This window comes from Homarus americanus, unplaced genomic scaffold (genome assembly GCF_018991925.1).
Source record: "Homarus americanus isolate GMGI-L3 unplaced genomic scaffold, GMGI_Hamer_2.0 scaffold4896, whole genome shotgun sequence".
NCBI classification, from domain to species: domain Eukaryota; kingdom Metazoa; phylum Arthropoda; class Malacostraca; order Decapoda; family Nephropidae; genus Homarus; species Homarus americanus.
In genome coordinates, this window is record NW_024749657.1 from 11,825,950 (window position 1) to 11,898,038 (window position 72,089).

The window sequence follows — 72,089 nt, forward strand, 5'->3', positions numbered from 1 at the left end:
TCCCCATTTTCACTGTGTCCCCTTCATTTGTCCCCCCAGCCTTCACTGTGCTCCCCAGCCCTCACTGTCCTCCCCAGCCTTCACTGTGCTCCCCAGCTTACGTGTCCCCCACCTCCTGTGCTCCCCAGCCTTCACTGTGTCCCCAGCTTCACTGTGCTCCCCCAGCCTTCACTGTGCTCCCACAGCCACTGTGCTCTGGCTCATTCTGTGCTCCCCAGCCTTCACTGTGTCCACAGCCTTCACTGTGCTCCGCTTCTGTGCTCCCCAGCCTTTTCTTTGCTCCCCAGCTTCCTGTGCTCCAGCCTTTACTGTGCTCCGCTTGCCCAGCCTTCACTGTGCTCCCAGCCTTCTGTGCTCTCTTGCTTTACTGTGTCACAGTCTTCACTGCTCCCCGGTCTTTACTGTGCTCCCCAGCCTTTTCTGTGCTCCCAGCCTTCACTGTGCTCTAGCCTTTACTGTGCTCCACAGCCTTCACTGTGCTCCCAGCCTTCACTGTGCTCCCCAGCCTTCACTGTGCTCTCCCCAGCCTTCACTGTGCTCTGCTTCATGTGCTCCCCAGCTTCTGTGTCCCCAGCCTTCCTGTGCTCTCTAGCCTTTACTGTGTCCCCCAGCCCACTGCCTCCCCAGCCTACTGTGCTCCCAGCCACTGTGCTCCCCAGCCCACTACTGTGTCCCCTTTACTGTGCTCCCCAGCCTTCTCTTTGTCTGGCCTTCACTTTGCTCCCCAGCTTTACTGTGCTCCCCAGCCTTCACTGTGCTCCCCAGCTTCTGTGTCCCCAGCCCTTCACTTTGCTCATGTTCACTGTGCTCCCCAGCTTCACTGTGTCCCCAGCCTTCACTTTCTGCTCCCAGCCTTTACTGTGCTCCCCAGCTTTCTTGTGCCTTCACTGTGCTCTCAGCCTTTGTGCTCAAGCCTTCACTGTGCTCCCCAGCCTTCACTGTGCTCCCCAGCCACTGTGCTCCCCAGCCTTCTGTGCTCCCGCCTTCACTGTGCTCCCAGCTTTCACTGCTCCCCAGCCTTTACTGTGCTCCCCAGCCTTTCTTTGCTCCCCAGCCTTCACTGTGCTCTAGCCTTTACTGTGCTCCCAGCCTTCACTGTGCTCCCCAGCCTTCACTGTGCTCCCCAGCATTCTCTGTCCCCCCAGCCTTCAATTTGTTTACATGCTTTCACTGTCCTTCTATAACTTCATTTTGCTTCAATAACTTCTCTTTGTTTTCAACTTTCCTACCTTCACCATTTTTCTCTACCTTCACTGTGTCTTACTTGATCATTCTTTTCCTATAAACATTGGCGCTGGCTGTGAAGAATATGAACAGTGGAAAAATCTTACGTAAATGAAGGGTGAAGCTCTAATGAAAGAAAAAAGACCGATCAAATGCCGTGTACCATGTTGCATCTCTCTCTCTCTCTCTCTCTCTCTCTCTCTCTCTCTCTCTCTCTCCACACACGCAGAACTTACAAATTGCAATATGTGACAAATTATTTCCCCAAACAAAGTTCACGGTGAGGGGCAGTCTGCCTCCCTTCCCCCACCCCAATAGCTATGCCACTGCCTCTAATGTTTTTAGCCAAGGAGTTATTAGAAGGAGAAATTACACCATAAAACTACCTTCGTAAATGCTGTACCATCTTCACAATGAAGAAACTTCTTAATGCCGTCATCGCTAAAGAGAAGACCAGTGTAAGTTTGAAAAGAAGAATCAGGAACGTCTGACTACATTCAGAATAAGAACAAATTTGTCTACCTAAAAATATGTTCACAATAATTCTAACCCATAAGAAGACCTTTAGTTATATTACCATGCAAGACTCTCAGGTCTCAGGAGATAATAGTTATGTATCACCTAGAGAGAAACCTGTGTTGGTATGAAAATATCCTCAAGAATATGTCTCCAAAATTACCCCTCAATCATGGAAACAATGTAACCCACGGTGAAGGAAACAGAAACCGGAAACTAAGAACAATCACAGTTTAAATTAGCCATCTTCGTCGAACACTGTAAGCGACTAAAATGTAATCCGCTGGTGTCATGGGTATATTAAACACTGAGATGACTGGATTACCTTGAAAAATATATTGAGAGTTTTAAAGATAGTATTTCATCCCGCATAAAGTTCTTATGTAGAAAGCATAGGTATTGATCAGAGCATCGTCACGAGAAGAAAGAGAAAGCGAGGAAAGACATGAAAAAATGAGACATCGAGAAGGAAAGAATTTGAGACAGGAGAAATAGGGGCCACTCTGAGACAGAAAATAAGAGATACAGTGATATAGAAAATAAGACACACATAAAGAGAAGATAGAGAGAGAGAGAGAAAGAATAACAGAAAAAGACCTGTGTTGTAATGGTCAACATGATCGCATCACAAGCGAGCAGACCCGTTTTCGATCCCCAGGCAGGGTGAAACTATGGGCAAGTTTCTTTACGCCATTTACCTGTGTCTACCCTGCATTAATTGGGAACCTGGATGTTAATCGATTTGCGGATCGTATTCCTGAGTAATGGTTAGCCAGTGCAGTTGGTGTGTTGTCCGATCTTTTCGGACTATTCCTTGACACTTTGTTATGCAACTTGTTAACTCAGGGTGTGGTTGTTGTGTTGGCGACGTCTTCTACACCTTAAACAAATTCACGCCTAGGTGGCCCTTGGGCCGGCCACCCTTTCGTTATACGAGAGGCAACACACACACACAGACACACACCATGAGAATGAAAGCCAGATATAAAACGAATGTGAGATAGACTAATAGAAAAAGGAAAAAAGAGATTGAGAGATAAATGTAGGCAAAAGGAGATATAAAAACATACAAAACACAAGACAAAACAAGAGAGAAAAAACTCAAAACTTGTTGATGACAGAAAGTGATCACACGGAGATAGAGAACAAAAGAGAGAGAGAGAGATGTAAGAGTCCCTGAATGTCAAAGAGTGAAAGCTGTAAGAGCCGGGTCTCATATAATATCCCGCTGTAAGGCACAATATATCCACGCCGCTTGACAGCCCTGTAAACCCGTCCCCCAATAAAAGTTTTCTGGGAGGGATCGACGGAGGAAATTAAGGCTGCTGGGATTTGAATCTGAAGACTTATGGGATTCTTATTTCGCTTTGTTTCCTTTTGTGTTTTTTGCGTCGTGGTTTCGATGGTGAACGGGGTTATTGGTTCCTAAGGTGTGTGTGTGTGTGTGTGTGTGTGTGTGTAATACCCTGGGGCAATTCCTAGTACCTGGGTTACTTTTCTTTTTTTTTGTGAAAACGGACCTTCAGTGCCGTAAGAGGTTGGTCTCAGAAATAATATCTACGTGCATCTTAGATCACAACCTTGATGGACAACCTTGTCAAAAAGGTAGTGGAAGTCAGTGGGCAGCCTTTAAGTAATAGGATTCGGAATGGGGAGTATTATTGCTTCCAGTGATGGCTGTCTACTAGTATTACTCAAAAAGGTTGAAAGTAAGTAGTAGTGTACTTTTCCAATCAATTTCATTCCGACATTAAGGCACGTTGTGTGAGAGTAATATAATATAGGTAAAGAAAAACACAATGCATATGCTATTTTCTTTAGAAATTCGTAATAATTAAAAAAAATATATATTTTTTTTTACTCCAACAAACGCCTAGGATATATTCTAAGTCAGTTAAGTTAATAAACCATTCGCATATTATGCATATGGACTGCTAATCACTGTGAATCACTGTCACTGTTGTCAAATACAGTGTATTTTTCTGGGGCCACATACTCAAAAACATTTACGGGACTGTATCTCTTTGTTTACCCCGTAACTGACTTACACTCTCCGATCGGTATACTCAAAACATATATTTGGCAGCGGACTACATAATTTATTTTAGCAATAAACGCTTGCCATATGATCTACTAGCAGGAACCCCAGAACCTGTGTACAACATTGATGACTATGTCAAGAAGCAAAAAAAAATTTCACGAGCATCCATGGAAAAGTACGAAAACATATAGCAGCCTCACGTGCTGAAATGATCTGCAAGCAACATAAGAAAGCTAAACCTATAACTCTAGAAATAGGAGACAAAGTAATGATAAAATCGCCGGATCGCATATCAAAACTCTCGTCAAAATTCACAGGTCCGTATGTGATTAGAGATAAAGAACATGGAAAGAAATTCCAAGAAGTTAAGCTAAAGACAACTGTAACAGATATAGTACATGTAGATAGAATGAAAAAAAGTCAGTAGAGACTCAGTAGGGACGCCTAACGTAAATCAAATACATACTACTTCTCCTACAACAGTTGCTCAACAAAACATAACGATAGACAGTACATATCTTCAAAAACTGCGATCAGCAAACAAAAATCGTTAATTATCCTCGCTTCTTTCAGACATGGCTTGGATATCAATACTCCTGTTGGTCTGAGGTGTTGTGACAACAGCTGCATCCCCAGCAGACGTCGTCAAACCCTGAGCTTTAGTTGCCCCACTTGGCAAAGTACTTGTAGTACAAGACGTTGTAACTGTCATGTACGAGCTCCGCGATTTAATGCGCATGCCAGTGCACCTGAGGTCAATAGCTGTCCACATTGAAACAGCTATACAAATTCTGCAAGATCTCAAACAACAATCTACAATCTCTACAATACTCGGACAGGCTATCTCACTTCAGAACAACCGTATAAATAGTCTACTCAAACGAGTGAATCACTTCGAGGGAAAGCTCCCTATATCTCCTGAAGACATCTGGAAGAATGTACATTCTCAGCGGCGTCAAAAACGTGGTCTATTTAATTTTGTTAGTTTAATAAGTAACACCCTGTTTGGTACGGCAACCGCCATTAAACAGTCCTACAAGGCAGTACGAACTCTGACCTCTCACATATATTCTATTGTTAACGAAACTGGTGCCTTGTCCATCACCAATAAAGCTTTCAGTGGAAGATTTTTCTCCCTGAGGTATTCCCGAACACTGGGTCCAAACACCTCAATCACCCACTCAGAGAATAAACTCCTGGTCACCCAAGCCTTTGGGTTTGACCGCCACATAACACCAAGGCGGGTCTTCCTAATGTTTTTGAAAGCTCTGGAGTTTTCTGCATGGTACACAAGGAGTGGCTTTATTTTGCAGTCACCAGAAGCATTAGCACAAAGAAGGAGGGTAAGCCTGTCTTTCATTGGCTTATGGCCAGGGACAGAAGTTTCCTCTTTAGAAATGTATGTACGTCGAGGCATTTTTTTCCAAAAAAGTCCAGTTTCATCACAATTGAATGCCTGCTGAGAAACAAAGCCTCCCTCTTTAATAACATTCAAAAAATGTCATGGTGTTCCTTAGCTGCTTCCTTATCTGCACTAGCAGCATCACCATGTCTCACAACACTGTGTAATTTATTTCTCCTTCTGAAACCAGTAAACCACCCCTTGGTACCCCTAAGCACTGGCACATCACTATCACTTGCACTGGGAGTCTTGGCTTTAAGGTCCTCAAACAATTGTCTGGCCTTCTCACAAATTATAACTTCACTAATGCTATCACCTGCCATTTCTTTCTCCTTTATCCACACTAAGAGTAAATTTTCCGTCTCCTCAATCACATTACACCTTGCTTTGCTAAGTCTAGAGATTCCCTTAGCCACTTGCACAGTTTTCAACTCCTCTTTATTCTTTAAAATCGTACATATAGTCAATTTAGCCATCCCATACTCATCACTAAGTTTCGCAATGCTTGTTCCATCCTCACGTTTCTTTATGATTTCTTTCTTAGTTTCAAGAGTTATGAGCTTTCTCACTCGCTTTGGACGATTCATTGTTACAATTGTACACTTGTATAACAGAATATTTATACAAATAATTCTATTTCCACATCAAAAGACGAAATTTCAACAATAACAGTGGTGCACTGGCTACACGATGAGACAAAGATGGCGCCTGACGCTCTTGTTGTGGGTCGCTGTACAACAATATTCATGCCCCAGGCGAAATAGTCCCGTATTCATCCGCGTTCGTTGTAGGAGTTGAGTTCGTTATAGCATTCTCAATTGTATAGGTAAAAACGTTCGTTATTGGAATATTCATAGTAGGATCCGTTCGTTATTGCATACCCCACTGTGTATATATATATGAATATATATATATATATATATATATATATATATATATATATATATATATATATATATATATATATATATATATATATATATATATATATATATATATATATATATATATATACATTTCGGTAAACGAATTACCTTCCATAAGAATCTTCATTTCAGTTAACAAACAAAAATTCGGTTAACGAAATTCTTACGAAAATGTTTCGACATGCTTTGGTTTGCTCACTAGCAGGAAGATTAGTCCGCCAATGCAGAAAGCGGTTCTAGGGCTTACATTCATTAAAATTGAAAAAATATCAAGAAGGTTGTACTATTCTATAATTTTCGAAGATTTACAATAAATTTTTTAGTAATTTTAACACTTATTTAACATAATTGCAGTGCAGGGAACTAGTTTTTGGAGCACCCATCAGCCACTTCACTAACCCACCAAGGCCTCAGTTTGTGTCTCTGTTCAGTGGAAGAAACATCTTGCTTGTGGGTCTTTTGAACACAGAGTACTTTTACGTTTTTACAGTACAATTAATTATTGGTCATTCTGAAATGTATTTAACATATTGCCAATATATAGTGCAGTGCAGTGTTGATTTGAAGAAAATATTCTTGAATTACACCAAGTGAACTTAAAATTTTATGGGTGAAATGACGGCATCAAGCATGGAGTGATTTCTCTTCCACCCCCACTTCCTTCTCTTCTCCCTTCCCCTCCACCCCCACTTATAATTCCCATCTTCATCATCATCATCATCCAGGAGCCTTTTACATACACACCTCAAAGTAAGTGTACTTTACTGCATTTTTTTTTACTTTGTATGTAATTTTCGGTGAGCTGGAGCCAATTACCCAAAATCCCATTGAAACAATGGTTTTGGTTAACGAAATTTTCGGTTAACGAACGACCTCCTGGAACGAATTGTGCTCATTAACCGAGGGACCACACACACACACAGCTGACTTGCCCTGGATCACACCTCGGATCAAAAGACTTATGCAACAGAGAGACAGAGCCTTTCATCTCAATGACCACATCCGCTACAGGTCCCTTCGCAACCGAGTCATCCGCGAAATACGCACTGCAAAGAAGTCCCACTACCCAACCAAATTACACCACCTGAAGCAGACCAACATCAGTCAATGGTATGGTAAGCTTAAAGAACTCTGTGGACTAAACAATAAGACACACCCCCTCCCCTTCCTTAGCCATCTCACTAATGTTGACGCAGCTGAGCAAACAAATAACCATTACGCTACTATATGCCAGACGCTCCCCCGGCTTGACACAACCACTCTCCCTGCTTACCTACCAGCCCCCCTTCCCACTGACTTAGTAGAAGAATTTGAAGTAGCAAAACGCCTGGACAAACTAAAATTAAAACGCTCTACCACCCCCATTGACTTACCAATGAAACTCTTCAAGGAGTTCTCCCCTGAGCTTGCTAAACCCCTATGCTCCATCATCAATGCTTCTCTCAGTCAAGCCAGATGCCCAGCTGACTGGAAGACCTCTTATGTATCACAAGTGCCCAAGTCAACCAGCCCACAATCCTTAAATCAGCTACGACCTATTGCAATCACCCCAATACCCAGCCTAATCTGTGAAAGTTTTGTGTTCGACTGGGCTTATGCTGATATTGCAGGAGTCGTAGACCCTCAGCAATTTGGCAACATGAAAACTTCCTCCACCACTCACTGTCTTGTCAGCTTTCTCGATTACATATACCGCCATCTCGAGAAACGAAAACGTCTGTAGCTGTCGCCTTCATTGATTTCACTAAAGCGTTCGACCTAGTCGTACAATATAATCATCAACAAAGCTATTGACCTCGGGCTTCGGAGAAGTCTTATACCATGGCTTACAGACTTCCTCAGTGACCGACGCCAAGCTGTACGCTTCCGAGGGGCTGTCTCCACCTTTCAGTCACTCACCTGTGGCGTCCCCCAAGGCACCAAGATGGGACCACTCTGCTTCCTTATGATCATCAATGATGCCCTCAGAGAAACCCCTGCTCGCTGGAAATATGTCGACGACTCCACCATTGGGATCAGCGTCAACAATTCTGCTCCCAACTATACCGCCCTTTAGGATTTATTGAACAGTCTCCAAAACTGGGCCACCAACAACCATGTCACCATCAACCATACCAAGACCATGGTTATGCACATCAACCTCTCCTCCGACATTGTCCACCTCCTTCCATTACTCTGGGTCGAACACACTCCAGGTTGTAGATTCCACGAAGCTCCTCAGCGTCACCATAGACAACAAACTAAATTGGAAACCACACGTCAGTGAAAGTTATCAAATCCTCCAGTTTCCGTCTCCACCTCCTACGCCGACTCAAGTCCCTCGGAGTTCCTGCACACGAGCTCCTCAGTGTTTACACAACATTCATACTTCCCAAGCTCACCTATGCCTCCCCACCTGGTCTTCCTCCCTAAATGCCACACAACGTAAACACCTAGAAAAAGTGCAAAAGAGGGCATGCAAGATTATTCTCTCCCCTTCCTACTCCACATATCAAGAAGCGCTCAACACACTGACCCTTTCGACTCTCACTGGCCATCACCACGACCTCATCTGCAAATTTGGTAGAAGATTTGGGTGCTTGGGGTTAAGCAGTTAAGGGGTGAAGGCAGGACGGAATCTTTTTAAGCCGCATCCAGCCCCACATACATTGCACAGGCAGTCGCTATAAGAACAGCCCAGTCCCAACCATTGTAAAAATTATCAATAACTTGCTCAATCAAGTTGCAATTCACTCCATTAAACACTACTCCTTGCACTGTCACTATGTTGGAAATGAACTGTAGTTTGAGCTTTTCCCCATCTAGTTATTATATGTCTTATTTGTGTCACTTATGTTACTTGTATATTGTTGTAATTCGTAACCCATTCCCCAAATATGTAACTGTATATTTTTCAGCCTTCTGGCTGCCAAACTCTTTTCAATAAACCGTTAATTATTATTATTATTATTACACACATATATATATATATATATATATATATATATATATATATATATATATATATATATATATATTATCTATATTTATTTATATTTCATTAGCCCAATAGCACGCGGACTTCTACATACAATCAACACCTCAACCCGCCAGGATTCGAACCCACGGCCCACTAGCCCATGACTGTGACCGGGGAACGCTAACCACTGGACCACCAGGATACTAAAAGCAGTCCTAGACTTTGTTATATTTCACACAAAGCCTGTTCAACGAGCTTATGGCGCCGTGAACCTCTAATGGGGACTACCCGTATCACGTCGGTGGTCAGAGTAACTTTTTACCAAATCCGGCTTCGAAACACGAGGATCCATATATATTTCATTAGCCTAATAACACGCGGACTTCTACATACAATCAACACCTCAACCTGCCAGGATTTGAACCCACGGCCCACTAGCCAATGACTGTGACCGGGGATTGCTAACCGCTGGACCACCAGGATACTAAAAGCAGTCCTAGACTTTGTTATATTTCACACAAAGCCTGTTCAACGAGCTTATGGCGCCGTGAACCTCTAATGGGGACTACCCATATCACGTCGGTGGTCAGAGTAACGTTTTACCAAATCCGGCTTCGAAACACGAGGATCCATATATATTTCATTAGCCCAATAGCACGCTGACTTCTACATCCAACAATCAACACATATTGAAAAATAAAATGCAGATGAAGAGAATACCTTTATTTTATTTCAAGGTTGACAATCATCATTATCTTATATTTTGATAGACTTACATGACTTACATAACTGACGTCACTAGACTAGAGTGACTACCAGACAAGCCTCACAGCAAACTTGAATTTGGTTGGGAAAAAGTTCATGTGACCTCTGTCACAGCTCAATGGGAAGGCTGACATTGTTTCCTTTCAGTCAGGTGACTGATCCGAGGTTGTGTACTGACAATGCACATCTCATGTCCGGGTCCACACCCAGTCGGTTCCGGCTTTTACTCTTTATATGTAGAAGGGTGGAGAAACCACATTCGCATAAATAGGTAGTTGAAAAGGGCAAGAGGACTCGAAGTGCAATCTCGCTAACTTTTAGATATGACTGATACATTGAGCGCCAGAATACAGTCAGAGATCTTTCTTCATAGAGATCTTTGGCAACAGAATCATTCTTGAGATCAAGAAATTCGTCCTGAACATCACTGGGAATGGTAGCAATATCAAGAGTGCCAGAGAAAGGATTCCTCACCAATTTCCCATCTTCCTCCTCGAATTCTGGAAAATAGTTTTTGAGCTCACTTTCCAAGGATTTCAGGTGCTGAGTGATTTCAGTTTTGAGTAATGGGTCGAGCAGATGATCTTCATTCTCATCAAGAACAGTTGAAAGATTCTCAAACATGGCAACATTTCCTGCATTGACTTTCCTTTGCCAATTCTGGAGCTTGGCAAGAAATGCACGAAGACAATCCATGAAGTGAAACACATTTCTGTTCTTGCCCTGCAGCTTGAGATTCAGCCTGTTTTGCTGCTCAAATATATCTGCTAAATATGCAAGACGTGGCTCCCACAACACCTCAAGTGACTTAATAGATCATCTTTCCCTTGCACTTCCAGGAACAACTTAAGCTCTCCCCGAAGTTCAAACACTCGATTCACAACATTGCCCTTGGAAAGCCAGCGCACTTTGGAGTAAAAGAGGAGGGCTTCATGCTCTGAATCCATGTCTCTACAAAGGTTCTGGAAAAAGCGAGAGTTCAGATCTCCAGCTTTCACAAAGTTGTCACATTTGACCACTGCCTCCAGGATCTTGCAAAGTTCATCAGGGAGGGTTTTCGACGCCAGTGCAAAACGATGGATCATACAATGGATCCCCTTGGCATTCGGAGCTACTTCCTTGACACGCTTCTGGAACCCCGATTTTGATCCCAGCATCGCCGGAGCCCCATCCGTACAGACTCCACAACAATTTTCCCAGCTGATCCTGTTAGCTGTGAAGAAAGAAGACAACTTTTCCATCACATCTACAGCTGTTGTGGTGGCCTCAAGCTGTGTACAGAACAGATATTCCTCCTTGATGTCACACAAGAAAACATACCTAACAAACACGAGTAGCTGTGCACAAGAACTCACGTCCGTTGACTCATCCAGCTGTATTGCAAACATACCAGTTGGAGATAATTTGATACCCTGTATCACATTTTCCTTTATGTCATCTGACATTTCATTAATTCTCCGTTTCACTGTATCGTTTGACAAGGAAATTTGTTGAATTTTACGTTCACTTGCCTCTCCAAGAACCTGTTTGACTATTTTTAAAGCACATGGCTTAATTAAAGTTCGCCAATTGTATGGGGCTTCTTTTGCTTTGCTGTTTCTAGGGAAACCTCGTATGATGCCTCACTAACTACACTTACAGTCTGTTGTTGGAAAGCACCACTCTCCCAAACTCCGTTCATGGCGCCTGAAGAAATCGGTGTCTCTCTCCGCATACTGTGGATGGATCGTCATCAGATGATGCTTCAGCTTACTAGGCCTCATATAATCGTTCCCCAGCACTTTGAAGCACAGGACACTGATGTTTCTCAATGCCATCAGCGAGGATTGATGTAAATCCGTAGTTAATGTATCCATCAATGTACTTCCGCTTCTTAGCAACACTAGTAGCCATCACAAATCTAGAGAAAATAAAGAAGACAGAATGTCAGAACAGACAAACAGACAAGTGATAAAGACTAAAGAATGATAAAGAAGGACAGATAAATAGGACAAGAGTTAGAATGGCAAACGCACACACATTCACATACATAACACGCCCATGCTCTCTCACATAAAGCACACATACAGTCATACACAAACATGCACACAGGTAAGCATTCACACTCAAGCTAGCAAGCTGAAGTGTACTTCCTGTAAGCAAGAACACGCCTCCTTTGACAAGCACTGCCCAACTTGGAAGAATGAGAAGAATAGTGAGTCATACCAATTTAGCACTAAAAATGGTGGGATTAAATAAGTAAAGAATGAGTATGAACAACAATGGCGCCAATAAATAAGGAAATAATTAATAAAGGAGAGTACAAATATTTCACCCACGTAAAGCAGCGACTACATGAATTATGAAACAAAATAAGTAACACCAATTACGGAGTATATTATGCTTGAGTCAAGCTCAAACACAATATATGGTTCAGAGACAATACACTCCACTGTTTTCGTGATGGTATACCAGGCCAGACTGAGATCATTCGGTCCTATCACCATTTGCAAAGGGATGACACACGGACACGTACTGAACAAGTCAGTTCAGCAGCTCGGTCCAGCGCCTGTCACACAGACAGGGACTGGACCTGTGAAATCTTAAATCATCCGTAAAAATTAAAAAAAAATAGCACCAGAGATTGCAATATTAAAATTGTATTGTCGTTATGATTAAACAAAATGACAACAAAAAATGAAAATTCTCTTCTGCCAAGTCAAAATAAGTAATACAAGTTTTGTTTAATTCAGATTCCCAACATTATTTGGAAACGTACAATTTATAACAGCTCGCCGTGGCTCCCCTAAATTCTTGCCGTGGCTCCCTTGGGGGCCATGGCCCCCAGGTTGAGAACCACTGGACTAGGCACAAAGAAAATGTGGCAGCAATGAAGAGAAGATTGACAATGTGGCAGAATGGGGCCCTTGATGATCTCCTATGTGAAGCAAAAACACTGCAGGGGAGACTAAAATTTATAGGAGACGGAAAGCAAAACACCGATGACGTGGCAAGAAAGTTTGGAAATAAAATGCGTGTGGGAAAAGTGTCTTTGGTCAGATCTCTCGCAGAGTAATCCTCCGGTGGCATTCTGCCAATAAACAGAGAGACATTAAAACAACTGAAGGAAAAATATCCCCCTGCAATTGAAGAGGAAGGCATCAGGTTCCAGGGTGAATATAACCCACCAAATGCTGTCATGGTCGAGAAAATAACATGGGGGATCGTGTGGAAAAAAGCACTGAAAACTCAGGGAGAAGCGGGCCTTCAGGTCTGGATGCAAACGGTTAGAGAGTCATCCTCAGCACTAACAAGTTTGGCCCTGTAACAAGTGATCTCTGCACTGCCATTGCCGCCCTTGCAAAATAACTAGAAACCTCGTGCTGCCAACACCTCCATGTTCTGACAGCCTGCCCCCTCATTCCACTGGATAAGAATCCAAGATGTAGGACTATAGGGGTGGAGGAAGTGCTGAGGCGGATCGTCGGAAAATGCATTATGGAGGTGGTAAAGGATGATATCAGGGCAGTGGCAGGGAAACTGTAAGATTGTGTTGGCCACCAGGGTGGAGGGAAGTTGCCATTCACGCCATGAGAACGATATTTGAGCAGAGTGATTGTGAGGCAGTTCTCCTGGTTAATGCTTCCAATGCATTCAACATACTTAACCGCAAGGCCGCACTGCACAACATCAAGATCAAGCATCCAAGCTTTGCAATGTATGTTGAAAACTCCTATAGGAATCCATCAGACCTCTATATAGTAAACAACAAGGCTCTAAGAGGTGATACCATCATACAGTCAACTGAAGGAACAACGCAGGGGGACCCTGTTGCAATGGCAATGTACGCAATAGGCCTATTCGTGCTCCAACACACAATAAAATTTGAAACAACCGTGGTCAAGCAAGTGGCGTATGCTGACGACCTTACAGGAGCAGGGAAAGTGGAGGACATAAAAAAGTGATGGGACCTGAAAACATCAAATGGTCGATAAATAGGGTACCACTCAAATGCCAGCAAGTCCTTCCTCATTGTGAAGCCAGAACATTATGAACGGGCAATGGAGGAGTTCGGTGGAAGTGAGGTGAAAATAACAATGGATGGCCAAAGACACAAAGGCGCAGCAATCGGCTCGACGTACTTCAAGACCGAATACGTAACAGGAAAGGTGAATGAGTTGGTCAGAGAAATCCAAGCTCTGTCTGATATTACTAACACAGAGCCACATGCGGCTTTTGTGGCATTCACCCACCGGAATCAAGCATCGCTGGAACTACCTGATGCGCACTATCTCTGATATCGGACCCCTCCTCCACCCTCTGGAAGAAGCTATCAGCGTCAATTTCATTCCCAAATTAGTGAAACATCTTCACTCATCCCCAGCAGGTCTGATACATTTATCCTTTTACCAGATCATTGTTCTCATGTATTTTCATCTGATATCTGCGGTAGCTATGTTCACTAATCGCTCACAGACTTAAATAGTATGACCTTCAAACACGATCTACACTTAGCCCTTATAATACACTAGTCCGTATCAATTGGACTTTCCCAACCATCTTATAGATACCTTGAGTTCTCCTCAACGCTATGAGTACATACACTTAATATTATATGACCGTACCTGGGTTCAATTCATATAGAACAAACATCAACATTCAGTAGTTGAGTTATCCCTTGTCAACGTTTCCCGTTTTCTGAGATTCTACAAGCGCGGTGGATTTGAATGTTTTGTAGCGTAATATGAATTAAAGGGATTCTAAGGATGACAATGATGCGCGCAGTACAGCCTCCCCCCCTCCAGTCCTCCCGGAATATTAAACAGAAAGAACTTACTAAGTTATGGTGAAATTTGATGCATTTTCTTTATGTGAATTGAAACGGCCGCATCGGCGTTTATGCAGCCAGGGAGGCGAAGTGATTTATTGTGATGGCGGGAAACATCAAGTGTTGAAGAAGTGATGAAAAAATTTATTTCCGGTCTGAAAGAACAGGGATTCCCACAGTGTGGACAGTAGGGGGCAGTGAAATTTTGCTCAAAGCTGCACTCTTCAGGCATTGTTCCGTATACATATCTAAGACTCCATGCCAAATTTGAAGCTGATATGTCGAGGTTTAGTCTGCCGCATTTTCTACTGAAATTTTTAAATTTACCTACAGTACTAGCCAAACAGCCGCTGTGGCGGTGCAATGTTCTGTTCAGTGTTTATCAACTTTTTTTTCATATCTCTTATTTCATTTAAGTTGTCTTGTTGCAGATGAGTATGGAGCTATGTCTATATTGATTATCAGCCTTTTCTCATTTCATTTCTCAATGTTGTGTTACTGTACTGTAATGTAGGGGAGACCTGGGTAAGTTGGCGCACTTGAAATTATTCAAATAGTTACCGTTAAGCAGGCAAGAGTCAGGTTATTGGACCACATAAGCTGCGGGATGCGAGACAAAAATACCGATTTAAGAGGCAAGAAATTGAGATGGCTAGTTTAGATAATTTGACGTCACTCTATTTTGATGGTAAGAAGACCGCCACTCGTGTGATGATAAAGAATGAGAAGACCGAGAAATGGAGTTCGAGGATGATGGTGAAAGATAATTATATCATCATGGTTGAGCCTGGCAATGAATATCTCACACATGTGACTCCCAAGACTGGACACGGAAAGCAGATTGCCAAAACTATTCACGAGTTTCTGGTGGAGAAAAATCTAACCCAGCAGCCCATTGTGTGTGTTGGTTGTGATGGAACCAATGTAAATGTAGGATCAGAAAATGGAGTCATTCATCATCTTGAAATGTTACTTGGTCACCCGCTCCATTATTTCATATGTCAGCTTCACGGAAATGAGCTGCCTTTCCGCGCAGTTTTTTATCACTATGATGGTAAACCAAGTGGTCCTGAGCATTGGCGTGGTCCCATTGGAAAGCAGATCAAGGAGTCTTTGTCTGAGCTTCCAGTTGTCGCCTTCCAGCCAGTCAGTTTCCCTGATTTCCCTGTGTTTAATGATGAAGTGGAGAAAGATCTGTCCTGGGATCAGAAATACCTGTATAGGATTTGTAAAGGAGTTATCACAGGTGTTGTTGAAGATGACTTGGCTGCTATTGAGCCAGGTCCTCCCTGTGTGTCAAGGTGGAACACCTTATGGAGTAGAATCCTCAGGCTGTATGTAGCAACATCAAGACCCAGCCATGAGTTGAAAAGAATTGTCATTACAATAATAAAGTTCAGTGCTCCAATGTGGTTTTACATCAAGATACACCCTTACGTAACACACGGCTCAAGGAACGTATTCCAGTCCCTGCTATATATGAAACACCTGAATAGTGAGGAGGAGACGATAGTGAAGAAGGCTGTCCAGAGAAATGCATACTTCGCCCACACAGATCAACTTCTTCTTGGTATGTGTGCAGATGAGGACATGACTGTTAGAGAAAAAGCTGTCTCAATGATAAGAAAAATTAGAGAGGAGAATCAGCAAAAGGAAGAATGCACTGGCAGATCTGAAGAGGAGGAGGAAGATTCTGATGCTGCTGTTGACGAGAATTTGTTAAACTATACTGATGAGGAGGGTAAAGATGGAGATGGGAATGAGGATGTGCCTCCTGTAGTCAACATGAGAAAGGTGGTGACTCCGAAACTAAAGTGGCAAGCAAAAAACTATCATTCCATGATTAACTGGAGGAATGAACTCAAGACTGAGCCTCCTTACATTGCTTCTCTGTCAAATCTACAGGTTAATGACATTCTTGAGACACCATTAGTGGTGCCCAAGTGGCCAAACAGCACTCAGACGGTCGAGAGAGGCATAAAAGTGATGACTGAAGCTTGCACTGAAGTGACGGGATACGAATCGAGAGATGGATATATTAGGCAAAGATTATTGTCTAGGAAAATGATGCCAAGGTTCCGCACAAAAAAGAATTTCAATATGAACTTGTAATGATTTTCTATACGGTGTACCTGTAAAATAACATGTGAATTAAATCGATGTCACCCATGTAAAATTTATCATTATCCTGGAAAACATTAAATGACACCTAATTTTTGGTATACACTAAAAGTTGACAAAAGGTCGTTCGCGATGCGGCAGGGTAAGTATGCATGAAATGGCATGAAATTTTGCACAGGTGTTTGTTACAGCCATACAAACGATGCCTGAAAAGTGCAGCCTGCAACTCAAATAAAAGTGTTTTTTCCCTGCCCCCTAGTGGACAGTCTCTATTTAAAGGAACAATGTCGTGGTCTTTGAACAATTGAAGGATGTCTCGTCTTTATCCCTAAATTCGAAAATTACGTCCATGTAAGACAGGCAACAATCTTCACACGCCATGCTGAAAATGAAACTGCCACGAGCCTGGAGAAAAGCGCCTCAGCAGATCACGGCCTCATTACCGCTGGGAAGACAAGTTAGTGCGCGCCTAGGCCCCTAATTATCTACAAAGCGAGACATTTGCACAAGAAAAGATTACCATATCAGAACTCACTGATAAAAATGAATTAAGAAAATAAACAGTAATAAAAATAGCATGTTTGCCTGTTAGTCCAAATCATTTCATCTCTCTCTCCTTAAGCATCTTGTACATGTCATACTGACTCTCACACTACCCATATCTTTCGCAAGGAGTTATCTGATTCTCAACAATACTAAAATATAATTATAATAAAAAATAAAATCTATGTACAGTAGATTTTATATACAAATATTTAAGGAGGAGGGGCGTGAAGACTTCGCAAAAAGCAAAAGGGGGCGTAATGGTAAAAAGTTTGGGAACCACTGTTCTAATGTATGTAACCCACATTTATATATGTATTACTGTCTGTTAGACAGGGGCTAATGCATTGCTCGGCCACCACCCTCTGAGTTTTACAAGGAGTAAACTAACCACATAGTATAAGATAACACCTATGGATACATATCCATGTTATAAAAGATAAAATGTGCTATAGCTAAACTGAGGTCTCTACTACCGGGGATTGAAAGTCTGAATTCCTAGCCTTAAATGCCTTAGGTGTCAGGGCTGTAACATGTACAATTGCAATTTTCGAAGACATATGTCTGTAATAACAAAACATACATAACTTTGATAAAATATGACTGAAAGTTGGTAAAAAAATAGGAATCACAAAAAAACAAAGAAAAATAATATCTTCAAATGAAGGGGTTTTTGTTTCATTGAGATAAGTAAATAATGTTAAATTATCAGACACTAAATTGAGTTTGCTGGGAGCAATATTAACATTTAAGGAATAAAGATATCAGATATGAAGTTAAACTAAAATTAAAGAAAAAAAAGATGGGCTGAAGCCATATAATAAAATAATAACCTTGAACTACGAAGTACTTACCACCATCCTGGCATAGTGAAATGACACTGGGTTGGTCAAGAAAACGAATCACACGGTATGAAGATATGCATGAAACACCGTTTTCGTGGAACTAGGTGTACAAACACATTGTGCAGGTGCTGTGCGAGCAATTGTTTGAATGAGTCCCAGTTTGCATATTCCTTCTGCAGGAGGAATAAACGTGAATGCGTAGGCCGAACATACATTTAAATATAGATATGACGATTTGTACTGTGGCTTCACCTTAGGAACAGCCATTACTAAAACAAATGAGAAGTGATCAGGCACTACTAATGTTCAGTTTGTTTATCCAGGGTCACAAGTGTGTCATTACATATATTGGGAAAGGTTCCATTTGTCATGCCCGGGATGGCCTGCTTGTGGTACATTGTGGTACAACATTAATGCCGTTGAACGAAGTGTAACAGGTACGATAATTTCCGTAACAACACCCTGAGCTGTCCGTTTGGAGGGATGGAGTATGTAACTGCTCATTTGCATCCATAGAGTTCTCAGTCAGTTTCTGTTAAGTATCTGTGCTTTCTGATTCATTTTGTTCATTTTGTTTTTGTCTTAATACTAGCAATACAACATTAACTATTGATATATTAAATCCATGTCACCTTGGTAGCTCAGTTAAATGGAATTCACAACTACCCTCAACTAATTAGAAACCATGCCTTAAATGTGAGTAGTTACCATCTTATATGAGAAGACTCTCTTCTAGTATCTTAAATACTTTGTGTCAACTTTTCTCTTGACACTTGGTAGGTTATATGTGTCATTGGTTTGCTGTTCATAAAAGGCGGGTGTCATTATTGATCATGTTACACTACCAACACGAAAAATAAACACTGTAGACTACAAAGAAAATTTTGGAGTTAAAAGATGTTAAAATCCCAAACCCATCTTACCTACATAATTTACAACTGTATGTCAGATTTACAAAGTACTCAATGCTTTTGTTTTTCTAATATCAATTTACATATTGTGTTTCTATTTATCTATCTGTTTAATTATTTATAATGTTAAGTTAACTACATATGTAATTATTTCCATTGTGAACGAAATTAATCTTAAAATCTAATTCAAATAGTGTAAAATCAACTCTCATTATCTGATGAAAAATTCTTAACCTCGGTTCTTATTATATTTCCTGACTTGTAAACAATCATGTAATTTAATGACAACTTTTGACATTTCTTTTCAAGGGAGAATTAGGTGAATTCTGTAATAACATTGTAGTTTTAATCACCAGGAATCCAAAAATCACCCTCTGGGGTAAGTAATAATAATAATAATAATAATAATAATAATAATAATAATAATTATAATTAAGCCTAAAAGTATTGTATAAATGAGAGAAATAATATCAGTCAGAGATTAACAACAAGTTGTATTTTAGAGTCAGAGGTAAACAGCAACAGAGAGAAACAAATAAATGACACTTTCGCATTATGGTAAATAAAACTCACCTGATGACAAGATATGAACTATTTAGCGTATTTACACCACATATACTACTTGTACAAAGTTTCGTAAAAAGCCATTGGAAGTTTCGAAACAGTCGATTTTATAAACTTGAGATCACAGAGAGAGGTTTTAATGATAGACGAATTAGAATTACGTAAACACACACACACACGATTTTTATATCATACTTCCAGAGCTCGGAATATTTAAAAAAGAAAATCAGCAAATTAAAGGTTGGTGGTAAATAAGAACACAGCCACCCGTGTTCTCTGCCCACGCAACACAAGAATCTCCACCGCTCATTCCTAGCCGAGATTGTCACATTCTTGTCTATATATTGGAATTCCTCCAAACTCCTCGAAATTTAAAGTCTCTCCGAATTTTGAACAAAGGAAAACCCACCTGTGTTTTTGCATTTTATGCTCTCAAGAAAATAGTAAGCGAGAGAAAATGTTTATTGTTTTGCTAACTTGGGTTGCATTGATTGGTTTGTTGTTTAGTTGCTTTGTTTGTATCGTCCTTCTTGATGCTGTTGGTCTTGTTCGTGTAGCTGTTAGTATTACTGTTAATTTGCTGTGGTCGCTGTTGCCGTAGATGATTACTGATGCTGCTATTGCTGTTATTCTCTTAATGCTGTTGCCCATGTCTTTGGTGTTTTTGGCTCTGTATGTACAGTAATGTGTATTAAATTTTTTTATTATATTTTGTTATATCTACCCAATATTACATTACCAACAGTCCCACTCATTCCCAAAAGAAAATTAAAGAAAATATATCGTAAGGACATCTTCCTCTTTCTCTTAAGTAAAGATGTAACTGAATTTTCACTCAAATTAATAGGCTCCTCATTACATTCTTTTTAATGTCATTGGAAAACAGGACTTGCTGCATACAGATTTTCAGAACGTATCTAAGTACATTTATATGCTACTTGATTATCCGTTTATCTATCTATCGCAGCCTCCATGTATCCCCTTCCATATATTCTACTCTTCCTCTTCATAATGTTCAGATACAATTTTGCTTTTGTCTATTAACTGAGCCTCGTTTCCTCAAACAATAACTTTCCTTTCCCCCGTGTGAATCTTATGTGAGTCTTGGTTGGTTATCAGTAATTTTATTTTTCTCAATCACTCTTCTGACAAAGACTTCCATCAGAGGAAGGCTGCCTTAAATTCCCAAAAGAAGAGAGAGAAGAAAGTTAGGAGTGTGGTGGTGATGTTCTTGATGACGTAAAGAATGATTATTATTATGCCAGTGATGATGGTCATTTTGATGGTGTTGAAGGCGACGACTGGCTAGTCACGTCGCCCCCTTCTCTTAAGCTCCTCTACGTGTGAGTTGGTGTGGGGATTAGTGGATGACATCATTATGACCTGACCTCATGTTTAATAAGGTCACCCTGTATATTTAAGCCTCTCTAGTCCATGTAATCCAGTTGCGTCTGAAGATGTCTTGAATAAAGACGAAAGCCAAGGTGCTCCGTTGTTTCCCTTTCCCGTGTGATTTTATCAAGATTTATCTTATCCACGTTTTCATTGTGATCTACATGAAATATATATATATATATATATATATATATATATATATATATATATATATATATATATATATATATATATATATATATATATATATATATATATATATATATATATATATATATATATATATATATATATATATATATATATATATATATATATATATATTTATTTATTTATATGTACAGTATATAAGTTACAGACACCAATGTACAGTATAAATACAAAACATGACACCATAAATTCTCCTAGCCAGCTGATAGGGTCCAGGTGTGGCAGTCATTCATCTACACCAAGACTTTGAAACTAAATTATGCCTCGAACTGCACTTCTTAAAGATGACTCCCAGTGGACCCGGGGAAAGGAAAGTTGTCCTTGAGGGTGAGAGAGAGAGGGTAATAGTCCCCGGAGGGATTTCTGAATGGATCACTCAATCCAGTCTCACTCCACTTAAAAAATATGATAACCACCATTTCCAGATTATACTGTAATAAGATTTATATGCTGTTTTTATCGTCACATCGAAAGAAGATTGTTGCACTTACCAAAGGTTATTTATTTTTATTTTTTTGTTTTGGTAGTGTTGAAAAGTTTTGTGTGAAAACTGCCTCCTTAAATTTTCGGAAAGTCTAATATAAAGAATTTTCAATATGTTTGGATGTCGAGCTCACAGTCATTCATCTACCTAGCAAAATTTGAAAATTTGTGTTATGTTGTTTATTGCTTAGCGAAAACACTTAATTGCCTTTGGCAAGTGTACAGTAAGTAAGCGGAAGTACATTCTGAATCAGCAATTATGTTAGCTTTAGGATATCAATAAGAGTCGTGTTCGGATCCCATTGCAATGTTCATTAAACTTGCGAAAATATTTGTTTTTTTCAATATTTCAAGTTTGTTAAGTGAAGTTCATATAATATTTTTAATCCAAAAATCTTTCCTTAAAAGCCTAAGTTGTGGGATATTTCTATTTTCGTCAATTTTATTCCAAGAAGCGTATTTCTTCGCTTTGAATGAAGGATTAATTCACATTTGTCCAAACCTTACAGATTTCATAGCCTAGAGTCTTTAGTCCCCTTTCGACCTATCTCTTATTTAATTCCTTTATCTGTGCAGTCATCCTCAGCTACAGTTAGTCGATCAAGGTGATATACTCGTAATCTAATAAACGTATCTAAGTGTTCCTCATATATAGTTCATATAAAAAAGTGAACATCTCGAATTCCTTCAGTTTTAATCAATTTTTTTAATGAGTTGAGTCAGACAAAGGTTTTTTCATAACCATTCAAGCACATCTTGCTCATCACCCAGAACAGAAGAGTTTAGACATTGACACACTCCAGGAGATTTGTGTGGTCTCCTTATCCGCCTCAGCCATCTTAATACAAATCCCTACATTCTAATTCTTCACTCAATATTTTTTTCTTTTTTCTTAACATCACAATGCAAATTTTTCACACCTCATGTTTTCATCGATTATATAAACAACTGATCTAATTTGATTTAGTCCACAGAGAACTTGGGTAAATTCATTGTTAAACAGATTTCTTGAAAAATTCACATGCACCATTTACTTATCGAGTAGAGGCAAACCTCTTTCAGGGTATATGATTACTAATAGACCTTTGCACTTAAAAAGGGTATATTACTATATCAATTCTCTGAACACTTACTTTACGAAGGGTATATAAAGTTTAATCAATAAATTTTATGCCCTTAGTTTGCAAAACAGTATATCAAGGTGAAGAGAATACCTATTAAAATAACTTGGCACTGATTTTCCTCACATTAGCATTTGTACGCCACAAATCCCCTACACTGTCCAGTGACACACACCTTGGCCAAGACAGCCCTCATACATCCTACAGTGTATGCTGTAAGAAGCAGTACCGTCAACAATATACATGGTATTACCATACACAACCAAGTTAACAAGACTTCTTTCTGGCCGTTGGCGCTCACTCACGACATAAGGAATAGTTCACGTCGCCAGGGATGTGATTACCGCAATCAACGAAGCAATTGTAATAGTCCTCTGCAGCACGCCCGCGCCCTTCACTCTCACTCTCTGACGAACGGATTGTCACTTAAAATATTCTTTAAATGAAAAATAGTTCCAAAAACAAGGAACTAAATCCCGCCTTCCGTGGCGAGCTCAGCGCCGCTCTGTGTGGCACTGATTGGCGTTGGAAAAGTCAGAGTGTAACCCAGCTCTCATTGGCTCACTCGGCATATTCGAAACCGAGGGTGTTTAAATATTCCCTTTTTCCATATCTCTTTCTTTCCTTTTTAACTTCATTTCCTCCCCTCCTCCTCATGTACGGGTGTATAGTAGAGATACTTAGGTTAAACATGATCATTAAGATTGGATGTTATATGTAAAGTCTTTAAATTACCAACTCCATACTTTCATCTCCTCTTCACCACACATCGTCATGATTATATTCTGCTAAGATGATCTAAGTAGCATATGTAATTAATCAAAAATAATTTTAAATCCAATATAATATTTTTCATTTTATTACGTTTACAAAGTAAATTAGGAGAAGCAGTGTGTCGTGTCATTAAAACTCATGGTAGGATGGAAGTGGTATCTGGCACCGTTAATAGCAGTTGTACCAATTGTCTTAGTAAAAATATTGTCCTATAATAAATTACAATTTAAGACTTATAGTTATTTAAAGGAAAATTATTGATGTTTCGGTACACACTCAATTGCAACATAAAAGACTTTAGAGACAGCAATATACCTGGACCCTACCATGTCTGAAAAATGGCCATTTTACATATCAAGGAATATTTTGAAGTAAATAAACTACTTTGATCTAAAATAGACTTACAATTTCTACAGTATAAAAGCGTTCCAGATTCTGTCCTAAAATTATAACTATTTCACCGTCATCAGCGTTTACCTCCCTCACACTATAACTCTCCTCCCTCACACTACAACTCTCCTCCCTCACACTACAACTTTCCTCCCTCCCACGACATCTCTCCTCCCTCACACTACATATCTCCTCCCTCACACTACAACTCTCCTCCCTCACACTACATCTCTCCTCCCTCACACTACATCTCTCCTCCCTCACACTACATCTCTCCTCCCTCACACTACAACTCTCCTCCCTCACACTACATCTCTCCTCCTCAGACTACATTACCTCCTCCCTCAAATTTCATCTCTCCTCCTTCACACTACAACTCTCCTCCCTCACACTACAACTCTCCTCCCTCACACTACAACTCTCCTCCCTCACTACAACTCTCCTCCCTCACACAACATCTCTCCTCCCTCACTACATCTCTCCTCCCGCACACTACATCTCTCCTCCCTCACACTACAACTCTCCTCCTCACACTACAACTCTCCTCCTCCACACTACAGCTCTCTCCCTCACACAACATCTCTCCTCCCTCACACTTTCATCTCTCCTCTTCACTACAACTCTCCTCCCTCACACTACAACTCTCCTCCCTCACACAACATCTCTCCTCCCTCACACTGCATCTCTCCTCCCTCACACCACATCTCTCCTCCCTCACTTTTTCTCTGTCTCCTCCCTCACACTACAACTCTCCTCCCTCACACTACAACTCTCCTCCCTCACTAGCATCTCTCCTCCCTCACACTACATCTCCTCCTCCTCACACTACAACTCTCCTCCCCTCACACTACATCTCTCCTCCACTCATACTACAACTCTCCTTACCACACTACATCTCTCCTCCCTCACACTACATCTCTCCTCCCTCACTTCCATCTCTCCTCCCCTCACACATCTCCCTCCTCCTCTTTCTTCATCTCTCCTCCCTCACTTTCTAGCTCTCACTCCCTCACACAGCTCTCTCCCTCCCCCAACATCTCTCCTCCTCACACTACATCTCTCCTCCTTCACTTTTCTAACTCTCCTACCTCACACTACAACTCTCCTCCCTCACACAACATCTCTCCTCCCTCACACCACATCTCTCCTCCCTCACACTACAACTCTCACTCCTCATACTACAACTCTCATACCTCACACTACATCTCTCCTCCCCTCCTTACTACAACTCTCATACCTCACACTACATCTCTCCTCCCTCACTTTTCTAGCTCTCCTCCCACTCCACACTACATCTCTCCTCCCTCACACAGCATCTCTCCTCCCTCACACATCTCTCCCTCCCCTCTTTTCTAGCTCTCCTCCCTCACACTACATCTCTCAGCCTCCTTTTCCCAACTCTCATACCTCACACTACATCTCTCCTCCTCCTACAGCTCTCACCCACTTACACTACATCTCTCATACCTCACTACATCTCCTCCCTCACACTGCTCTCCTCCCTCACACTACATCTCTCATACCTCTTTTCATCTCTCCTCCCTTACACTACAACTCTCCTCCCTCACTACATCTCTCCTCCTCATACTACAACTCTCATACCTCCACACTACATCTCTCCTCCCTCACACTTTCTAGCTCTCCTCCCTCACTGCAACTCTCCTCCCTCACTGCATGCGCCTCCCTCAAACAACATCTCTCCTCCCTCACACTACATCTCTCCTCCTGCTTACACTACAACTCTCCTCCCACACTAAACTCTCCTCCTCACACTACATCTCTCCTCCCTCACACTTTCACATCTCCTCCCTCACACATCTCTCCTCCTCACACACTACACATCTCTCTCCTCCTCACCTTTCCACAACTCTCCTCCCTCACTACATCTCGCCTCCCTCACACTACAACTCTCCTCCCTCACACTACATCTCTCCTCCCTCAGACTACATTTCTCCTCCCTCAAATTCATCTCTCCTCCCTCACTACATCTCTCCTCCCTCACACTGCTCTCCTCCCTCACAATAGATCTCTCCTCCCTCACAATACATCTCTCCTCCCTCACACTACAACTCTCTCCTCCTCCCACTACAACTCCCCACCCTCACACTACATCTCTCCTCCCTCACAAATCATCTCTCCTCCCCTCACACCACAACTCTCTCCCTCACACTACATCTCTCCTCCCTCCCACACTACAACTCTCCTCCCCTCACACTACAACTCTCCTCCCCTCACACTACAACTTTCCTCCTTCACACTACAACTCTCCTCCCTCTTTTACTACAGCTTTCCTCCCCTCACACCCACAACTCTCCTCCCTCACACTACATATCTCCTCCCTCCTTCTAGCTCTCCTCCCCTCACACTACATTTTCCTCCCTCACACTACATCTCTCCACCCTCAGTTACATTTCTCATCCTCACAATTCATCTCGCCTCCCTCACACTGCAACTCTCCTCCACTCACACTACAACTCTCCTCCCCTCACACTGCTCTTCCCTCACACTACATCTCTCTCCCTCACACTACATCTCTCCTCCCTCACACTACAACTCTCCTCCCTCACACTACAACTCTCCTCCCTTACACTACAACTCTCCTCCCTCACACTACAACTCTCCTCCCTCACACTACATCTCTCCTCTTTCACACTAAAACTCTCCTCCCTCACACTACATCTCTCCCCTCACAAATCATCTCTCCTCCCTCACCTACAACTCTCCTCCTCACACCACATCTCACCTCTCCCTCACACTACAACTCGCCTCCCTCAGACTACATTTCTCCTCCCTCACAAATCATCTCTCCTCCCTCACTACAACTCTCCTCCCTCACTACAACTCTCCTCCTACTTTCTAACTCTCCTCCCTCAACTACATCTCTCCTCCCTCACACTACAACTCTCCTCCCTCACACTACAACTCTCCTCCCCTCACACTTCATCTCTCCTCCCTCAAACTACAACTCTCCTCCTACTACAGCTTTCCTCCCACACACTTCAAACCTCTCCTCCCCTCACACTACGTTTCTCCTCCCTCACACTTCATCTCTCCTCCCTCCACCTCTAGCTCTCCTCCTCACACTACATTTCTCCTCCCCTCACTTCATCTCTCCTCCCTCACGCTTCATCTCCGCCCTCCCATTACAGCTCTCCTCCCTCTGTAGCTTCCTCCCTCCCTCACACTACAACTTTTCTCCCACTACTTTTCTAGCTCTCCCTCACACTACATAGCTCACTCCCACTCACTACAACTTTCCTCCTCACACTGGCTCTCCTCCCTCACACTGCAACTTGCTCCCTCACACTAGCTCTCTCCTCACTACAACTCTCCTCCCCTCACACTACATTTCTCCTCCCTTGCATTTGTTTCCTCCTCCCTCCACACTTCTAGCTCTCCTCCCTCACACTACATTTCTCCTCCCTCACACTTCATCTCTCCTCCCTAACTTTTCCCCAGCTCTCCTCCCTCTTTTCATTTCTCCTCCTCGCTGTCTCCTCTCCCTCACACTTTGTCCTCCTCCCTCCACACTTCATCTCTCCTCCCTCACTCTGCAACTCTCCTCCCTCACACTACATTTCTCCTCCCTCACACTTCATCTCTCCTCCCTCACCTGCAGCCACTCTGCCAGCTGTCTCTCCTCCCTCACACCACAACTCTCCTCCCTCACACTTCATCTCATCCTCGCTCACGCTGCAACTCTCTCCCTCCAAACTACAACTCTCCTCCCTCACACTGCAACTTGCTCCCACTGCACTACAACTCTCCTCCTCACACTACAGCTCTCCTCCCTCACACTGCCCTTACACTTCATTTCTCTCCCTGCACTACAACTCTCCTCCCTCACTTTCCGTTTCCTCCTCCTCACACTTCATCTCTCCTCCCTAACTTCATCTTCCCTCCACCACATAACTTCATCTTCCGTATCCACTATAGCCATCTTCCCTCACACTATAACTTCATCTTCCCTCACGATAACTTCATCTTCCTGCACTTCTCTTCATCTTCCCTCACGTCTTCATCTTCCCTCACACAATAACTTCAACTTCCCTCACACTATAATAACTTCATCTTCCCTCACACTCTCTTCATCTTCCCTCACACACTATAACTTCATCTTCCTCACACCATAACTTCATCTTCCGTCTCACTTCTGCTTCATCTTCCCTCACACTATAACTTCATCTTCCCTCACTATGACTTCATCTTCCCTCACACCATAGCTTCATCTTCCCTCTCACTATAACTGTCTTCCCTCCTGTAAATTCATCTCCCTCACACAATAACTTCATCTTCCCTCACACCGCCAACTTCATCTTCCCTCGCACCATAAATTCATCTTCCCTTACACCATAACTTCATCTTCCCTCACACAATAACTTCATCTTCCCTCACACCTGCTTCATCTTCCCTCACACCATAACTTCATCTTCCTCACACCATAACTTCATCTTCCTCACACAATAATTTCATCTTCCCTCACCATAACTTCATCTTCCCTCACACCGCCATCTTCATCTTCCCTCCCACCATAACTAACTTCCCTCACACTATAACTTCATCTTCCCTCACACCATAACATAATCTTCCCTCACACACAATAACTTCATCTTCCCTCACACCATAACTTCAACTTCCCTCACCTTTCTCTTCATCTTCCCTCACACCATAGCTTCATCTTACCCCTCACATCATAACTTCATCTTCCTCGCATGGCACCCCTCACACAATAACTTCATCTTCCCTTACACCATAACTTCATCTTCCATCACACAATAACTTCATCTTCCCTCACACCATAACTTCATCTTCCCTCACACCATAACTTCATCTTCCCTTACACCATAACTTCATCTTCCCTCACACAATAACTTTATCTTCCCTCGCACCATAACTTCATCTTCCCTTACACCATAACTTCATCTTCACTCACACAATAACTTTATCTTCCCTCACACCATAAATTCATCTTCCCTCACACAATAACTTCATCTTCCCTCACACCATAACTTCATCTTCCCTCGCACCATAACTTCATCTTCCCTCACACAATAACTTCATCTTCCCTTACACCATAACTTCATCTTCCCTCACACAATAACTTTATCTTCCCTCACACAATAACTTCATCTTCCCTTACACCATAACTTCATCGTACCTCACACAATAACTTCATCTTCCCTCACACCATAACTTCATCTTCCCTCATACCATAACTTCATCTTTCCTCACATCATAACTTCATCTTCCCTCACACCATAACTTCATCTTCCCTCACACTATAACTTCATCTTCCCTCACACTATAACTTCATCTTCCCTCACACCATAACTTCATCTTCCCTCACACAATAACTTCATCTTCCCTTACACCATAACTTCATCTTCCCTCACACATAACTTCATCTTCCCTCACACATAACTTCATCTTCCCTCACCCTCTTCAACTTCCCTCACCATAACTTCTTCCCTCACACCATAACTTCATCTTCCCTCACACCATAACTTCATCTTCCCTCACACCATAGCTTCATCTTCCCTCACACCATAACTTCATCTTCCCTCACACCATAACTTCATCTTCCCTCACTCCATAACTTCATCTTCCCTCACACCATAACTTCATCCTCCCTCACACCATAACTTCATCTTCCCTCACACCATAACTTCATCTTCCCTCACACCATAACTTCATCTTCCCTCACACCATAACTTCATCCTCCCTCACTTCATAACTTCATCTTCCCTCACACCATAACTTCATCTTCCCTCACACCATAACTTCATCTTCCCTCACACCATACCCTCACCCCCCTCACCCATCTCTCTTCCCTCACAAATCATCCTCATCTTTCCTCACCTGGTATTTTTTCTCATTATACTGTACATAATTTGTTTTTTCTCCCCGCATCTTTACCGACTTTGTTCCCTTCACTTGTCTTTTATTCTATTCTTCTCTGCAGTGTCTCATTTCCTCCATCATGTCAACAATAGAGGAAACACCATCGCTGTAAAATATCTCCAGACTCACACACTGAGTGAACGACGTCTTTAACGACCTAAATTCCAGTGGTAGTCTTGTTTTCCCTTGTCTTTCCTTCTCTAGTTTTTTTGTTTATCTTTTTACTCAGATTGTTTCCTGTCTCTCGATCACTCTTCTCTATTGTTTTGCTTTCTTCACTTGTGCTCCTGTGTTCCTCCGTCTACCTTTGTATTATTCTTTCTCTTCACTTTCTTTAATCATCATAATCGCCTCGTCTTTCACTTCCAATATTTTCCTCTCTCCTTTATCAGTATACTACTGTTCCTCGAAACACACTGGAGGTTTATAGCGTGTAAGTTAAGGCAAGACTTTTTTCCTGTTTTTACTCTTTGCCCAATTAGCTACTTGGGAGAAATAAACATTATATCAATTAAAAATCAACGGACGTAAGAATCGATTGGAATAAACATCTTGCGATAGGTTAACAAAAATACCAAGAACAACAAAGAAAACAAATCCAAGAGATGGAGAGCGGTAAGGTCGTAGGAGATAATTGCAAGACCAACACACAGACAACTTCTCCAGGTCTTATGAGGCTCCAGAGTCGTGGTGTTGTTTGCTCTCCCGACAGCTCACACACACACAATACAGAGCGACTCGTCTCGGTCTCTTCCTCCGTGATATTTCCTCCACTACAACGTACCCGGATGAAAATAAAGATCATTCCTGTTATTCTGAAGCCAAGAAAAATTAAGAGAATTTTCTCATAAATATTACAATACTTCTTAAAGTCTTGACTAATTACGATATTTGTGCTCTTTACTACTGCTTATAACTGAGGTATAATAAAGGGTATTATTGTCCACCCTCTTCTGATTCAGGTCAGGATCAAAGAAATATATGTTCCCTTTCGTCTATCATAAGAATCTCCATAAACCAGGGGCAGATAAATATATTTGAAGTCTCCTCTCTACACTCTGATAATATGAACTCGTTGTCCTCTTCGTTACTATTGCAACATCTGCGAAACATATTAAGGTTGGCGGCCAGTGAAAATTATCTTTCATATAATTAAAAAAAAGTCATGAATACATAATTGTAATTAGACGGGAAAATTTTATAGAAATTTCTACAAAACGTTTGCCAAAAATGAAAACTTTTCCGGGTGAGTTAACGTTAGATCTTGGACCCTCTAGCCATTTACTGAGTTGATATCACGTAACCCATCCCCCACCAGAGAGCGTTAAAGGGTCCTCATTCGATAGCAAATCTTTGCTATATATATTTTTTTTAGTTCTGCGTGTTATATAGCTACTAGCGAACCTAAGTCATAATGTAATCTAAAACAAACATTAACTTTACCCACAGTTTGTTTATTCTACACCAAAGGCTAACAGGAATATATCGTGGTGTGGTGGATGCCGGCAATATTAGAATGAGAATACTAAAAATTATGAAGGTCAAAAGTTTCCGCTTAAAATGTAGTAAAAATTAAAACTTTTTTAATTAACCTATTGAGACTTGACCTAATATTCCATAAATCAATAAGAATAATGAGCGTCTATGGCCATATACTCAGTGATGGATGGTATAATGGTAGAAATATTAAAAGGTATATAATTGAGAGCACAGCGTCATCCGTGCACATGCGCATAACGTCGACCATCCCATCCACCTCGACTCGTTTACAGTTGTCACCAGCTGCCCCAACCCTACACAACTCCTGGTAATGAGGTGTCTGTTCAATTTTAAGCAGAAACCTCCTTAATAAACAACGAAACTCACCTCAAACCTTGTGTGTTTCTCAAGTAAGTTCCTTTAGCTTTGATAGTTTATATACTCGCTCCAACAATTATTATTGCGATATCTTGTGGGAAATTATGACACAGAGGATGAAGAATTTTCACAACCATACCGAAACAACAGGATTCGCAGAGCTCATTTTGAAATTCAACCGACCTCTCCGAGTCATATAATGATTTTGTGTTTCATTATATCTTTAGGTTTACTGATATCACAAACTCTTTGTCTTTATGTTGGGTTTATTTAGTTTTATGCTTTCTCATGTCTTCATTGATATCATATATAGTGTACAACTGAGTTCTTATACAATGTAAGCCTATAATCTTCTTTTATAGTTTGCCTGATGATGGAGATAGACTGTTCTGAAACTGTTGTAGTGGACGTCTCCCCTACAAACTGCGTAGCTGCACACCACCTGCTACCATCTTCCCTAGCAACCAAGCGTATCCGCATTCCAATGCCCGCCTTATCCTAGCAACCGAGCCAAAAGGCCGGCGACTTCTCGGGTTTTCCCAACATGACTCATAGCGGCTGCTGGGTATATAAGCTCTGTCTCTCCATTGAGATTCATTCTGACCATTCTTCTTGAACAAGCAACACCTCCTCCTCAGCCGCTGCCTGGCAGCCCTCGCATCTCCTCGCCTGCCTGGCGGTCCTCGCTCCCGCCAGCGAGCATGGCGACCCACCAGCTGTCCTCTGAGCTTCCTCACCAACCAACTCTCATTCTGCCCATTTTCCTGAACAAGCAACACCTCCTCCAGCAAGCTCCTAGCTGTTACATTTATTCAACCAGGAGGCCAGCAACAGGCAACATCTTCTCTAACGAAGCTCCTGCACATCTACCTCCTTCAACACCCTACTCACCGAACGTCTTCTACTGAGCAGCTCCCCACCACACAGCATCTCCAGCACCAGACTGTCTTCATATAACTTATATATTATACAAGAAAACCACATTAGTGTTTCCTTCCATCCTGAGTGCTCGACAACATTAATATCTCGATACCCCTACAATGGTGACTCCCGGAGATTGGCACTCACACAGGATGGAGGAGACACTGATCACGCTCCCAGTCTTCAAGCAGACACCGGCTCCACTTCCTGCCCCACACACCACATTCTACGATCCCAGCACACCCGTCCTGCCTCAGACGCTGACCCAGGCCCACACACACCCCAGCAGGCGCATCTGACGACCCAGTACCTGCCGTGAGGGAAGCACACAACATCCATCGCCTCCACACCCCCTCTTTTCTCCCTCAGGTACTCCCTGCTAATGTCCTGCACCCTGCTGCTGTCGTGGACCCAGCTGCTGTCACGAGCCCTAATCCGCTTCTGCTGACGCAGCCCCTGCTCCTGACCCAGGCCCACACACACCCCAGCAGGCGCATCTGACTACCCTGTACCTGTCGTGAGGGAAGCACACCATTCATCGCCTCCACACACCCTTTTTCTCCCTTCTCCCACAGATAGTGTGTATCTAGACAGTTGTATTTCAGCGATCTGCTCATCACGCCATCGCCGTTGTCTCACATGAGGCATGCACTGCCCGGTCTGCCTCACATGTGCTAAGCAACTCTACAAACAACAAGTCTCCTACACCGCCTGGAGGGGAGGGGGAGTATTGTAGTGGACGTCTCCCCTACAAACTGCGTAGCTGCACACCACCTGCTACCGTCTTCCCTAGCAACCAAGCGTATCCGCATTCCAATGCCCGCCGTATCCTAGCAACCGAGCCAAAAGGCCGGCGACTTCTCGGGTTTTCCCAACATGACTCATAGCGGCTGCTGGGTATATAAGCTCTGTCTCTCCATTGAGATTCATTCTGACCATTCTTCTTGAACAAGCAACACCTCCTCCTCAGCCGCTGCCTGGCAGCCCTCGCATCTCCTCGCCTGCCTGGCGGTCCTCGCTCCCGCCAGCGAGCATGGCGACCCACCAGCTGTCCTCTGAGCTTCCTCACCAACCAACTCTCATTCTGCCCATTTTCCTGAACAAGCAACACCTCCTCCAGCAAGCTCCTAGCTGTTACATTTATTCAACCAGGAGGCCAGCAACAGGCAACATCTTCTCTAACGAAGCTCCTGCACATCTACCTCCTTCAACACGCTACTCACCGAACGTCTTCTACTGAGCAGCTCCCCACCACACAGCATCTCCAGCACCAGACTGTCTTCATATAACTTATATATTATACAAGAAAACCACATTAGTGTTTCCTTCCATCCTGAGTGCTAGACAACATTAATATCTCGATACCCCTACACTGTCGTCGTTAAATTAAAATGTTTTGTTAAGTACTGGTTTTATTCTTTATCATAAGACTCTGCTTCCCGAAAGACAAGTCTATTATTCCCATAGTTTGTCCTCCCTGACACATGTGACCATTTTTCACAATCGCCTTGGCAATATCTCAGTTGGGGAAGATTTTTAGTTCTTGCCCGGACCACCTGAGGGCCGTGGTCAGTAGTAATACCAAGGTGTAAAGTTTCAGGTCTCTAACTGCCTCAGTTTATATATATATATATATATATATATATATATATATATATATATATATATATATATATATATATATATATATATATATATATATATATATAAATCCACAATGAAAACGTGGATAAGATATGATATGGGAAAATATATATATATATATATATATATATATATATATATATAAACAAAGCAGTTTGTAACACGTCCGAAACATGTTTGTATCGTCAAATGAACTTGACTTCATTTACCCAGGAAAAAATTGTAATTACGAAACTTAATTATGTGCACAACGATCCTACTCACGTCTTGATTAAGGTCTTTGTTATAGGATACGAGAGGGAAGTGAGAGGGAGGGTCGACCAAGTGATAATGATTGGTGAATAAAGGGGTAATGAGTAATAAGCGTTAAGATTTAATGGTCAATGATGGTTTAGAGAGGAGGTGCAACGGTAGATGATTAAAGTAAAGGGGTATAGGGTAATAAAGAACACAAAATAATAGGAATGATTAGGTGGTAAGAGGTAATGGGTGAAATTGATTAAAGGATAAGTGATACAGAGTGAAAAGGAATAATGAAAGAGGAAGTTTAAGCGTAACAGGTGATGATGAAGGGCAGAGGAATGATTAAGGAAGATATAATCAAATTATCATAGTTAAATAATAATATGATTTAGGGATGAGGGCCGTGGGATATCCGATAATATGAATTAACATAGAAGAAGAATGGATGAGTGATAACTGTAAGATGATAAAGCTATGTAGAATGAGACAAGGAGCTCAGGGTAGCAATAAATAAGGGAGAGTTTTCGTAGAAACTATTGTGTACCTAGAAGAAATCTTTCTATAACAAATTATCATAACAATCAAAGAACTGATAAATATGATGGCAGGTATAATGAAACCAGGTAAGATTATACCGGAAGATATATGAAGGAAGAGAATCCTGTAATTCAGGAAACTGTGTTTCATTAATGTAAGGTAGAAGTTTAAGCTTATCAGATACTATTTGAAGACTGCTGAAATTTATATTTAGGATAAATGGTTTGGGAACCAGTTCAGAAGTAATGTTGGTGACAAATGCAAGATGGTGGCGAGTAGGCAAGGTCGTGATTATATTACTAATAATTTTACATTAGTCTGGTGCTATATGATGACCTTACACTCCTAAATGTTTTCCTACATCCTGGCATATAAGTATCACACTAATTTGATTTGGAAAATAGAAATGTTGTACATTATTGACATGCGCGTGAAACACTAACCTAAGTGGTACTGGAGTATATTCCCATTGCTGTAGAGCTGTAAGACATTAGTTTGTACTATAGCTAATTCACAAGTAACTTTTGCAACCCGTGTGAAAGCGCGTGCATAAGCAGGACATACATAAGAACATAAGAATGGAGGAAACTGCAGCGGGCCTATTGGCCCATACTGGGCAGTCCCATTTACACCCAACCCCTATTGCTCATATAAGCATCCAACCTATGTTTGAAGCTATCGAGCGTATTCCAGTTAATGATGATATTTGGTAACTTGTTCCATTCATCCACTACTCTGTTACCAAACCAGTGTTTACCTATTTCGCGCCTAAATCTAAATTTGTCTAATTTAAAACCATTGTTACGAGTTCGCTCCTGGTTGGATAGTTTGAGTACATGTGTAATATCCCCTTTGTTCAGCCCTGACTTCCACTTATACACCTCCATCATATCGCCTCTCACTCTACGTCTCTCGAGGGAGTAAAAATTAAGATGCTTTAACCTGTCTCTGTACTCAAGGTTCCTAATGCCCGGGATTAGCCTTGTCATTCTCTTCTGAATTCTTTCCAAGGACTCTATATCCATTCTGTAATACGGTGACCAGAATTGAACTGCCTAATCCAAGTGAGGTCTCACAAGCGGAAGATATAGTTTAAGGATGACCTCGCTAGTCTTGTAACTAACACTCCTTTGTATGAACCCAAGTACTTTATTAGCCTTGTTTCGAGCAAATACATATTGTTTACTTGGCATAAGGTTCCTACTTATCATAACTCCTAAATCTCTCTCGCAGTCGGATTTCTCAATGGCATCCTTGTTCATCTGGTAACTGGCTTCCCTTTTTACATCTCTTGTACTAAGTACTTTACCTTTGTCCACGTTGAATTTCATCTGCCATTTTTCAGACCATTCGAAAATTTTTTTTAGATCTTCGTGTAGTTTCGTGGAGTCCTCGTCAGATTTAATAACACGTCCTATTTTAGTGTCATCAGCAAATATATTTATGTTGCTGTCTATGTCGATATATATGTCGTATATGTATAAAATAAATAATAATGGTCCAAGTACTGAGCCTTGGGTAACTCCACTAGTGACGTTGCTCCAATGGGATTTAGTGCCATTAATGCTCATTCGCTGTTTCCTGTCCTGCAACCATGCCCTAATCCAGTTAAGGAAATTACCTTCGATGCCATGTGCTTCTACTTTCCTAATTAATCTTTCGTGGGGGACTCTGTCGAAGGCTTTGCTAAAGTCGAAATATACCACATCATAATTGTGCCCCTCGTCCACCTATTCGAAAACTTATGAAAAGAATGTTAATAGATTAGTTAGACATGAACGCCAGCTTGTGAAGCCATGCTGCGAATCATTGATCAATCGGTCCTTCTCCAGGTGATTTCGAATAGAGTTTGAAATGATTGCTTCCAGTAATTTGCCTACTATTGATGTTAGACTGATTGGGCAGTAGTTAGAGGATAGTGATCTATCCCCCTTCTTGAAAATCCGTATTACATTCGCGATCATCCAGGATTCTGGTACTACACCTGTTTTTAAGGACATGTTAAACAACTTTGCTAGGGGCATACTAAGCTCTTCCTTACATTCCTTTAATACTCTGGCAAATATCTCATCGGGACCAGGTGACTTATTAGGTTTTAGTTTGTCTATTTGCTTACTAACATCGTTACTAGTCACTACTATCTAGCTTAATTTGTTTTCTTCACTATCTCTGAATAGAGTCGGTGTCTCGGGTATCATGTTTAAATTTTCCGTGGTGAAAACTGTTGAAAAATATTTATTCAAATTATTGCTCATTTCTCTGTCGTTATGAGTGAGCTCGCCGGCGTCGGACAGTATTGGTCCAATCTTTTCTCGTGTTTTAGCTTGATACATTTGGTAGAATCCTTTGGGGTTTGTCTTCGCCTCCCTTGCTATCCTTACCTCATTATTCCTCTTTGCTTTCCTTATCTCGGTTTTACCCCTACTCGCCAATACCTTATAATAATCCCGGAGGTAAATTTCGCCACAAATTATCCTTCTACCTATAGCCTTCCTTTGGCCAATTATGTTCTTTAAATAATTATTTATCCATTTAGGGTCATTGTTGTGTGATCTGAGTTTTTTGTATGGTATGTTCTGCCTTTATGCATTAAGTAACTCATTATTTAAATTGTCGTGGAACTCAGCAAAATCAGTTCCTGTTATCAAGTCTGTGTCAGCCGTCAGGTTCGTGGGTGGGGTGAGGTCGGTGTGAGTCACCCCCAGGCGTGAAACCCCTTCCCTCAACTGACTATTCAAACTATCAAAGTTTGCCCTTTTGAAATCGGGGACTTTAATGGAATTTTCCTTTCGTCTGCCCAGAAAATCCAACTGGAATCTAATTTCTTTGTGATAGCTGTTTGCAAGCTCGTTCCCTACCTCGACATTGCTAATGAGGTTTTCTCTGTTCGACAGAACTAAATCGAGTATATTATTACCCCGCTTGGGTACGGTTATATGTTGACTTAGGAAACAGTCCTGGATCGTTTCGAGAAAATCCTCTGATTCTGGGTTACCCGTAAGGTCAGTCCAATCTATTTGGCCAAGGTTAACCTTGGCCAAATAGATTGGACAGAATTTGTTGTGTATGGAAGTCCTGCGCATTTCATCCCAGATACGTCGCTCATTAACTCTATCAAGATTGGGAGGTCTATATATATTACTCCTGTTATTAATTTTTCCCTACCGTCGATTAATTCTATCCAAATTGTTTCTCTATTCCGCTCAGCTTTTATTTCCTTGTTTATTTTACACTTCGGGTTATCCCTGACATTGATTGCTTCTCCGCCTCCTTTCCTGGTCTGCCTGTTGGTATGGAACAATACATACAAGTGTAAATTTATTTGTCAGTGGCCCAAGGTTAAAAATGCTTTGAAAACCTTGGAGTTAGATGAAGAATAGATGATTAGTGGGTCCCATATTTTTTACCTCTGACCCAGCTTGGAGAAGGTCGTGCCCGATCGTGCTCCCGTTAGAGACCAAGGAAAATGGCCGCTTTGGATCGTTGTGTCGTGGGGGAAGAGGAGGGGAGTGTGGGGAAAGACGACCTCCTTGCCACTCTGTTAAGGCAGCTGGGGCAGTTGAGGAATGAGGTTGACACTCTAAAGGGGGAAAATGAAGCCCTCAGGACGGAACTCCTTCAGGTAGGTGTTCTGCCAAGCAGGACACCTGCGAAGGAGGAGCAGGCGTGGAGAGTGGTTGTCTCCAAGGGGACTAGGGTCAGGCTCAGGAAAGCTGACCAGGGTGTGGAGTGTAGTAACCCTTACCAGGTGCTACAGGAAGCTGGCGAGGAAGAGAAGAGGCAGGACGGTATGGATCAAGGAGAGGAAAGGGCAGTTGTACAAACCCTGCCCACAGGTAAGGTCGTGGTAGTTCGTGACAGCCAGGTGAGGTTTATGGATAGGGCTTTTTGTGCGAGTGATAGGAGACGTAGGACTAGGGTGTGTTTTCCTGGGGCTGGGATAGGGCATGTAGCCGAGAGGTTAGACAGGGTTTTGTCATGGGAGGGTACCAATCCAGTAGTGTGTCTTAGTGTGGGAGGAAACGACATAGGTAAGGTTAGGAGTGAGGAACTTTTCAAGAGGTATAGGGAGGCGCTGGGGAAGATTAGAGATAGGGGAGGGATCCCGATAGTATGTGGTGTCTTGCCTAGAAGAGGGGTTGGTCGTGAATGGCTGTCCAGGGCAATTGCTATAAATTGCCGACTGGAAAAACATTGTGCAAACAATGGTTGGGCATTCATTGATAACTGGCAACGATTCTATGGCAACGACTACCTGTACTGTCGCGACGGAGTACACTTGTCTCGTGAGGGGGTAAAGACGTTGTCTGCATCCCTGGAGCGTGAAACTGTCACTCCGAAGGGGGGGTTTCGCCAGTAGAGAGGGGTCGGGGAAAGTGGGAGTCAAAAGACAAGCAGGTCCTGGGAAGTAAAATTAGTTGCTCAGGATAAGGGGTAAAACAGGACCAGGGAAGAGTAGGTTTAAATGTATATTATACAAACAGTAGGGGCAGTTCAAAAGATATCGAAGTCTTTAAACTGCTAAGGGAACATATGGGCACGGGGGTGGAGGAGACTGCAGTGGGAGCGGGTAAACAAAGTGAAAGACTACAGGGAAATAGTGTTAGGAATGATGACAAAACTAAATTAGACAGGGAGTTTAAAACTAAACGCGGTAAGGGGAGGACTCAGAACACGACTAACCTAAATGTATACTACACGAACAGTAGAAGTATGAGAAACAAAATGGATGATATTAGGGCCTTGGTATGTACCGAAAAAATCGATATAATTGCATTCACTGAAACATGGATCAACCTAGACACACGTGAGTTACCAGTCGAATACCAAATTCCGGGTTACAAACTGTTCTATGCCGATAGGCAGACCAGGAAAGGAGGCGGAGTAGCAATCTATGTTAGGGATAATCTGAAGTGTGAAATAAATAAGGAAATAAAAACTGAGAAGAATACAGAAACAATTTGGATAGAATTAAGCGACGGTCGGGAAAAATTAATCACGGGAGTAATATATAGACCCCCCAATCTTGATAGCGTCAATGAGCGACTTATCTGGGATGAAATGCGCAGGGCTTCCATACACAACAAAGTCTGTATAGCAGGCGACTTTAACCTTGGCCAAATAGATTGGACTGACCTTACGGGTAACTCAGAATCACAGGATTTTCTCGAGACGATCCAGGACTGTTTCCTAAGTCAACATATAACCGAACCCACACGGGATAATAATATACTGGACTTAGTTCTGTCGAACAGAGAAAACCTAATTAGCAATGTCGAGGTAGGGAACGAACTTGCAAACAGCGATCACAAAGAAATTCGATTCCAGTTAGATTATCAGGGCAGACTTATGGAAAATTCCACTAAAGTACCAGATTTCAGAAGGGCAAACTTTGACAGTTTAAAGAGGCAGCTGAGAGAGGGGGTGTCGCACTTGGCTGTGAACCTGACAGATGACACCGACCTGATAACGAGATCTGAGATTGCCGAGTTCCACGACAATTTAAATAGTGAGTTACTTAATGCACAAAGGCAGAACATACCATACAAAAAACTCAGATCAGACAACAATGACCCTAAATGGATAAATAATTATTTAAAATACATCATTGGCCAAAGGAAGGCTATAGGTAGAAGGATAAATCGTGGCGAAATTCACCTCCGGGACTATTATAGGGTATTGGCGAGTAGGGTTAAAACCGAGATAAGGAAAGCAAAGAGGAATAATGAGGTAAGGATAGCAAGGGAGGCGAAGACAAACCCCAAAGGATTCTACCAAATGTATCAAACTAAAACACGAGAAAAGATTGACCAATACGGTCAGACACCGGCGAGCTCACTGATAACGACGGAGAAATGAGCAATAATTTGAATAAATATTTTTCAACAGTTTTCACCACCGAAAATTTAAACATGATACCCGAGGCACCGACTCTATTCAGAGATAGTGAAGAAAACAAATTAAGCGAGATAGTAGTGACTAGTAACGATGTTAGTAAGCAAATAGACAAACTAAAGCCTAATAAGTCACCTGGTCCCGATGAGATATTTGCCAGAGTATTAAAGGAATGTAAGGAAGAGCTTAGTATGCCCTTAGCAAAGTTGTTTAACATGTCCTTAAAAACAGGTGTAGTACCAGAATCCTGGAGGATAGCGAATGTAATACCGATTTTCAAGAAGGGGGATAGATCACTATCCTCTAACTACCGCCCAATCAGTCTAACATCAATAGTAGGCAAATTACTGGAAGCAATCATTTCAAACTCTATTCGAAATCACCTGGAGAAGCACCGATTGATCAATGATTCCCAGCATGGCTTCACAAGCGGACGTTCTTGCTTAACTAATCTATTAACATTCTTTTCATCAGTTTTCGAATCGGTGGACGAGGGGCACAATTATGATGTGGTATATCTCGACTTTAGCAAAGCCTTCGACAGAGTCCCCCACGAAAGACTTATTAGAAAGGTAGAAGCTCATGGCATCAAAGGTGACATCCTTAAATGGATTAGGGCGTGGTTACAGGACAGGAAACAGAGAGTGAGCATTAACGGCACTAAGTCCCATTGGAGCAACGTCACAAGTGGAGTTCCCCAAGGCTCAGTACTTGGACCATTATTATTTATTATATACATAAACGACATAGATATCGGCATAGACAGCAACATAAGTAAATTTGCTGATGACACTAAAATAGGACGTGTTATTAAATCTGACGAGGACTCGGCAAAACTACAGGAAGATCTAAACAAATTTTTCGAATGGTCTGAAAAATGGCAGATGAAATTCAACGTGGACAAATGTAAAGTACTCAGTATAGGAGATGTAAACAGGGAAACCAGATACCAGATGAACAACGATGCCATAGAGAAATCCGACTGCGAGAGAGATTTAGGAGTAATGATAAGTAGGAACCTTAAGCCAAGTAAACAATGTGTTTTTGCTCGTAACAAGGCTAATAAAGTACTTGGGTTCATACAAAAGTGTTAGTTACAAGACTAGCGAGGTCATCTAAAACTGTATCTTGCTCTTGTGAGACCACACCTGGATTACGCAGTTCAGTTCTGGTCACCGTATTACAGAATGGATATAGAATCCTTGGAAAGAATTCAGAGGAGAATGACAAGACTAATCCCGGGCATTAGGAACCTTGAGTATAGAGACAGGTTAAAGCATCTTAATTTGCACTCCCTCGAGAGACGTAGAGCGAGGGGCGACCTGATAGAGGTGTATAATTGGAAGGCAGGGCTAAAGGGGACATTACAAAGGTACTCAAACTATCCAACCAGGGCGAACTCGTAACAATGGTTTTAAATTAGACAAATTTAGATTTAGGCGTGAAATAGGTAAACACTGGTTTGGAAACAGAGTAGTGGATGAATGGAACAAGTTACCAAATATCATCATTAACTCGAATACGCTGAATTGCTTCAAACATAGGTTGGATGCTCATATGAGCAATAGGGGGTTGGGTGTAAACGGGACTGCCCAGTATGGGCCAATAGGCCCGCTGCAGTTTCCTCCATTCTTATGTTCTTATGTTCTTATGATGAGTCACGTCGCCCGTTCTCTTAAGCTTCTCTGCGTGTGTGTTGGTGTGCGGATTAGTGGGTGTCATGATTATGACCTGACCTCCTACTAAATAAGGTCACCCTGTGTATTTATGCCTCTCTTCATCCATGTAATTCAGTTGCCTCTGAAGATGTCTTGAATAAAGACGAAAGCAGAAGTGCTCCATTGTTTCCCTTTTCCCTGTGTGATTTTATCAAGATACAAGTGTAAGTATGTTGACCTACAATGATTTAGGACTTCATGCTTAGTCACAGCAACTAATAAAAAAGCTTCTGAAACTACTATTAATTAAGTTTGTTTGTTCAGAATTAAAAGATCGCCATTCGCTTTCAATGGAAATGGTTCCGAGAGCCATGCACCAAATTTTTATTTTATTTTAGTGGAATGTGTATTAGTATTTCCTTATGTGTTAATGTTGCCTATAATAAGGGGTAATGATATTCCACTTCATGCCCCTGAAAGATAGGAGTCAGATGATATTTAGTTTCAGCTAAATGTAAAGCGGCAATAAGTTGACCAACTGGCAACAACTGTGCATCAACACGACCTAAAACTGCATTCATTAGATCAGCTATGAGCCTACTGTTGGCTGTCTATGAAAGCTTGAAGAGAGACTTCAGCTGCATTCATATATTCTGTATAGCAAAGTAGCCATTACAGTGTAGATTCTGATCGTTTAAATCCCTAGACAACGCGTGTTAATTGATTAATTTCGTCGACAATAGCATTCATTTGAGAGGTCAGGGTTTTTACTGCCTTGTAAGACTGTTCAATGGCCCTACTGTGTTTCTTAGCCGCTTCTGAAACTATATTCATTTTGTTCCCTAGTTTAGCTACATCTTCAGCGGTTGCCTTACCAAACAGGGTGTTACTTACTAAACCAACAAAATTAATTAGACCACGTTTTGTACTCTGCTGAGAAAGCATAGCTGTTTCAATGTAGACAGCTATTGACCTCAAGTGCACTGGCATGCGCACTATAATCATGGAACTCGTACTTGACAGTCGCAACGTCTTGTACTACAAGTACTTTGCCCAGTGGGACATCTAAAGCTCAGGGTTTGACGACGTCTGCTGAGGGTGCAGCTGTTGTCACCGCACTCCAGACCAACAGGAGTTGTGATATCCAAGCCATGTCTGAAAGAAGCGAGGATTATTAAAAAAAATTGTTTGCTGATCGTATTTTTTTTACGATATGTATTGTCTAGTGTTATATTTTGTTGAGCAACTGTTGTAGTATATGTAGGATGTTCTTGACTGACATTTGGGGTCCCTACTAAGTCTCTGTTGACTTTTTTCTTTCTATCTATATGCACTATATCTGTGACATTTGTCGTTAGCTCAACTACTTGGGATTTGCTTCCATGTTCTTTCGCTCTAATCACTTACGGACCTGTGAATTTAGGCGAGAGTTTTGATGTGCGTTCCGGAGCTTTTATCATTACTTTGTCTCCTATTTCTAGAGTTATAGGCTTTGCCTTTTTATGTTGCTTGATCATTTCAGCACGTGAGGCTGATAAATGTTTTCGTACTTTTCCATGGATGCTTGTGAACACAGGTTGTGGGGTTCCTGCTAGTAGATCGTGTGGCAAGCGTTTATCAGTACCGAAAGTTATATAGTATGGCGATTTGCCTGTGAAGCTATTAATAGATCTATTGATGGACGCTGCAACTTGTGGAAGTCATTCCTCCCAAGAACTATGCATTGCATTCACCTCTTGTCGGAGAATCTCAAGAAATTTTCCGTTTGTACTCTCGACGAACCTATTTGAAGATGGATGGTCGGCGGTTGTGTGATATAATATTGTTGACATATTGCTGCTAAGAGTTGATTCTTATATTCTGCCCCGTTATCTGAGAGTATCACTCTCGGTGTACATAAATGACAGATAACATGAGTGACTAATGCATTAGCCACTGATTCGGCAGACTTGTTCTGTAATTGTGCTGGTACCACAAGTCTAGAGAAGTGGTCAACTCAGACAAGTACGTAACTAGAGCCTTTATGGCTTTTTGGTAGTTGCAATAAATCGATCTCAACTGGAGCGGGATCCATCGTTGTTCCCTTGTTTCTTGCACCAGACAAACACTTAGCAATGTGATGCTAGATGTCGGTCCTCATAATTTTCCAATAATATTCTTGTCTAATTTCTGTTAGACATCTGTCTCGTCCAGGATGCCCAGTTTGGGGTGCATCATGGAAGAGGGTGAGAATGTTTTCCTTTAGTGATGTAAGAATAACAATTTATGAAATTGAATCTTGTTATGTTTTTACTGGGCGATATAGTATGTCATGCCGCAGCTCAAACGGTGAGAGTGGTAGAGGTCATTTTAGCAAATTTACCTCATCTCCCGATTCAAAGGCATAGATAACCATGGACCACAGTGGATCCTGTAACTGTTCCGCCCTTAACTGTGACAGGGTGAACGTAGGTAGTGGCGTGACAGGAGCTATGAGTCTAGATAGCGAATCAGCTACCAAGTTCGCACGGCCCGACAAATACTTGAAGTCGGACTCGAACTCCTGTATGGTCAGATACCAGCACGCTAAACGCCCTGACAAGTTCTTCCCATTAAATAGTTCTGTCACGGCTACATGATCTGTGTGGACTGTGATCGGATATCATAAAATGAGACCCGAAAATGCTTGAGCTAATGTTTCTAAGTGAGTAGCTGAATAACGTGTTTCTGCATCGTTGAGGGTGCGACTGGCGTATGCTGTTACCCGCCATTTTCCTCGATGATCAGTTTGCATGAGCACCGCCCCTAAACCTAAGCCTGAGGCATCAGTACACATGGTAAATGGTTTTGTGTAGTCCGGAAAGGCTAACACTGAAGCGCTCGTTATGGCGCTCTTGAGGGCAGTAAAACTGACCTCTTGTTCGTTATTCCATGTAAACTCCACATCCTTTTTGAGGAGTTTAGCGAGTGGTGAGGCTAACTTGGCATAACCTTCAATGAAAGAACGGTAGTATCCTGAAAATCCTAGGAAACTACGAAGTTGATCTGTGTTCTCGGGACAAGGAAATTACTTTACCGCCATTTCCTTGCAACCTACTGTGTGTGTACCATTGCCATCCACTACATGTCAGAGAAATTGTATTTTGGATTTGAGAATTTCACATTTGGAAAGTTTCACTTTCAATACAGCTATTTGTAGTTTTGTGAAAACTTCTCGTAGTTTCTATAAATGACTTTGTAAGTCTTTGCCTACAATGATAAGATCATCTCGATAGGCATAGACTGAGTTACATATCATTCCAGCAAACAAGGTGTTTATCATTCTTTGGAATGTTAGCAGCTCATTTCTTAGGCCAAATGGCATTCTTAAGAAATTGAAATGTCACATTGGTGTGCTGAACGCAGTTACCTCGCGGGATTCCTCATGTAAGGGAATTTGCCAGTACCCGCTAAGTAAATCTAGGTTACTGACGACGGTGTTGTCTTTTCCTAGAGACTGTAGTAAGTCAGTTAGGACAGGCATTGGGAACCTGTCTGGTACAGTTACCTGGTTAACTCGTCGAAAATCTATGACTGGTCTCCATCGTCCATCTTTCTTGAGAACTAAAAATAAAGGAGAGTTCCATGGTGATGAGGAAGGTTAGATCACCGTTTGGTCCACCATGACTTGTATCATCTGTTGGACTACCGCCCTTTGGCTGTGGGGCAGCCTATATGCTGGGATGTAGATTGGGTCTGTGTCCGGCTTGAGTGGAATATGATGGTCTGTCAACGTTGTTTTACCTAGGGGTTTTCTAGGTAATGCTATGATTTCCTTGAACTCGGCGAGTAATTCTAAAACATCACTTTTGCCTCGAAGATGACCAACTACTTTCAGGTGTGGCGTTATAACGCTACTTTATCTGCAATATGTGATTATTCGTTCGATTCCCCCTGTGGTATACTACCTATTGGTAATTGTATTGTCTCTGAGACAAACGCTTTGTCGTACTCAAGGAAATTACCTAAACAACATTCCCTTCTCAAGGTCATGGGTCCCCCAGTTCCATTGAGAACGAGGACATTTGTAAGACTCAAGTGACAAACATTTCACTAGTGAACTTTCACTCAGACACACAACATCTGTTCCTTCACTCGCATTTGGCAAACGTACATAAGAACATAAGAACATAAGAAAATAAGGAGTCTGCAATAGGCCGGTTGGCCTGTGCATGGCAGCTCCTGTCGAGAGTTACTACCACTCTCTATCATCCATGAATCTATCTAGCCTCCTTTTGAAACTTTCCAGAGTTCCCGCACTTACTACAAAGTTGCTAAGCTTGTTCCACTCGTCCACCACCCTATTTGTGAACCAGTTTCTTCCTATCTCCCTCCTAAACCTAAACTTATCCAACTTGAATCCGTTGCTCCGAGTCCTATCCTGCTCGGATATTATAAGAACTTTATCTATATCCCCTTTATTGATTCCTTTCACCCACTTAAATACTTCTATCATATCTCCCCGCACTCTTCGTCTTTCTAGGGAATGCAAGTTAAGTTTCTTTAACCTATCCTGATATGGAAGGTTTCTAAGTCCCGGAATCATTTTTGTCATTCTTCGCTGCACCGACTCTAGTGAATTTATATCCATTCTATAATAGGGGCACCAGAACTGAACCGCATAAGATAGCGCAAGATATAGTTGCAATAAGACCTCTGCACTCTTGTTACTTATACTTCTAGATATAAAACCCAATACTCTGTTTGCCTTATTTGGAACATTAACGCACTGTTTTCTAGGCCGTAGGTCCGGGCTTACAAGTACCCCTAGGTCTCTTTCACAAGTCGACTTCTCTAGGTTGATGTTGTTAAGGCTGTATACATTATAAGTATTTGTTCTTCCAATATTAAGTACGCTGCACTTGCTGGTGTTGAATTTCATTTGCCATTTTTCAGACCACCCCTGCAGTTTATTTAGATCCTCCTGTAATGCAATTGCATCCTGCCCTGAATTAATTTGCCGCCCTATTTTGGTGTCATCCGCAAACTTGCTTATGTCACTGCTGATCCCAGTATCTAGATCGTTTATGTAGATTATGAACAAGAGTGGGCCTAGTACTGACCCCTGGGGAACCCCACTGGTTTCACGGCCCCACTCAGAATTAACACCATCTACGCTGACCCTCTGCGTTCTATCGGTGAGCCATGATTTTATCCAATTTAAAACTTTCCCCTCGATACCATGAGCCTTAATTTTTCTCAGAAGCCTCTGATGCGGTATTCTGTCAAATGTGACTCTAGTTAGTTCCTGGCCATGTAACCATTTGCTCACCAGCTAACACAGCAGGCGTTAGAATCCAGTTGGTGCCACTCTTATCAGAAATGTCCCTTGAGCTACTAGGTGGAATTTCAGGGAGTGACTCCAAAATTAATTGTTTCTGTGCGACAGACTCCCCTGCGCCAGTTGAGGCAGTTTTTACATGAATACCTGAGGTAAGTAATGGATGTGAAGTTTGCATTGCATAATATGTTTAACAACTGAGGCGTCCTGCATTACAAAGGGGTGAAGCGCCAAATTTAAAAAACGGAGAAAAACGCATTTAAAGTTTTTCGAAGTTCAAACAAGTTCATTTGCTTGTATCGTGCAGCTCAATCCCTCTCCTAAGGATCAGTGAAAACTAGAAGTTAGTACTGTGAATAGTTATTATTTTATCGCGAGTTGAATGAGAATAACTACCCGTTATGTATGGTTGTTTGATCTTCAAACCAACAATAATAATTTTTTTTCTGCAATTTGTTTTTATTATTGTGGGCTAATACTCTAAAACAAGTTAATTATCACCAAAGACAACACTCTTCTTACACCCACCCTCCCCCCCAAGGAAATAATAATAAAAAACCCATTTGCCTATCAGTATCTATCTTTCCGTCCCTATTATTAGCCAAAGATTTATAATATTGCTAAGTATAATAGTGTGTAATAATAAGGAAACAGCACTACACTCACCCCCCCCCACCATTAACCTCTTCCCCTCCCCCCCCTCCCCAACGCCATTATCATACGAATACAAAGGTGGAGAAACTTTACATAACCTTGTGTAAAAACAGCATTATGATAATAGTATTACAATCTTACTTTGCTTAGTTCCTTCGTTTTAATATCCCTGACGATCGTAGTAAGCTGAAGTTACGTAAATTCTGAGGAATGCGTATAACTTTAATGGCCATCACCATCGCCAGTAGCACTTGCATCACCATAGTCACCAGTAAATTCACCACCAAAATCACTATCACCAAGCATGTCTGGGTGTCCACGTGAGCACTGTCATCACTAGACACACGCTCAGGATTTAGGGCTCCTGAACCCACACCAGAAGGCCTGGCCTCACTCGAATCTGGCTCTAAAATCGGCCAGATATTTAGTAGCACTTCACACACCCGTAGAACATGAATAACGTCAGTGTTACGCCGAAAAGTTATCCAAATTATCAGTAGAAACACTAAGCCGCCTAAGGTTGGGCTATTCTTGATTAATATATTAGTAATGGTTGAGTCATAATTAAAAACAACATTAATATTTAATAATTTAAGGGACTGAACTAACGGGACAAATTCATTGCGATAAGGCAGTCAAAATATTTTTTAGTGTAGGAATTTGCCTGGTTTGAGTAGAATGCTCAACAAACAATGAAGGGTACCCAAGTTTTTGTGCAATGCAACCAATGTGTTTCAGTTCTTCATCAATGAATTCAACGTCACAAATACGCAAACAACTCAAAAACATAGCACAAAAAAACTGACATTTTGGTAGATTCCAGGTGACTCGATAAAAAATGTATGAAACTGTCTACCTGTGTAGGCTTTCTGTACACCTTAAATTTATAGTTATGACCATTTCTAATGATAAGCATATCAAGAAATGGAAGGTATCCATTTATTTCTCTTTCAATTTTGACGGTAATACTAGGGACAAGATCATTAAGCTTGTCTAAAAATTTCAGTGGGTCACTGTTTCTAGGCCAAAGACAAAGAACCTCATCTACAGATCTATACCATGGAGGAATAAAGTCCCCTATATAGGGTAGGAATCCAGCCTCAAAAAACTCCATATAAATACAGGTTAAAGGAGCAGAAAGACAATTACCCATGCTCATGCCAAATATTTGTTTGTAAAACTTCCCATTTTCTCTAAACACATTGTCAGTAACGCATATCTATATCTATATGAGAAAAGTATCATGTTCAATTGTCAAATCTAACAGTTGCAATTTATCTTTAAGAAATGAAAGTAGGTCTTTCACTGGTACTCTAATGAAAAGTAAATTTACATCAAAACTTATTAATTCAGATGGTTCATTGTGTTTCATGAGTTAATCAATTAAATAAGAACAAAAGAACATAAGAAAATAAGGAGTCTGCAATAGACCGGTTGGCCTGTGCAATGTGCATGGCAGCTCCTGTCGAGAGTTACTACCACTCTCTATCATCCATGAATCTATCTCGCCTCCTTTTGAAACTTTCCAGAGTTCCAGCACTTACTACAAAGATGATAAGCTTGTTCCACTCGTCCACCACCCTATTTGTGAACCAGTTTCTTCCTATCTCCCTCCTAAACCTAAACTTATCTAACTTAAATCCGTTGCTCCGAGTCCTATCCAGCTCAGATATTATAAGAACTTTATCTATATCCCCTTTATTGATTTCTTTCACCCACTTAAATACTTCTATCATATCTCCCCGCACTCTTCGTCTTTCTAGGGAATGCAAGTTAAGTTTCTTTAACCTATCCTGACATGGAAGGTTTCTAAGTCCCGGAATCATTTTTGTCATTCTTCGCTGCACCGACTCTAGTGAATTGATATCCATTCTATAATAAGGGCACCAGATCTGAACCGCATAATCGAGGTGCGGCCTGACTAGCGCAAGATATAGTTGTAATAAGACCTCTGCACTCTTGTTACTTACACTTCTAGATGTAAAACCCAATACTCTATTGGCCTTATTTCGAACATTAACGCACTGTTTTCTAGGCCGTAGGACCGGACTTACAAGTACCCCTAGGTCGCTTTCACAAGTCGACTTCTCTAGGTTGATGTTGTTAAGGCTGTATACATTATCAGTATTTGTTCTTCCAATATTAAGTAGGGTGCACTTGCTGGTGTTGAATTTCATTTGCCATTTTTCAGACCACTCCTGCAGTTTATTTATTAATCTGCCTCCCTATTTAGGTGTCATCCGCAAACTTGCTTATGTCATTGCTGATCCTAGTTTCTAGATCGTTTATGTAGATTATGAACAAGAGTGGGCCTAGTACTGACCCCTGGGGAACCCCACTGTTTACACGGCCCCACTCAAATTTAACACCATCTACGCTGACCCTCTGCATTCTATCGGTGAGCCATGATTTTATCAAATTTAAAACTTTCCCCTCGATACCATGAGCCTTAATTTTTCTCAGAAGCCTCTGATGCGGTACTCTGTCAAATGCTTTGCTAAAGTCTTAGTAAATAACATCGTAATTTTCGTCATTATCTACTACCTCGAAGACTTTCCTAAAAAACGTCAGCAGATTTGTTAGACAAGATTTTCCCTTTGTAAACCCATGTTGAGAGTCGTAGATTAATTTGCTTTTCTCTAGATGCGATCTGATGCTATCTGCTATAATTGATTCAAGAAATTTCCCTACTACTGACGTCAAACTGATCGGCCGGTAATTTGACGCTGATGCTCTGTCTCCCTTTTTGAATATGGGTACTACAAATCACTGCTGTTGTGTATATGTGAATTAGATATTTGGCATGTAAGAGGGGATAGCATCCTAACCAACCACTTGCAAAATTGTACGTAATAAAACCCACAGAACTCACGATAGGACGTAATGGATTGTTAAGCTTATGTATTTTGATCCATCCATTCATTACGGTAAAGTGGGATTGATTTGAGAGAGTTGTTTGATGAGATCGGGGCACTTTTTCAATAACACCTTCATTTTCGAATTAGCTAACTTATTAATATTTTCCAGGGGATCTCTTGTAAGCTCACAATAAGTGCTTTCATCACTTAGTAATGAATTCATCTTATCATTATAGTCGCCATTATACAAAATTACAATAGCATTGGACTTATCAGCCTTAGTAATATGGATATTCACATTTCTTTTCAAGCTAATCAAGGCTGTTTCAAATCTTTTTGGAATGTTTGGAAACAAATTCTTACGTAAATCACTATGTATACAACCTTTAGCTATGGAAATATCTTCATTTGTAACATCTATTGACTTTTCTTTTCCAGGTTGATTATACCTTTAGCAATAGTAAGTGGATTAACGCACCGTTGAGTGATAGAAAACTTCCTAACAAAACCAAACATAAGTTTCTCATTTGTCTGTAGATCATAAGATGATAAGTTTATGAACAAATTTGGACCACTCAGTTTAGACCAGTAACTCTCGTCAAACAGAGCATTTAACTTCCTTTTATGGACTTTGTCAGTTTCACTAAGAAATTAATATACAAAATCACGAATGATATGCCACTTAAGAACATAAGAAAATAAGGAGTCTGCAATAGGCCGGTTGGCCTGTGCATGGCAGCTCCTGTCGAGAGTTACTACCACTCTCTATCATCCATGAATCTATCTAGCCTCCTTTTAAAACTTTCCAGCGTTCCAGCACTTACTACAAAGTTGCTAAGCTTGCTCCACTCGTCAGCCACCCTATTTGTGAACCAGTTGCTTCCTATCTCCCTCCTAAACCTAAACATATCCAACTTAAATTCGTTGCTACGAGTCCTATCCTGCTCAAATATTATAATAACTTTATCTATATCGCCTTTATTGATTCCTTTCACCCACTTAAATACTTCTATCATATGTCCCCGCACTCTTCGTCTTTCTAGGGAATGCAAGTTAAGTTTCTTTAACCTGTCCTGATATGGAAGGCTTCTAAGTCCCGGAATCAATTTTGCCATTCTTCGCTACACCGACTCCAGTGAATTGATATCCATTCTATAATAAGGGCACCAGAACTGAGCCGCATAATCGAGGTGCGGCCTGATTAGCGCAAGATATAGTTGCAATAAGACCTCTGCACTCTTATTACTTACACTTCTAGAAATAAAACATAATACTCTGTTTGCCTTATTTCGAACATTAACGCACTGTTTTCTAGGCCGTAGGTCCGGACTTACAAGTACCCCTAAGTCTCTTTCACAAGTCGACTTCTCTAGGTTGATGTTGTTTAGGCTGTATACATTGACAGTATTTGTTCTTCCAATATTAAGTACGCTGCACTTGCTGGTGATGAATTTCATTTGCCATTTTTCTGCCCACTCCTGCAGTTTATTTAAATCCTCCTGTAGTGCATTTCATCCTGCCGTGAATTAATTTGCCGCCCTATTTTGGTGTCATCTGCAAACTTGCTTATGTCATTGCTGATCCCAGTATCTAGATCGTTTATGTAGATTATGAACGAGCGTGGGCCCAGTAATGACCCATGGGGAACCCCACTGGTTACACAGCCCCACTCAGATTTAACACCATCTACGCTAACCCCCTGTGTTCTATCGGTGAGCCATGATTTTATCCAATTCAAAACTTTCCCTTCGATACCATGGGCCTTAACTTTTCTCAGAAGCCTCTGATGCGGTACTCTATCAAACGCTTTGCTAATGTCTAAGTAAATAACATCGTAATTTTCGTCATTATCTACTACCTTGAAGACTTTCCTAAAACACGTCAGTAGATATGCTAGACAAGATTTTCCCCTTGTAAACCCATGTTGAGCGTCGTAGATTAATTTGCATAACAACACAAACACTGTTTGTGTAGATGGGGCGAAGATGAGGTTGTTGTTGACAGATTAAGGACACAGCGTAAGAGAGACGTGTGAGTTCCATATTTCATGTAGATCCACAATGAAAACGTGGATAAGATAAATCTTGGTAAAATCACACAGGGAAAAGGGAAACAATGGAGCACCTTAGCCTTCGTCTTTATTCAACACATCTTCAAAGGCAACTGAATTACATGGACAGAGAGAGGCTTAAGTACACAGGGTGACCTTACTAAACATGAGGTCAGGTCATAAACATGACATCCTCTCATCCGCACTCCAACACCACCACACACGCAAAGGAGCAAAAGAGAAAGGGCGACGTGACTAGTCAAGTTAAGTCAAGTCAAAAATATGGGACCCACTAATAATCTATCCTACATCTAACTCCAAGGCTTTAAAAGCATTTTTAACCTTGGGCCACTGACAATTAAATTTGTGTAACATATTATCAGTTTTGTACTGACCATCACTAAGGTTTATAGAATTTAATTCCCTTATCAAACTAGCTACAGTATTATACATAAGAACATAAGAATGGAGGAAACTGCAGCCGGCCTATTGGCCCATACTGGGCAGTCCCATTTACACTCAACCCCTATTGCTCATATAAGTATCCAACCTATGTTTGAAGCTATCCAGCGTATTCGAGTTAATAATGATTTTTGGTAACTTGTTCCATTCATCCACTGCTCTATTTCCAAACCAATGTTTACCTATTTCGCGCCTAAATCTAAATTTGTCTAATTTAAAACCATTGTTACGAGTTCGCTCCTCGTTGGATATCTTCAAGTAATAAATACATCAGCAGTAACGTTGGCCGATATTCATAATAATATTCTTTCCATCTCTTTTTGATGAGTCTTCGTTCGAATCAAACCGTTCTGTTGTCAGTTCCACTCAGTGTTTTGGTGAGAGGTTCGATGTAGTGATCCGACGTTCTGGAAGGACGCAACATGCTTTGCGCCCTTTCCGCGGGTGTATAATCCTACGGATCTGCCGTTTGTTACCATTAGGTGGCCAACGATCAAAGTGATCACCTAAAAAGGGCACCACCCGGCGAATCAACAGTTCCCTCGAGCTCACTCACACTGACTGCGGTGGTGTGAGGTATAGGCAAATTAGGAAAGGAGGCGGAGTAGCAATCTATGTCAGGGATAATCTGAGGTGTGAAATAAATCAGGAAATAAAAACTGAGCGGAATACAGAAACAATTTGGATAGAATTAATCGACAGCAGGGATAAATTAATCACAGGAGTAATATACAGACCTCCCAATCTTGATAGAGTTAATGAGCGACTTATTTGGGATGAAATGCGCAGGGCTTCCATACACAACAAAGTCTGTATGGCAGGCGACTTTAACCTTGGCCAAATAGATTGGATTGACCTTATGGGTAACTCAGAATCAGAGGATTTTCTTGAAACGATCTAGGACTGTTTCCTAAGTCAAAATATAACCGAACCCACCCGGGGTAATAATATACTCGATTCAGTTCTGTCGAACAGAGAAAACCTCATTAGTAATGTCGAGGTAGGGAACGAACTTGCAAACAGTGATCACAAGGAAATTAGATTCCAGTTAATTTTCAAGGCAGCCGAAAGGAAAATTCCACAAAAGTCCCAGATTTCAGAAGGACAAACTTTGATAGTTTGAAGAGGCAGTTGAGAGAAGGGGCATCACGCTTGGGGGTGAACTACATGGACCTGACGGTTGAAACGGACCTCATAACGAGATCTGAGGTTGCCGAGTTCCACGACAATTTAAATAATGAGTTACTTAATGCACAAAGGCAGAACATACCAGACAAAAAACTCAGATCAAACAACAATGACCGTAAATGGATAAATAATTACTTACAAAACATTATTGGTCAAGGGAAGGTTACAGGTAGGTGGATAAATCGTGGCGAAATTTGCCTCCGGGATTATTATAAGTTATTGGCCTATAGGGTTAAGACAGAGATAAGGAAAGCAAAGAGGAATAATGAGCTGAGGATAGAAAAGGAGGCGAAGACAAACTCCAAGGAATTCTATCAAATGTATCAATCTAAAACACGAAAAAAGATTGGGCCAATACAGTCAGATACCAGCGAGATAACTGATAACGACGGAGAAATGAGCAATAATCTGAATAAATATTTTTCAAGTTTTCACCACCGAAAATATAAACATGATACCCAAGGCACCGGTTCTATTCAGAGATAGTGAAGAAAACAACTTAAGCGAGATACTAAAGCCTAATAAGTCACATGGTCCCAATGAGATATTTGCCAGAGTATTAAAGGAATGTAAGGAAGAGTTTAGTATGCTCTCAGCAAAGTTTTTTAACATGTCCTTAAAAACAGGTGTAGTACCAGAATCCTAGAGGATAGCGAATGTAATACCGATTTTCAAGAAGGAGCATAGATCACTATCATCTAACTACTGTCCAATCAGTCTAAAATCAATTGTAGGCAAATTACTGGAAGCAATCATTTCAAACTCAATTCGAAACCACCTGGAGAAGCACAAATTGATCAATGATTCCCAGCATGGCTTCATAAGCGGGCGCTCATGTCTAACTAATCTATTAACATTCTTTTCATCAGTTTTCGAATCGGTGGACGAGGGGCACAATTATGATGTGGTATGTCTTGACTTTAGCAAAGCCTTCGACAGAGTCCCCCACGAAAGACTAATAAGAAAGGTAGAAGCACATGGCATTAAAGGTAATATTCTAAAATGGATTAGGGCGTGGTTACAGGACAGGAAACAGCGAGTGAGTATTAACGGCACTAAATCCCATTGGAGCAACGTCACTAGTGGAGTTCCCCAAGGCTCAGTACTTGGACCATTATTATTTATTATATACATAAACGACATAGATATCGGCACAGACAGCAACATATGTAAATTTGCTGATGACACTAAAATAGGACGTGTAATTAAATCTGACGAGGACTCCGCAAAACTACAGGAAGATCTAAACAAATTTTTCGAATGGTCTGAAAAATGGCAGATGAAATTCAATGTGGACAAATGTAAAGTACTCGGTATAGGAGATGTAAACAGGGAACCAGTTACCAGATGAACAACGATGCCATTGTGAAATCCGACTGAGAGAGAGATTTAGGATTAATGATAAGTAGGAATCTTAAGCCAAGTAAACAATGCGTTTTTGCTAGTTACAAGACTAGCGACGTCATCTTAAAATTATATCTTGCGCTTGTGAGACCTCACCTGGATTACGCAGTTCAGTTCTGGTCACAGTATTACAGATTGGATATAGAATCCTTGGAAAATATGCAGAGGAGAATGACAAGACTAATCCCGGCCTTTAGGAACCTTGAGTACAGAGACCGGTTAAAGCATCTTAATTTGCACTCCCTCGAGAGACGTAGAGCGAGGGGCGACATGATAGAGGTGTATAAATGGAAGGCAGGGCTAAACAAAGGGGACATTACAATGGTACTCAAACTATCCAACCAGGAGCGAACTCGTAATAATGGTTTTAAATTAGACAAATTAAGATTTAGGCGCGAAATAGGTGAACACTGGTTTGGAAACAGAGTAGTGGATGAATGGAACAAGTTACCAAATATCATCATTAACTCGAATACGCTGGATAGCTTCAAACATAGGTTGGATGTTTATATGAGCAATAGGGGTTGGGTGTAAATGGGACTGCCCAGTATGGGCCAATAGGCCCGCTGCAGTTTCCTCCATTCTTGTTTTCTTGTGAGTGTGGTGGATACCGAAGGATGGAAGGAATTATAGTTTGTAGTGATGATGAAGATGGAAGCAGGTGAGAGAGAAGCTACTTAAGACGAGAAAAAGTGATGGAGGAATAATGAATGATAATGGAAAGAATTCTGGGACAAAGGTAGCCGAATGTTAAAGATATGGAAGAAGAAAGGAATTAGGAAACAGTGTTAATGAAGTGAAACAAAATGAATAAATAGTCATGAAAGATAAACTTAGAAAGTAATTGTATGATATAGCTTTAGCAATAAAGGTAGTGATAGAAAGATATTGAAATTGTATCAGTGTGTGGGGGTGGGGGAAGGGGTAGCCTTGTGTTTAAGTGCTTATGTATTTCCGTGAGTTTACGCTTTTGTGTTTAAGTACTTGTGTATGAATTTGTAACATCTAAACAGGCAGTCATCTATGTACAAAATTACACCTCTGTTAAATTTTGTCTTCTCTCTATATCTTCCGTCACCTAGAGACGTACTGTTAAAAATTTTTCGTTAAATCCAGACAAAATTACCAAGGTGAAACAGGATAATTGACCTGCACCTAAATGATAAACCAGCCAGCACTACCCAGGCGCAATATTCTGACTTTAACATTAAGTCGCTCTGAATAATCGGTTCAGCTTGGTGTTAAGACCAGGATATGTTTCTTTAGGAATTTGGTTTAAATTAATTATGTTGGATCCAGACTGGGCTTTCGCATGTGGTGTGATTAAGACCCAGTTCTGTAAACGCACATAGTGTTGCATGTTTAAAACCTAGTACACATCTATAGTGTTGTGTGATTAAAACCCAGTAAACACATGTAGTTTTGTATGATAAAAACCCAGTACTGTAAACGCACATAGTGTTGTATGATTAAAACCTAGTACACATCTGTAGTGTTGTGTGATTAAAATCCAGTAAACACATGTAGTACTGTTTGATAAAAACTCAGTACTGTAAACACATATGGTGTTGTATGATAAAAATCCAGTACTGTAAACACATGTAGTGTTGTATGATTAAAACCTAGTACACATCTGTAGTGTTGTCTGATTAAAGCCCAGTAAATACATGTAGTTTTGTATGATAAAAACCCAGTACTGTAAACGCATGTAGTGTTGTATGATTAAAACTCAGTACACATCTGTAGTGTTGTGTGATTAAAACCCAGTAAAAATATGTATTGCTGTATGATTAAAACACAGTACTGTACAGAACTGTAATGTTGTTTGATTGCAACACAGTAGGAACTTGGATTTTTGTAGGTCTATAAAAATTCGCTATTTCTTTTACATAAGAACATAAGAAAATAAGGAGTCTGCAATAGGCCGGTTGGCCTGTGCATGGCAGCTCCTGTCGAGAGTTACTACCACTCTCTATCATCCATGAATCTATCTAGCCTCCTTTTGAAACTTTCCAGAGTTCCCGCACTTACTACAAAGTTGCTAAGCTTGTTCCACTCGTCCATCACCCTATTTGTGAACCAGTTTCTTCCTATCTCCCTCCTAAACCTAAACTTATCCAACTTGAATCCATTGCTCCGAGTCCTATCCTGCTCGGATATTATAAGAACTTTATCTATATCCCCTTTTAAACGGCTAAACACAACATTATGATCCTCTGTGGTGGAGACTGAGTGAAAACAATCAAAATTCATCACTACAACGCATCAAATCCATATAGACTTTGATATACAGCTACAACCTCCAGTGTTGTTTGTTCTCATCGCAACAAAGTTTTCTTTTGCTTTGACTCTGTAATAAAAGACACAGACGGTAGGTGAGAGTTTTCAATACAATAAAGCTCCTCTATTGTTCCATATACACAAGAGAAACCCTCTGTGTTGTGAAGTTACACCACTAACAAGATTGTGAGTAAATCAATGACAGAGATGTGAGTTTTAATAAATAAATCAACCGAGAGTGTTGTAAGTGTAAATAGCAATAATACACCAGCTCTGTTTAGGGGATAGAACACAACAAAATACCGACAGAGTTATGAGCTCAAGGTGTAGCAAAACATCGGTAGTGACTGTGAGATTATAACGCAACAAAACTTTCATGATTTTAACAGCTTGCACCACAATAAGGCACCGACTGTATTTGAGTATATATGAAACCAAAACTCTCTTATTATTGTGCTGTACGTTTACGACTCGGAAAATCTTCCTCGGTCATCTCAGTTTACAGAAACTTAGTTTTAATCATTCAGCTAACAGTACACGAAATGTCCAACGGGGTTTGAGTTTGCAAAGAAGTAATGTCGTCAGCATTGTACAGGAAAATATCGACTGATCAACTCCAAAGAAATTCAACATTAAATTCATTTAAAGTTGGTTTATTCAAAATTTACCAATTATTTATTAGATTTACAAAATAGACTTCTGAGCGTTCTCTTTAAGCGTTTAAATCAATATTTGAAGAAGTTAGTTTACTATAACAGCAGTCACTAGACAAAATAAGTTTTGACTTTCATTTTATTAATAATAATAAAAGGACGTGTGTGTCTGTCTGTCTGTTCCAGCCATAGCTCCAAAACAGAAGCAGTTAGTCACCTGAAACTTTATACACATATTACATGAGACAATGTGATGTAGTCGTGGCCAGAATTAAGCTAGGATACAGACACATCTGGCAAGTTAGTAACGCTGTACCCAAACCGGAACACTCAGCATGTAAACTTTGTGATAAACCTTTAAAGTATACACTTGAACACTATATTATTAAATGTGACACTGTCAAAGACTACAGGCCACCTGGCTTATTGTATCATGAACTTTGTAATCACTATATTGAATCGGGGGTGCTTGGGGACATTCTTGCTGTTTATCCCTAATTTGGTAGCCCACACTGATTAGTCTTCAATTAGAATATGGCGTGTTAGAATAAGGAGTGTTAGTTACAAGACTAGCGAGGTCATCCTAAAACTGTATCTTGCTCTTGTGAGACCACACCTGGATTACGCAGTTCAGTTCTGGTCACCGTATTACAGAATGGATATAGAATCCTTGGAAAGAATTCAGAGGAGAATGACAAGACTAATCCCGGGCATTAGGAACCTAGAGTATAGAGACAGGTTAAAGCATCTTAATTTGCACTCCCTTGAGAGACGTAGAGCAAGGGGCGACCTGATAGAGGTGTATAAGAGGAAGGCAGGGCTAAACAAAGGGGACATTACAAAGGTACTCAAATTATCCAACCAGGAGCGAACTCGTAACAATGGTTTTAAATTAGACAAATTTAGATTTAGGCGTGAAATAGGTAAACACTGGTTTGGAAACAGAGTAGTGGATGAATGGAACAAGTTACCAAATATCATCATTAACTCGAATACGCTGAATTGCTTCAAACATAGGTTGGATGCTCATATGAGCAATAGGGGTTGGGTGTAAACGGGACTGCCCAGTATGGGCCAATAGGCCCGCTGCAGTTTCCTCCATTCTTGTTTTCTTGTATATGAACCACTGTCTTGCATGGCAGCGAACAGTGACATCACCCACATGAATCTGACCTATATACTGTCAATGAATATGATGTATTTCTTTGTGTACGAACCTTTGTCCAGCATGGCAGTGAACAGTGACATTACCCACATGAATCTGACCTATATATAGAGTCAATGAATATGATGTATTTCTTTGTGTACGAACGTTTGTCCTGCATGGCAGTGAACAGTGACATCACCCACATGAATCTGATCTATATATATATATATATATATATATATATATATATATATATATATATATATATATATATATATATATATATATATATATATATATATATATATATATATATATATATATATGCTATTAACCTAAGGAAAAAGAAAACACAGAAGTTCCCAAGCGCTTTCGTGTGGTTATCAGCATATACCTGGATGACCTTGCACCTACAGTGATTTACTTGCATATATATATATATATATATATATATATATATATATATATATATATATATATATATATATATATATATATATATATATATATATATATATATATATATATATATATGTATGCTGATAACCACACGGAAAGAAGAAAACACGAAGTTCCCAAGCGCTTTCGTGTAATTCACATCTTCAGGGGTGAGTACAGACTAAAGAGGAGTACAAAACAAGGTGTATATATATACAGAGGAGGGTGAGACCAGGTCTACAATGGTCAGGTATTAGGTAATGACCCTACTAATCTTTAAATAGCACGGCAACGGTCGGTAGTCAGGTCAGAGGGTAAGGTGACCGAACCTTCTCACCTGGTTACAAATCTTCTTAATTACAAAATTGTCCAGTTTGTACATGACATTACTCAAATTCATGTTGGATGCTTCTGTATGTTTAATGAGGCTAGATTCTATGATGTTCCTACTATCAGTTGAATTACAAGGTAATATTGAGGAGGCATTATCTCAGTCAATGCAATGCTTGTTATCCCTCAATTGAACAAACAGAGCATTGGATTCCTGGCCTGTCCTAACACTATATTTATGTTGTTTAAGTCTAGTTACAAGATCTTGACCTGTCTGGCCAAGGTAAAACATATTATATTCCATGCAAGGAACTTTATAAATGCAACCACTTGTATTGTTGGAGGAGTTCTTGATTAACATTTGTTTAACAGTGCATGAGTTTTTAAATGCCACATTGACGTTCTAGGTTTTTAGTAGTAAAGGAATGTGTGAGAAATTTTTGTGAAATGGTAATATTAAGATATTTTTATGGTCATGGGTGGGCTTGGGATCAGTTCTATAAAAAGTTTTCTTAGTAATGTTTAGGCATTTGTCTATGAAAGATCTAGGGTATTTAAGGTTTGAGCCAATATTATATATATATTTGTATTCCTCATTGATGAATTCCGGACTGCAAATTCTCAAGGCACGTAAAAACATTGTTGAAAATACTGACTGTTTGACTTTATTATGGTGGGCAGAGTAATAATGAATGTATGAACACGCATTAGTTGGTTTTCTATAAATACTGAACTTAAAAGTGTTACCTATTCTTCTTTCCTTGTGGTTATCAGCATATACCTAGATCACGCGCACCTACAGTGATTTACTTGCATATATATATATATATATATATATATATATATATATATATATATATATATATATATATATATATATATATATATATATATATATATATATATATATATACACACATATAATCAACGACCTCACCAGCAAGGAATCGAACCCTCGACCTACTGGGTGTGACTAGGGAACGCTTACCGGCTAGGCCACAAGGACACTAAAAGCAGTTCTAGACTCTGTACCTCTGTACCTCGCGTTTCATATCAACTGGATTCGGTAAAATGCTACTGACACCACATAAGAGACACGGGCAGTTTCCCAATGAGGTTCACGGCGCCATCAGCTCGATGAACAGGCTTTGTGTGAAATATAACAGAGTCTAGAACTGCTTTTAGTGTCCTTGTGGCCTAGCCGGTAAGCGTTCCCTAGTCACACCCAGTAGGTCGAGGGTTCGATTCCTTACTGGTGAGGTCGTTGATTATATGTTCAAAGTCCGCGTGTTATATGGACTAAAAATGAAGTATATATATGTACCTCGCGTTTCATACCAGCTGGATTCGGTAAAATGCTACTGACACCACATAAGAGGCACGGGCAGTTTCCCATTGAGGTTCACGGCGCCATCAGCTCGATGAACAGGCTTTGTGTGAAATATAACAAGAGTCTAGAACTGCTTTTAGTGTCCTTGTGGCCTAGCCGGTAAGCGTTCCCTAGTCACACCCAGTAGGTCGAGGGTTCGATTCCTTGTTGGTGAGGTCGTTGATTATATGTTCAAAGTCCGCGTGTTATATGGACTTAAATGAAGTATATATATATATATATATATATATATATACAATCAACACCTCAATCCGCCAGGATTCGAACCCACAGCCCACGAGCCCATGACTGTGACCAGGGAATGCTAACCGCTGGACCACCAGGATACTAAAAGCAGTCCTAGACTCTGTTATATTTCACACAAAGCCTGTTCAACGAGCTTATGGCGCTGTGAACCGTGTTGATTGTATGTAGAAATCCGCGTGTTTATTGGGCTCATGAAATATATATGGATCCTCGTGTTTCAAAACCGGATTTGGTAAAACGTTACTCTGACCACCTACGTGATACGGGTAGTCCCCATTAGAGGTTTCACGGCGCCATAAGCTCGTTGAACAGGCTTTGTGTGAAATATAACAGAGTCTAGGACTACTTTTAGTATGCTGGTGGTCCACCGGTTAGCATTCCCCGGTCTCAGTCATGGGCTCGTGGGCCATGGGTTCGAATCCTGGCGGGTTGAGGTGTTGATTGTTTGTAGAAGTCCGCGTGTTTATTGGGCTAATGAAATATATATATATATATATATATATATATATATATATATATATATACTGTTAATGAATATGATGTATTTCTTTGTGTATGAACTTCTGTCCTGCGTGCCGAGACCTGATTGAATTACTCAGAATAGGCAAACTGTACTCCAAGCTTTGTCAATAAATTTGTTAAATTAAAAAAAAATGGGTGCCATGGTTATGCACCTTGGTATTACTATTGACCACGGACCTTCGGGTGGTCCGGACAAGACCTAAAAATCTTTCTCGACTGATAAATTGTCACGTCAATTGCGGGATGTCGGGAAATTATGCTAGTATATATCTATACGTGGCATTACTTTAAGTGCCACAGCTAGTTCAATAAGTCAGCCTGTCATTGAACAATGAAAAGGATTTAAGAAATGTATATAAATTACGAGAGCAAATATTAATCTAATTCTCTCGCAAGTACTTTGATGTTTCCCAGGAAGCACCGAGCCTGTGTTTCTGAGTTTCGTGATGAGAGGAATGTATTGATCATCCGTGGAATGTTTGTGTTATGGAATGTTGCTCTTGATACTGTGTCTGTCAATATTCTGTAGCGGAGGTACAATTGAGTCGAGTGCAGCTCGTGTGTCAAACACGCTCACTATTACTTCTGAACTCTTCTGCAAAGAGAATTCATAGAACATCACACTTAGCATCGATATATATAATACAGCTTAGTGCTTTTAGAGAACCAAATCACATATGTAAAAGCAACACGACTCTTGTCTGGTAATAAGTGTATGTGGCATTTATTTATCCTACCAACGTTGATTTACAGATGAGAAAAATAGCAAATAAATGTAAAAGTGAAACACAAGCAACAGAATGTTGCAAAGAAACGTGGAAAGATTTATCGCCTGGTATAAAAAGTAGGGGGGGGGGGAGGAGGGAATTTCAACTAAAGAAAATGTTATGACAGCAAGGCCTGGGAACTGCAGGGGCAGGAACAAGGTCATTTTGCCTAATGAATATCCTTCACTAGATTCCTGGAATTCAGCGGAGAAAAAAAATAAATACAATAAAAAATACAGAAATAAAATTGTGGAAACGGTAATGATGGCGACTGGGCAACACTGTTTAATACGGCGAATGAGCTGACGAGGTTATAACATGTGTAATGAAAATGATGTAGAACAGTTTGAAATGGTATGTAATTACCAATGAATAGTCTTCTTCACAGTGATTTAATTGATGTCCTTAAAGGAATATATATATATATATATATATATATATATATATATATATATATATTTCATGTAAATCCACAATGAAAACGTGGATAAGATAAATCTTGATAAAATCACACGGGAAGATGGAAACAACGGGTACCTTAGCTTTCGTCTTTATTCAAGACATCTTCAGAGGCTAAGGTACTCCGTTGTTTCTTTATTAATAATAAATATATATATATATATGCTGATAACCACAAGGAAAAGAAGAAAACACAGTTCTAGTCTGTACTCACCCTGAAGATGTGAATTACAGCGCTTGGGAACTAGTGTTTAAATCACCTAGTGATTTACATATATATATATATATATATATATATATATATATATATATATATATATATATATATATATATATATATATATATATATATATATATATATATATATATATAATCAGCAACTTCACCGGCGAGGACTCGAACCCTTCACCTACTGTGTGGGACCAGGGAACGTTACCGACCCATGCCACAAAGACTATGTTATATTTCACACAAAGCCTGCTCATCAGGCTGATGGCGACGTGAACCTCCCACTGGGTAAAATGCTACTGACATCCACATAAGCAGCATTTAAATGCGAAATTAATTGCTCTGTTTGACGAGAGTTACTGGTCTAAACTGAGTGAACCAAATTTGTTCATAAACTTATCATCTTATGATCTACAGACAAATGAGAAACTTATGTTTGGTTTTGTTAGGAAGTTTTCTATCACTCAACGGTGCGTTAATCCACTTACTATTGCTAAAGGTATAATCAACCTGGAAAAGAATAAGTCCATAGATGTTACAAATGGAGATATTTCCATAGCTAAAGGTTGTATACATAGTGTTTTGCGTAAATTTGTTTTCAAACATTCAAAAGATTTGAAACAGCCTTGATAAGCTTTAAAAGAAATGTGAATATCCATATTACTAAGGCTGATAAGTCCAATGCTATTGTAATTTTGGATAATGGCGACTATAATGATAAGATGAATTCATTACTAAGTAATGAAAGCACTTATTGTGAGCTTACAAAAGATCCCCTGGAAAATATTAATAAGTTAGCTAATTCCAAAATAAAGATGTTATTGAAAAAGAACCCCGATCTCATCAAACAGCTCTCTCAAATCAATCCCACTTTACCGTATATATAGACGGATAGATAAAAACACATAAGCTTAACAATCCATTACGTCCTATCGTGAGTTCTGTGAGTTCTGTTACATACAAATTATCCAATTGGTTGGGTAGGATGCTGTTTCCTCTTACAGGCCAAATAGCTGATTCACATAATTATACACAACAGCAGTGATTTAATTGAAAAACTTAAGAAACACACTGAACCATGTGAATTAATAAGTTTTGATGAAAATTCACTTTTCACTAGAGTACCAGTGAATGACCTACTTTCATTTCTTAAAGATAAATTGCAACTGTTACAGATTTGAGTATTGAACATGATACTTTTCTCAAATTGATAGAGCTATGCGGTACTGACAATGTGTTTAAAGCAAATGGGAAGTTTTACAAGCAAATATTTGGCATGAGCATGAGTAATTGTCTTTCTGCTCCTTTAGCCTCTATTTATATGGTGTTTTTTGAGGTTAGATTACTTACCCAATGTAGGGGACTTTATTCCTCCATGGTATAGATATGTGTATGATGATCTTTGTCTATGGCCTAGAAACAGTGACCCACTGAAATTTTTAGACAAGCTTAATGATCTTGTCCCTAGTATTACAGTATATTCAAAATTGAAAGAGAAATAAATGGATCCCTTCCATTTCTTGATATGCTTAGCATTCGAAATGGTCATAACTATAAATTTAAGGTGTATAGAAAGCCTACACAGTTAGAGAGTTTCATACATTTTTTATCGAGTCACCTGGAATCTACCAAAATGTCAGTTTTTTTCTGCTATGTTTTTGAGATGTTTGCGTATTTGTGACGCTGAATTTATTGATGAAGAACTGAGACACATTGGTTCTATTGCACAAAAACTTGGGTACTCTTCATTGTTTGTTAATCATTGTTTTAAAAGGGCTAAAAAATCCTTTCATGCTACTCAAACCAGGCAAGTTCCTACATTTAAGAATATTTTGGCTCTGCCTTATCGCAAAGAATTTGTCCCGTTAGTTCAGTCCCTTAAATTATTAAATATTAATGTTGTTTTTAAGTATGACTCTACTATTACCAATATATTAATCAAGAATAGCCCAACCTTGACTGCAAATGGAAGTGTTTACTACATTCCATGTAGCAACTGTAATGGAACTCATGTAGGACAGACGGGGAAAGCATTGCAACTCAGAATTAAACAGCACAAGTTCAATATCAGAAGAGCATCTAAAAGCAGAGCACTGTTCGTTCATGTTTGGAACAACAATCATCCCATGGATTGGGGAAACAGCTTAGATTTGTACAAATCATCATGTGTCACAGAAAGACTTCTGGTCGAAGCTTGTTTGATTAGGGAATTGAATTCTATAAATCTTAGTCATGGTCAGTACAAAACAGATAATATGTTACACAAATTTATTTGTCAGTGGCCTAAGGTTAAAAATGCTTTGAAAGCATTCGAGTTAGGTAGTATAGATGATTAGTGGGTCCCATATTTTTTACCTTATTTAACTTGATCTGAATAAATATTTTTCAACAGTTTTCACCACCGAAAATTTAAACATGATACCCGAGGCACCAACTTTATTCAGAGATAGTGAAGAAAAGAAATTAAGCGAAATAGTAGTAACTAGTAACGATGTTAATAAGCAAATAGATAAACTGAAGCCTAATAAGTCACCTGGTCCCGATGAGATATTTGCCAGAGTATTAAAGGAATGTAAGGAAGAGCTTAGTATGCCCTCAGCAAAGTTGCTTAACATGTCATTAAAAACAGGTATAGTACCAGAATCCTGGAGGATAGCGAATGCAATACCGATTTTCAAGAAGGGGGATAGATCACTATCCTCTAACTACCGCCCAATCAGTCTAACATCAATAGTAGGGAAATTACTGGAAGCAATCATTTCAAACTCTATTCAAAATCACCTGGAGAAGCACCGACTGATCAATGATTCCCAGTATGGCTTCACAAGCGGATGTTCATGTCTAACTAATCTATTAACATTCTTTCCATCAGTTTTCGAATCGGTGGACGAGGGGCACAATTATGATGTGGTATATCTCGACTTTAGCAAAGCCTTCGAAAAAGTCCCCCACGAAAGACTAATTAGAAAGGTAGAAGCTCATGGCATCAAAGGAAATATCCTTAAATGGATTAGGGCATGGTTACAGGACAGGAAACAGAGAGTGAGCATTAACCGCACCAAGTCCCATTGGAGCAACGTCACTAGTGGAGTTCCCCAAGGCTCAGTACTTGGACCATTATTATTTATTATATACATAAACGACATAGGTTATCGACATAGACAGCAACTTAAATACATTTGCTGATGACACTAAAATAGGACGTGTTATTAAATCTGAAGAGGACTCCGCAAAACTACAGGAAGATCTAAAAAAAAAATTCGAATGGTCGGAAAAATGGCAGATGAAATTCAATATGGACAAATGTAAAGTACTCAGTATAGGAGATGTAAACAGGGAAACCAGTTACCAGATGAACAACGATGCCATTGTGGAATCCGACTGCGAGAGAGATTTAGGAGTAATGATAAGTAGGAATCTTAAGCCAAGTAAACAATGTGTTTTTGCTCGTAACAAGGCTAATAAAGTACTAGGGTTCATACAAAGGAGTGTTAGTTACAAGACTAGCGAGGTCATCTTAAAATTATATCTAGCGCTTGTGAGACCTCACCTGGATTAGGCAGTACATTTCTGGTTACCGTATTACAGATTAAATATAGAATCCTTGGAAAGAATCCAGAGGAGAATGATAAGACTAATCCCGGGCATTAGGAACCTTGAGTACAGAGGCAGGTTAAAGCATCTTAATTTGCACTCCCTCGAGAGAAGTAGAGTGAGGGGCCACATGTTAGAGGTGTATAAATGGAAGTCAGGGTTAAACAAAGGGGACATTACAAAGGTACTCAAACTATCCAACCAGGAGCGAACTCGTAACAATGGTTTTAAATGAGACAAATTTAGATTTAGGCGCGAAATAGGTAAACACTGCTTTGGAAACAAAGTAGTGGATGAATGGAACAAGTTACCAAATATCATCATTAACTCGAATATGCTGGATAGCTTCAAACATAGGTTGGATGCTTATATGAGGAGTAGGGGTTGGGTATAAGAACATAAGAACATAAGAATGGAGGAAACTACAGCGGGCCAATTGACCCATACTGGACAGTTCCATTTACACCCAACCCCTATTGCTCATATAAGCATCCAACCTATGTTTGAAGCTATTCAGCGTATTCAAGTTAATGATGATAATTGGTAGCTTGTTCCATTCATCCACTTCTCTGTTTCCATTCCAGTGTTTACCTATTTCGCCCCTAAATCTAAATTTGTCTAATTTAAAACCATTGTTACGAGTTCGCTCCTTGTTGGATAGTTTGAGTACGTTTGTAATGTCCCCTTTGTTTCGCCCTGACTTCCATTTATACACCTCTGTCAGGTCGCCCCTGGCTCTACGTCTCTCGAGGGAGTGCAAATTAAGATGCTTTAACCTGTCTCTATACTCGAGGTTCCTTTTGCCCGGGTTTAGTCTTGTCATTCTCCTCTGAATTCTTTCTAGGGATTCTATATCCATTCTGTAATACGGTGACCAGAACTGAACTACGTAATCCAGGTGTGGTCTCACAGTTTTAGGATGACCTCGCTAGTGTTGTAACTAACACTCCTTTGTATGAACCCAAGTACTTTATTAGCCTTGTTACGAGCAAAAGCACATTGTTTACTCGGCTTAAGGTTCCTACTTATCATTACCCCTAAATCTCTCTCGCAGTCGGATTTCTCTATGGCATCCTTGTTCATCTGGTATCTGGTTTCCCTGTTCATATCTCCTATACTGAGTACTTTACATTTGTCCATTTTGAATTTCATCTGCCATTTTTCAGACCATTAGAAAAATTTGTTTAGATCTTCCTGTAGTTTTGCGGAGTCCTCGACAGATTTAATAACGCGTCCTATTTTAGTGTCAACAGCAAATTTATTTAAGTTGCTGTCTATGTCGATACCTATGTCGTTTATGTATATAATAAATAATAATGGTCCAAGTACTGAGCCTTGGGGAAGCCCACTAGTGACGTTGCTCCAATGGGACTTAGTACCGTTAATGCTCACTCGCTGTTTGCTGTCCTGTAACCATGCCCTAATCCATTTAAGGATATTTCCTTTGATGCCATGAGCTTCTACCTTTCTAATTAGTCTTTCGTCGGGGACTCTGTCGAAGGCTTTGCTAAAGTCGAGATATACCACATCATAATTGTGCCCCTCGTCCACCGATTCGAAAACTGATGAAATGTTAATAGATTAGTTAGACATGAACATCCGCTTGTGAAGCCATGCTGGGAATCATTGATCAGTCGGTCCTTCTCCAGGTGATTTTGAATAGAGTTTGAAATGATTGCTTCCAGTAATTTCCCTACTATTGATGTTAGACTGATTGGGCGGTAGTTAGAGGATAGTGATCTATCCCCCTTCTTTAAAATCGGTATTACATTCGCTATCCTCCAGGATTCTGGTACTACACCTGTTTTTAAGGACATGTGAAACAAATTTTCTAAGGGTATACTAAGCTCTTCCTTTCATTCCTTTAATACTCTGGCAAATATCTCATCGGGACTGCCCAGTATGGCGTCAATAGGCCCGCTGCAGTTTCCTCCATTCTTATGTTCTTATGTTCTTATGTCACAACGCCCTTTCTCGTAAGCTTCTTTGCGTGTGTGGTGGTCTTGGCATGCGGATTATTGGATGTCATGTTTACGACCTGACCTCATGTTTAGTAAGGTCACCCTGTGTACTTAATCCCGGACCTACGTTAATGTTCGAAATAGGGCAAACAGAGTATTGGGTTTTATATCTATACGTGTAAGTAACAAGAGTGCAGATGTCTTACTGCAACTATATCTTGCGCTAGTCAGGCTGCACCTAGATTATGCGGATCAGTTCTGGTGCCCTTATTATAGAATGGATATCAATTCACTAGAGTCGGTACAGCGAAGAATGGCAAAAATGATTCCGGAACTTAGAAACCTTCCATATCAGGATAGGTTAAAGAAACTAAACTTGCATTCCCTAGGAAGACGAAGAGTGCGGGGAGATATGATAGAAGTTTTTAAGTGGGTGAAAGGAATCAATAAAGGGGATATAGATAAAGTTCTTATAATATCCAAGCAATATAGGACTCGGAGCAATGGATTTAAGTTGGATATGTTTAGGTTCAGGAGGGAGATAGGAAGGAACTGGTTCACAAATAGGGTGGTGGATGAGTGGAACAAGCTTAGCAACTTTGTAGTAAGTGCTGGAACGCTGGAAAGTTTCAAAAGGAGGCTGGATAGATTCATGGATGATAGAGAGTGGTAGTAACTCGACAGGAGCGGCTCTTTCGCTAGGCCACGGTAGGACGCCACCCTCCGGGAGGCTCCACATTGTCTCACTGTAGTGCATTAAGGTAGGCCACATTTTTGGTTTTGCCATTTGCAGCAAGTACAGGTACGTACAGCTATTTGCCAGTTCCCACACTGGAGCATCCAACATAGAACTGTCCATGAGAGAAGCAAGGAAACACCAGGTTTAAGCCAACCATCTTTAGGGACTGTCCCTGGCTTTTGTAGATGGTCATGGCAAGGCTCACTTTAACCGGAAACTAAAGTCGCTTGAACTCAAATAGCAGGTCTTGCAAGGTCCTGTCCAATGCTTCAAAAGCTAACTTGTGAGACATAGTGCATTCATCCCAGACCATGAGGCTGCATTTTTCTATGAGTTTTGCCTTTGCCGATCCTTTTTTGATGTTGCACACTGGATTCTCATTGTGAGCGAGGTTGAGAGGCAATTTAAAATTTGAGTGTGCAGTACGTCCTCCTTCTAGTAGTGTTGCAGCAATGCCTGAGGATGCCACAGCAAGAGCAATTTTCCCCTGATGACGTACCTTGGCCAATAGAAGGTTGATCAGGAATGTTTTTCCTGTCCCGCCAGGTGCATCGAGAAAGATCATACCTCCCTGCTCCGCTTGTATCGCTTGCAAGATCTGTTCATAAGCATTTGCTTGATCAGGCACCAGGTGAACCTCATTTTCTTCAAGAAAATTCACCAGAACTTCAACTGAGTAGTCTGTCTCTCTGAGCAACTCCCTGTTTGCAACTACTGGTTCTTCTCGGTTTGGGGAAGGCAATCCAAAATCAGTCAGGTTTTTTCT

At 40.6% G+C, this 72,089-nt stretch overlaps 2 protein-coding genes across 2 annotated transcripts; both read right to left on the reverse strand.

Moving 5' to 3' along the window:
* Positions 1-9,980: 9,980 nt before the first annotated feature.
* Positions 9,981-10,529, reverse strand: LOC121853615 (zinc finger BED domain-containing protein 5-like). Its single transcript, XM_042347873.1, has one exon. The coding sequence runs from the start codon at positions 10,527-10,529 to the stop codon at positions 9,981-9,983; it is 549 nt and encodes a 182-aa protein (XP_042203807.1).
* Positions 10,530-10,600: 71 nt separating this feature from the next.
* On the reverse strand, positions 10,601-11,278 carry LOC121853616 (zinc finger BED domain-containing protein 5-like). Its single transcript, XM_042347874.1, has one exon. It carries the CDS (start codon positions 11,276-11,278, stop codon positions 10,601-10,603), a length of 678 nt encoding a protein of 225 aa, XP_042203808.1.
* Between the last annotated feature and the right edge of the window lie 60,811 nt (positions 11,279-72,089).

What these genes read in the sequence shown, in the direction of transcription:
- LOC121853615 (XM_042347873.1), bottom strand. Translation starts at nt 10,529, where the DNA reads ATGGATTGTCTTCGTGCATTTCTTGCCAAGCTCCAGAATTGGCAAAGG.
- LOC121853616 (XM_042347874.1), bottom strand. Translation starts at nt 11,278, where the DNA reads ATGTCAGATGACATAAAGGAAAATGTGATACAGGGTATCAAATTATCT.